Here is a 72089-nt window from a genome sequence, read left to right as displayed (position 1 = left end):
AGTGATTTTACAAATATCTTGTAGGGACTATGTATTTCAATGACTCTTAGATGCTCTTTTTTTCTATCATTTTGACATCACTGACATTGGAAAGCCACTACAAGTATAATGACAGCATTCAATTTTTTTATTCATACATGAAATAAAGGACTATCATGCAGTACCTTACCTTAAGTGAAATGTGATATACACAAGAGGCCTACAGTGGTTATAGTCATATGAGTGGCATTTAAATTAATTTTAGTTGTTAAAAATACTATAGGTAAGGAGAGATGAATGATAAAACAATAATAAAAGACCAAATTAAAACCATAGTAATCCTTGCTTTTCTTTTTTTAAAGTAATTTAAAGCTAAAGGAAATGTAGGACTCAAAAGAATTAGCATGGTTCAATCTATTCAATATTTAGATTTACAGGATATACATAAATCAGATATTTCCAATGTTAAGTTTTAAACACTGTCTTAACTTTAAAAATGGGCAGTTTACAATTTCCTACCACCAGAGTGCTTCTGTTTGAAATGGAAGAGGAAAAGTTTTACTTGAAATTGAGTCCTATCTCTGAAGTTTTAAATTTCTGATCAATCAAACATAAAGCTTTTAAGGAGGAGTCTTAAGAGTCATTATGTCAATTACATACTAAGTATTCAGAGTATGAGTATAAATGAATAAAATAAAAGAACAGATAAGTATACTTGAGTTCAGTTTTTTAAAGCAAAAATTATGAAGGAAAGCAATAATTTGACAGTAGAAATAATCTTTATTACTTGTTCTCTTTCTTATCAGCATGCCACTAAAACAGAATTGGTAACCTATAATTGCATGTATGTATTAAAACATATCTATAAGAAATGTAATAATATCTATAAGCATAGATGAAAAGTTCCCCTTTGCTTCTACATAGAAATGTACTAGAAGAAAACACAAATGCCTCTTTATACATTTTATATTGGCAAGAACTTTCCTAGGAAAGAAAGAACTTAAAAGAAGACTTCCTTTTTTCCTACCTCTTTTTAAAATCTTTTATTTATTTATTTATTTATTCGTTTATTTATTTATTTATTTAATTCTGGTGCTGAGGATTGAATGCATGGCCTTGAGTTTGCTAAAGCCAAAATGACTTATATTGGACAAAGTACTCTTTTTCCAGATGCTCAAGAAATATATGAACATAGGAAAAAATATTTGTGCTTCTGGTAAGAGAAGAAATTTAATTTAACAAGAAATGAAATATATTTCAAAATTTTGAGGATGCAGAGAAGTTGTACTTACTCTGTAGCTTAAGGTTCAGCTACTTAAGACTCACTCCTCAAATAGATGATTTAATGGTAAATTCTGTGCAACATGTAGAAAGTATATGTTTCTACCCACCTATTCTAGTATACTAAATATACTTTCAGATATTTTCATGTTTTGTATTTTATCCTGATGTACTCACTTATATTTTGGCTGTTGGCAAAGAAGTAATTCATAAAAGTTTACAATGTATTTTGATACCCAGATTGGCAAGACTTTGTCTACTACATAAACATTTTTGTAGTGTCATCATGATCTTAAATACTGCATGCAGGTGGGACTCAAAAATGTTATAACCCTGATATTTTAATTAATTTTTTATTTTAAAATTTTTGTGAAATTGGTAACCATAGAAAGAGCTCACACATTGGAGACAATGAATATTCCTTTTCACAAACACCGTCACCAGGGCACAGACCTACTATGGATAGCCTTTGTCCCTTGAGAACAAGACAGAGCAAGGGACATTAGTGGAGAAGCAGGCAGCTTGTGCAGCCTGGGAACCTTCTGTTTGCTGCTTTCTTGTTCTTCTGACTGAAGGCCTGCACTGCCTGATCCTGTGGACCAATGCTCTGCTCTCTCTGTTTAAATAAACAAATAAACACTAAGAGATAACTACAGAAAGTATATTGGAACAGGGGAATCAACAATTTTGTGTAGAAAGCTTTTGGCACATTTTTTAAAAGTGTAATCTGCCCGAAGTGTACAAAATTAGAAAAGCAACATGTGTTTGATGCTTGGAAAGTGGGAAAGCTGCCAGTGAACTCTATTGTCTGCTCCCTTGAAAAGTAAATTAAGTGAATGGAATATTTGCAAAAAAAATCAGGGCTATTCAACAAGCCTTGTTATGAAGTTGGTTGGCTACTGAAGATGACATCAAGTTATCCTTTAGAATTTGATGAACTAGTGAGTTAAGCATGTGAGAAATAAATAACATCTAGTGAGGAGTGAAAGTGTTTCTCCTAAATGTACTAGTGTGAATTAAGGTAAAAAACAAAATAACAACAACAAACGTGGAGCCATGTTCTTAATTCAAAGAGTTCTAATAAAGGTTCCTCAGTAGACAACAGGTAGTGGGTTCTATTTGAAGAATTTTTTTAGCCCTCTTGTTGCTATATTATGAGTAATATTTTTTTCTCATTATGTACTTTTCTGCAATGTATGTGAACTATTGTGAAAGTGTGTACATTAACAATAAACTGCTGTATGTACTTAATCGTTAACAATTAGTTTAACAATTAGGAATTATATGCCCCTGGGAAAGCAGCTACAGATTTGTTTTTGTTTTACAGCTCATTAAGTCTGCCTGGGTGCTAGACCTCCAAGGTTTGCAGGTGCCTGGTACAGAAGCTCCATGGGGGTATGGTCAAGTATCCTGTTGAAAGAAGGGTCAGTCTCCCTCCTACTCTGCCCCCATGGGCACAGCTTCAATAGTGAAGACCCATTACCCTGCTTTCCCCAGTTGGCCCCTTGTCCTTCAGCCCCTGACTTCCCAGATTCCATACCTTTTCTTTCTGTCCGTGTCATCAACGTGACTTCCACGAGCTAGGAAATATTTCACTCGAGGTAAGTCACCATTTCTGACAGCCTCGTGAAATTTGTAAATCTTATTTTCCGAGCGGTAGGCAACAATTTTCCTCCAGACCGATGTCATTGTGAGGCATTGGATACTCGCTCCCCATGGGGGCTTCCTCTGCCTCCAACTCGGATTCTTTGAACTAAAGATTAGCTGAACTAAATCGCTGCGAAGCGCCCAACAGTATAGCCAGCCGCTGGGAGATTAGTATCTCTCCACCGGAAAATAGCCGTTGCCAGGCAACACCAATAAACAGAACTGTTTGTGGGGGGCATGGCCTCTTGCTGGATAGAATCAGCTAGGCCAGCAGTGATTGGCTCCTGGCAGACTCAACCACCTACTAGTCAGCTATTGGCTCTTCTGTTCAGTTGTAGATGGAAGTGTAGGATATGCAGTATTATGGGTGGCAATAGAGCGGAAGTAAAAGTGGTTGCCTCAGGCCCAATACATCCCAATATTGGTGGGGGAAGGAAAGTCTCACCTTAACATCACAGCTTGCTGCTGCTGCAGGAGCAGCAGTAGCAGCGGTAAGCAGCAGAGATAGAGCTGGATGAAATTTAAGCCTCATGGTACCAAAACAAAACTTACTGAGCATGGTGCAAGGAGAAGACCTATCTGAGCTTATGGAAGGACAATCTGTGGCATGTAGATTCACTATATCCAAGGCCACCCTGCTGCACCCAACATTCATGGCAGGCTACCTGGAGTCCCCAAGACCCAGGGGCCAGTCTGCAGTTTAAAGAGGGTAGAGTGAAGTTTGGGCTCACTCTCTTTGGGGGCTATGCTCTGGCCAAGCTCTTCTTTGGAGTCCCTGGGTTCTAGCGTCCTAGGCAGCTCAAAGTCATGACTTGAGATTTTCCATAATGTTGCATGCCCTGTAGTATGCCAGGAAGTACCCTGCCTGAGCTGGAGCAGACACCCACAGGCTACGAATGTCCCTGTGTTACTGGGGATACCCCCTCCAAGACAGCTGCCCTTTCCAAGCTGTAGTTGTTTACCTCCATGAAGGATGAGGACACTGGGATGAGGCTCCAGGTGATGGCTCAAAGTCTGAACTTGTCCAGGGTACCTGCTCTGCAGCCTTCCAGACACCAGAGGCTGATGACTGGGTAGATCAGAACATCAGGATTATGAATGCTTGGTCTCTATGTAAACTAGCATAACACAGTCTCCTCAAATCTATATATCCCTCCCACATCCACCTGGTTCCTAGCATGGCTCTAGGGGAATTTAGCACATGAAGTAACAGAGACACAAACTTTTGGGGAGAAGCCAGTAAATTCTCCAGATATAATAAAAAGCATTTCTGCTTGCCCCTGCCCCTTCCCTTTGGACTAGCTTTCCTTATATGCTTTCTTTTCTTCTATTTAATTTCCCATTTTAAATCAGTCCATGATTTATTGTGGATCACAGGGCAAGGTGTAAAGCTTAGGAAAGATTTTTTTCCACTGATATTTATTTATTTATGAGGGAGGAAGATGGAGGGCTAGAGGGAGGCAACATTCTGGATCGCTCTGTGATCCAGATCTCACCTACTCAGAATACTGCATCTCTGAGAGTGTTAGAAGACTCCTATACACCTGCTCTCTGCAGAAATCACCAGCACTGTAACCCTGCACAGGGTTCTGGGCCTCAGTTTTAGAGCAGGACACTTGGCATTTGAGTAGAACCCAAAGCTCCAAGTTCTAGCCAAAGCAGGGCTCATGAGCACCTTAGCAGAATCACCTATCAACACATCTGCAGATCTCCAAGACTTTGCTCTACTCCCATGTAGGTCACTCAGCTGCTACTTACCCACAGCACAACACCATCATCCAGCTTCCCCCACCTCACCAGATACCCTGGCACTGAAAGAAGACTGCCTCCATCTTGGCTCAACAGTCTCACCATATTAGGTGGGGGCAGCTCCCAGATCAGATCTTCAGCAGCCAGGTACCAAAATCCCAACATCCCCCCTCTTCAGCATTGTTAACCCAACACAGTAGCTGCCTAACACAGGTGTGCAGTGCGACCAGGGAGTTTCCCATGGGAGCCCCTGTGTGAGAGGCTCCTCAATTGAGAACTGCTAAGGGAGAAAGGACGAAAGTTTGGAGCCTAACAGAGAGAACAGGAACTGGGGAATCTCCAGGCAAGATAGGGAGATATTACCAGGTGCTCAAGTCATAGAAGTGACCCCCCAAAAGAGACTCATGAGGTGCAGTCTCCCTGCAGGGACTGGCAGGTGCAACTCCCTGCTTCCAGAATCCCTGCACCAGAACCAATCTTTTCATCCTGGTTACCTCCACCCTCCTGAGGGCAAAGACACCAGCTTACAACAGAAAACCCCTTCTATTGGATGAGAAGAGAAACAGGAATGATACAGATCTCTAAAATTAGCAACAACCCTGGTTTCTTCCTTTGAGATTTTTTCCCCTCTTCTACTCTTCTATCCTCCGGCCCTCACATCCCCACCATATGTGAAAACAAGAACTTTGCATGAAATAAGACTTAGAAGACTGAGTCATCTGAATAATATAGTATAGAGTTGTTGTATCTCATTTTTTATTTTCCTTTTTCTTCTTTCATTTTTCTTCCCCCTTCCATAATTTGCTATTTTAACATGTGCATTTTTCTAAATATATATATATGTTGGTTTATGTACTCCACTGTCTTCCCAAGTACTTGTCTACCCTAAATTACTTCCTGTCTATTCCTTTGCTACTAACCCTCTCCATTAGATTTCTTCTTTACACTTCCTAAGGTATATTAACTCTATATCCTCACATTCTACCTCCTCAGGATATCATCTTATACTCCACTCCCAGTTTATTTGCCCACCATCAGAGACAGTAAACATTTTTACAAAACTACTGATTATATTTTAGATAATAATTGAATCCAACATTTCTGTACATTGAGACTAAACTGTAAATGTCTTAATAACAACAAGTTGTTCATAGGTGGTATATTATTGATATTGGGTTCTGTTAACATTGTCCTTACCCACAAAGGAAAAGACCCCACAAAGGAAAGGTCTTGGAACCCTAAAAGAGCACTAAAAACCTATAGGGTAAAACCAATAACACTCCAGACCCGCAGAGATGAAAAGGAAGAAACATGAGCAACATGAAAAGAAAAAGAAAGAAAATGCCCCAAATAAATCAAGACACCACATCATTAGAATCATTGGCAGCCACATCAGAAGAAATTACAGATAAGGAGTTCAGGGTGTACATGGTTATAATGTTCTGTGAACTCAAGGAAGATATAAGAGAGCAAATATATAGGCAGTGAAAGATCACTTTGACAAAAAGGTACATAAACAAACACAGGAAGCAAAAGATCATCTCAACAGGGACATAGAGGTTCTAAAAAAAAAAAAACAACCACAACAATAACAAAAAAAAATCCAGAAACAATAAACCAAATTGAAAGCTCAAATTAAAGTATCACCAACAGAATAGACCACTTGGAATATAGGACATCAGACAATGAAAGCAAAATGTATAATCTTGAAAAGAACAGAGGCCACACAGTGATAATGATAAGAAACCATGAGCAGAACACTCAAGAAATATTAGATAGCATAAAAAGACCAAATTTAAGAGTTATTGGGATAGAGGAAGGCATACAGGTCCACATCAAAGGAATGAACAATCTATTCAATGAAATAATATCAGAAAACTTTCCAAACATGAAGAATGAATTGGAAATCCAAATTCAAGAAGGCTACAGGGTGTCAAATACAAAAAGTCACATCAGATCCACACCACAGCACATAATAATGAAAACGCCCAATATACAGAATAAGGAGAGAATTTTAAAAGCCACAAGAGAAAGAAATTAGATTACATATAGAAAACCAATTAGGATAACAGCAGATTTTTCAACATAAACCCTGAAACCTAGAAGATCCTGGTACAACATATATCAAGCTCTGAAACAAAATGGGTGCCAACCGAGAATCTTGTATCCAGCAAAACTAAGCTTTAGACTTGAAAATGAAATAAAAACCTTCCATGATAAATAAAAGTTAAAAGAATTTATAGCTAGAAAACTGGCACTGCAAAACATCCTTGGAAAAATATTCCATGAATAGGAAGTGAAAAATAACAATGAAAATAATCAGAGGGTGGTAGTAGTACCCTAAAGGAAAAACTAATCAAAGAAGAAAATCAAGTCAAGGTAAATAACAAAAATAATCAAATATGGCTGGGAATACAAACCAGATCTCAATAATAACCCTAAATATCAATGGCTTAAATTCACCAATCAAAAGACATAGGCTAGCAGATTGGATTTTAAAAACAAGACCCAAAAATATGCTGCCTCCAGGAGACTCCTAGGAAAAGACATACACAGACCAAAGGTAAAAGGCTGGGAAAAATCATACCAGTCATATGGACTGCAGAAGCAAACAGAGGTTTCAACCCTCATATCAAATGAAGTAGACTTCAAGCCAAAGTTAATCAAAAGAGATAAAGTTAAGCATTACATATTGCTCAAGGAAATCATACACCAACAAGACATAACAATCATAAATATATATGCCTATGCCCCAAACAATGGTGCAGTTATGTTCATCATACAAATTCTTCTCAAGCTGATATTTATTTATTTGTAATTAATAATCTCTTTATTAATTAATGGGGATTGGACCCAAGGTACTTTACCATAAGATACATCCGAAGACATTTTTATTTTTATTTTGAGACATGGTCTCAGTAAATTGCTGAGGCTAGCATGGAACTTGTGCTTTTCTTGATTCTGTTCTGGGTTTCTGGAATTAGAGGCATGGCTTACCTTGCCTGGTTTCACTTTTTAATAGTATCATTTTTATTTTATTTTATCAACAATACTGTGTTTTATATTAGTTTTAATTAGTTTTACCTGATAGTAGAATTCACTTTGATTATGCACTTTGATATATCATACATAGATGGGATATAATTTCTCATTTTTCTGAGTGTACATGTTGCAGAATCATATTGGTCATGAATTCACATTTATACATACAGTAATAATGTCTGTTTCATTCTACTATCTTTCCTATCCCCATATCCCCTTCCCTCCCCTCCCATCACTTCCTTCTACCTAGTCTAAGGCAATGCTATTCTTGCCTACTACCCCCTGCCTTATTGTAGAATTAGCATCTGTATATTAGAGAAAACATTTGATCCTTGGTTTTGTGGAATTGGCTTATTTCTCTTAGCATGATATTCTCCAACTCCAACCATTTTCTGGCAAATGCCATAATTTTTCTCTTCTTTAAAGCTGAGTTATAGTCCATGAACTATATGTACCACATTTTCTTTATCCATTCATCTATTGAGAGACACCTAGTTTGGCTCCATAGTCTAGCTATTGTGAATTGAGCTGCTATAAACATTGATGTGGCTGTGTCACTATATTATGCTGATTTTAAGTCCTTTGGGTATAAACCAAGGAGTGGGACAGTTGAGTCAAATGGTGGTTCTATTCCCAATTTTCTGAGGACTCTCCATACTGCTTTCCATAGTGGTTGCACCAATTTTCAGTCCTACCTACAATGTATGAGTGTATCTTTTTCACCACATCCTCGACAACATTTATTGTTGCCTATATTCTTGATGATTGCCATTCTGACGGGAGTGAGATGAAATCTTAGAGTAGTTTTGATTTGCATTTATTTAATTGTAAAAGATGTGGAACATTTTTTTATACATTTGTTGATCAATTGTATTTCTTCCTCTGTGAAATGTCTGTTTGCCTATTTATTGGTTGTGTTATTTTTTTTTCTTTTTTTTTTTTTTTGGAGGTGGATGTGATACAGATTTTCTCTCAATCTGTAGGCTCAATCCTCATCTTATTGTTTCCTTTGCTGAGAAAAAAACTTTTTAATTTGAATCCATCACATTTATTTATTCTTGATTTTACTTCTTACCCTATAGGAATCTTGTTAAGGAAGTCACATCCTATTCTGAAATGGTGAACATTTGGGCCTATTTTTTCTTCTATTTCTAGACACTTTAGGCACAGGGTCTCTTTTCTAGTACCTAAGTCTTTAATCCACTTGAGTTGATTTTTGTTTAGGGTGAGAGATAGAGGTTTAATTGCATTTTGCTATGTGCAAATTTCCAGTTTTGCCAGTACCACTTATTGAATAGGCTATCCTTTCTCCACTGAATGCTTTTGGCATCTTTGTCTAGTATGACATAACCATATTTCTGTGGGTTTGTTTTGTACCATTGGTCTACAAGGCTATTTTGGTGCCAATACCATGCCATTTTTATTACTATAGCTCTGTAGTATAGTTTAAATTCTGGTATTGTGATGCCTCCTGCTTCAGTTTTCTTGCTAAGGATAACTTTAACTATTCTGGGTCTCATTTTTCCAAATAAATTTCATGATTGTTTTTCTCTAATTATATAAAGAATACCATTGGGATTTCAATAGAAATTGCATTAAATATGAATAATGCTTTTGGTAGTATGGTCATTTCACGATATTAATTTGGCATATCCAGGAGCATTGAAGATCTTTTTATCTTCTGAGGTTTTCTTCAATATCTTTCTTTAGTGGTCTATAGTTTTCACTGTAGAGATCTTTCACCTCTCTTGTCATATTAATTCTTAAGTATTTTTTTTGAGGCTATTGGGAATGGAGACATTTTCCTAATTTTTTCTTTCAATGGATTCTTTGCTGACGTATAGGAACATGTTTGATTTATAGGTGTTTATTGTATATCCTGCTACATCGCTGAATTCATTTATTAGTTCTAGAAGTTTCCTGCTGATATTTTTTGGATCTTCTAGATATAGAATCATGTCATCAGCAAATGGTGATAGTTTGAGTTTTTCTTTACCTATTTGTATCCCTTTAATTTCTTTATTTTGTCTAATTTCTCTGGCTAGAGTTTCAAGGATGATGTTGAATAGAAGTGGTAAAAGAAGACATCCTTGTCTTGTTCCAGTTTGTAGTGGGAATAATTTCAATTTTCTTCTTTTAGAATGGTGCTGGCCTTGGGTTTAGCATATATAGCTTTTACAACGTTGAGGTATGTTCCTACTATCCCTAGTTTTTCTAGTATTTTGAACATAAAGGTGTGCTGGATTTTGTCAAATGCTTTTTCTGCATCTGTCAAGATGATCATATGATTCTTGTTTTTGAGTCTATTAATTTTAATTCTATTACATCTATTAATATGATGTATTATGTTTATATTTTTATATGTTGAACCAATCCTACATCTCTGGGATGAATCCCACTTGATCATGGTGCACTATCTTTTTAATATGTTTTTGTTTGTGACTTGCCAGGACTTTATTGAGAATTTTTGCATATGTATTCATCAGGGATATTTGGTCTGAAGTTTTCTTTCCTTGATGGCTCTTTATCTGGTTTTGGTGTCAGGGTGATATTAACCTCACAGAATGAGTTTGGAAGGGTTCCCCCCTTTTCTGTTTCGTGGAAATTTCATGGAGTACTTTGAGGAGTATTGCTGTTAATTCTTTGAAAGTCTTGAAGAATTTGGCTGAGAATCCATCTGGTCCTGGATTTTTCTTGGTTGGTAGGCTTTTGATGGCATTTTGTATTTAATTACTTGAAATTGATCTATTTAAATCATGTACGACCTCCTCATTCAGTTTGAGTAGGTCATGTCTCTAGAAATTTGTCAATGTCTTTCTATTTTACTAGAGTATAAATTTGCAAGTTTCCAATTTTTTCTGTATTTCAGACATGTTCATTGTGATATTTCTTTCATCTTGTATTTTAGTAATTTGAGTTTTCTCTCTTTTTGTCTTCATTAGCATGCCAAGGGTTTATCTATTTTATTTAGCTTTTCAAATAACCAACTTTTTGTTTTGTCATTTTTTTAAATTGTTTTTTGTTTGTTTATTTGTTTCAGTGCCATTAATTTCAGCTCTGATTTTAATTATTTCCTGTCTTCTGCTTTTGGTATTGATTTGTTCTTCTTTTTCTAAGGCTTTGAGATGTAGTGTTAGGCCATTTATTTGCTGGGTTTTTATTCTTTTAATGAATGCACTCAATGCAATAAACTTTCCTCTTAGTACTACCTTCAGAGTGTCCCAAAGATTTTGATATGTTGTATCAGTGTTCTCATTTACCTCTAAGATTTTTTTTATTTTATCCTTGATATCTTCTACTATCCACTCATCATTCAATTGTGTATTATTTAGTCTCCATTTGTTACAGTAGCTTCTATTTTTTTTTAATTTTATCATTGATTTCTATTTTCCTTCCATTGTGGTTTATTAGAATGCAAGGCATTAGCTCTGCTTCTTTGTATTTACTAAGAGTTGTTTGTGACATAAGATATGATCTGTTTTAGATGTGTTGCTGAGAAGAAAGTATATTTGCTCATTGATGGACAAAATATTCTATATGTGTTTGTTAAGTCTAAGTTATTGATTGTATTATTTAGTTCTATAATTTTCTTTTAGTTTTAGTTTGGAAGATCTGTCCAGTAGTGAGAGAGGATTGTTAAAATCATCCAGTACTATTGTATTTTGGTCTGTTTGACTCTTGAAATTAAGAAGGGTTTGTTTGATGTACATGGATGCTCCACTGTTTGAGGCATAAATATTTATAATTGTTATATTCTTCTTATGTATACTTCCCTTCTTTTCCTCTTCTGATTAACTTTGGTTTGAATCTACTTTATCTGAAATGAGAGTGGAGAACCCTACTTGTTTATGCAATCCATATGAGTGGTAAATTTTTTCCCATGCTTTCACCTTCAGCCTGTGGATGTCTTTGCCAATGAGGTGAGTCTCTTGAAGACAGCATATTGTTGGATCTTACATTTTAATCCAATCTGCCAATTTGTGTCATTTGATTGATGACTATAGGTTATTAACATTCAAGGTTATTTTTGAGATATGATTTGTATTCCCTGTCATTTTGATTTATTTCTGATTTTTGATTTGTCTTAGTTTCTCATTTGGTTGAATGTCACTTTACTGTTGTCCTCCCTTTGCTGGTTTTCACTCCCCCCACCCCTTTATCCTCAAGGAATATTCTGTTGAGAATGCTATGATGTAGTGTACGCTTTCTAGTTGTGAATTCTTTTAATTTTTGTTTATCATGGAATGTTTTAATTTTGTTTTCAAATTTGAAAATTTTTCTAAATATAAAATTCTTGGTTAGCATCCATTTTCTTTCAGAGCTTGAAATATATTACTCCAGGACCTCCTAGCTTTGAAGATCTGGGCTGAGAAATCAGTTTGGATCTGAATTGTTCCCCCCCCCCATATGTAATTTGATATTTTTCTCAAAACCTTTGGGATTTTATCTTTATTCTCTGTGTTAGTCATTTTCATTATAACGTGTCTTGGTGTGGGTCTGCTGTAATTTTGTACTTTTGGGGTCCTGAAAGCCTCTTGTATTTGATCTTCCACTCTATTCTTTAGGTTTGAAAATTTTTCTGCTATTATATCATTGAAAGATTTTGTATTCCTTTGGTTTGTATCTCTGCTCCTTTATCTATTCTGATAACTCTTAAATTTGGACTTTTCATGTTATACCATAATTCTTGGATGATATGTTCATGGTTTCTTACCATCTTCTCCACATGTTCAACTCTACTTTCAAGGTTATATATTTTGTCTTCATTGTCTGTGGTTCTGTCTGCCAAGTGATCTAATCTGTTGGTGATACTTTCGATTGAATTTATAATTTGGTTTACTGATTCCTTCATTTTGAGGATTTTTATTTTTCAACTCTTTATTGAAGTGGTATTTCACATCCAGTATTTTTCTTTGATTTCTCTCCTTATACTATACTTCACATATCAGTTTAATCCATATATGGCCTGAACTCCTTCTTAGACATTTCTTCTACTGTGTTATCAGTGGCTTCTTTTGTTGAAGCATCTTGGTTTGTTTGGGGTGCTTTGTTCCCTTGTTTTTTCATGTTGTTAGTGTTCTTTCCTACCTAAAAGTATGGATCTAAGTCAAGATATGTTCTACCCTGTAGACCTATAGTGTCCCTAAAGGTTTCCGGTTCTTTGCTTTTACTCGTAAGACCAATATCAACAGGACCCAATGAACACAATAACTTAACCTTATAACCTAATAACTCCCTTAAACCTAATAACTCCCACTAAGACATCTACTGCTTTCTCACATAGAACCAAAAATAATTAGTTCAATAACTATCTATAGTATAAACAAAATATTCGCTAAAACAATTTATGATTTAAAATGGTGAATGAGAGAACAAAGGTAGTGTAGTATGCAATATTCATGAGGGAGGAAGATAGAAGCTAGAAGTAAAAATTCACAGAAAGTGTGGAATAATAACTGATAGAGATTGACTGTTGGTTGGAGAAAGAAATTCCAAGAAAATAGAAAACATAAAGGAAGAATACAAACAAAGAGGGAAAAAATAAAGCCATAAGAGTACAACAAAAATGCAAAACACCATTCATATATCATTGTCCTCCACACACTGATGCATAAAAAACAAGCTGTTCCAAATACGGTAGAGAGATTAGTGAATTAAAAAATAAAATAAAACAAATCATGCTGTAAAGTCGAACTGTCAGTGTTCATCAGTTTCTTGGCCCTATCTCTGACATCTCTTGGGATCACCAAACCCAGACCAGCCCTTGCAAACCCAGCCTCTATCCCACCAATCTGAGCTTCAGATTCCTCAGGATTGGCCACGCTGCAGTCCCAAGTCTCAATGCTGCTCATACTTGCTGAGAGACCACCAGGGATACACTCATGCAAAGGAGCAACTCTGAGATGCAGCAGCAGCAAGACAATGGCCAACAGCACTCTCACCAGGAAGATCCCAGGCTCCTCCAAACATTCTGGCACCCCCACACTGGACCTGCATGTCCCAGCAGGAGTCCCCAGACAGAGGCTCTTGTAGTGGTAAACCTGCTGGCACCCAGGCCCCCGCACTGACTGGTGTCCCCAAATGGGTGAAGCCACATGCAACCAAACCTTAAGTCTTCCTCCAAGTAGTCCTCTAGGTTATGGTAGCAGTGGTAGTGGTGGTGGTTGCTGGCAGGGAGTCAGCAGTAGTGGTGGTTGCAGCGGTAGCTACAATAGCAACTGAAGGGGCATTGTATCTAGGTGATCTCCAGGGTCAGCAGCAATGTAGGCTTCAGTTGCATCCAAGGCAGTGGTTTCCTTCTGTGGCAGTAGCATCCAGAAAGAAGACCTCCATAGGATCTCAGGCTGGCGGCAGCAGAATAAGAGGCAGCAAAGGAGTTAGCAGTGCAAGTGGCGGTTGACTGACAGGAGACTTCCGGTTCAGCAGCAGCTACCTCTGAGGTAGCAAAGGAATTCACCTCGAGGTACCTGAGGCCTTGCCCAGGGAAGAGACCTTCGGGAACGTCAGTGACTTCTGTGGTAGCCCATAAAAAAGTCCTCCAGGTGATCTTAGGCTGGCAGCAGCCGAATCAGAGACACCAATGGCGGTTGCAGTGGCGGTTGCGGTTGATTGACAGGAGACTTCCGGTTCAGCAGCAGCTACCTCTGAGGTAGCAAAGGAATTCACCTCAGAAGTAACTGAGGCCTTGCCCAGAGAGGAGACCTCCGGGAACGTCAGTGACTTCTGCGGCAGCCCAGAAACAAGTCCTCCAGGTGATGTTAGCTGGCGGCAGCGGAATCAGAGACAGCAATGGCGGTTGCCGTGGCGGTTGCGGTTGATTGACAGGAGACTTCCGTTTCGGCAGCAGCTACCTCGAAGGTAGCAAAAGAATTCACCTCCAAGGTACCTGAGGCCTTGCCCAGGGAAGAGACCTTCGAGAATGTCAGTGACTTCTGTGGTAGTCCAGAAAGAAGTCCTCCAGGTGATCTTAGGCTAGCGGCAGCAGAATCAGAGACAGCAATGGCGATTGCAGTGGCGGTTGCGGTTGATTGACAGGAGACTTCCGGTTCAGCAGCAGCTACCTCTGAGGTAGCAAAGGAATTCACCTCAGAGGTAACTGAGGCCTTGCCCAGAGAGGAGACCTCTGGGAATGTCAGTGACTTCTGTGGTAGCCCAGAAAAAAAGACGTCCAGGTGGTCTCAGGCTGGCAGCTCCAGAATCAGAGGCAACAATGCCGAGGGCAGCGGTTGATAGACAGGAGACTTCCAGTTCAGCGGCTAATTTTTAATTTTTCTTACTTAATTACATTTTCTATACTTTGTGTAGTTTGTTTTTTTATTTAAATATGTCTTAAATAATTTATTTATATAATTTATTGTAGATAGAATACATATTTGCTGTTCTTATAATAAATTTAGATTTTTTTGTTAAATGTACTACTATTTAATTTCAATGATTTTAAAAAAAATACGACAAATTCTGAACCTGTTTTTATTTTTTAGTGCATTCCAGTTTAAATAATGGTGGGGATATGGTTAACATTTTCATAAATACACGTAGTTTTCTTCATTTCAATACTCAGTACTCCCTCTTTTCATGCTTTCTTCTGTCCCCTTAGTCCCAAGGCACCCTGGAGCCCAACTCCCATGAGCGGGGGAGTGAATGCATGAGTGCACAGCTGCTGGAAGACGTACCTGGATCTCATTAAACCATTCCAAGCCTAGACCTGCTCTTCTTATTCCTCTCTGCTCCTCCTCTTTTGCTAGAGTGTAGCTGGTAATGGACTGGAAGCCATGGCTGCAGTTAACTGGAGGATTGGTCCTCTGTGAATGGAGGCAATGAGCAGAGCAGCGATGTAGGAATGGTAGAAACTTTAGAATCAGCTTTGGTTCCAAACTTGACTTGGCTGCCCCTCACTGTGTGACCTTGATCCCATTATATTTTTCCTGAATTGAATTCTCTCATCCTAAATACCTAGCAAAAGCAAACCTCAGGGGTTCTGGTAAGGATTCAATGAGGTAGCACATAAAATACCTATTATGAGCCTAATAGGTTTCAATAGGATGTGTTTTCTGACTAGGTTTGAGTTAGAAAATGAACATCAAAGAAACTAGGAGATCTCTGCTTTGTCATTGGTATAAATTTGTTCCTAATGAATCATTCTGATGAGTATAAATTCCGCCAGCCAGCTATCTGTTCTTCAAATGCTTCCCTGAAGGACTCTGCTGTCAATGTATTCATTGGTAGAGAACATAGTTTTCTTCATTCAACACATATTTTCTGAGCATAGGTTATGTCATAGGACTATACCTACTTGATTTATAACATTACGATGCCCCTGCAAGATAGCTGTGATTATCATTTGACAGATGAGTCAAGTGGGTTCAGTATTCTTCCATGATCACATGGAAGATGGATAGTGATTTGAACTTAGGCTCTCTGATTCCAGGATTGTACCTTTTCTTTCTCCCCAGCTGCCTCTGTTTTTAATAATGGCAGTGCTTCAGGCAGGTCAAATTCATCAACACAGTCTTAGTTCCAGATGTCCAGTCTCCTGAGCTTCCATGGAAGTAGAGAGTTTGTGGGGTATGATACTGGTGTCTTATTGCTGAAAAGCCCAGCTAGATCCAGGGCTCCCATGATGTCACCCTGTCCCTAGTATCCCCACCTGTAGATTTTGTCCTTCTATGGTGGGTAGGCTTTTCACACATGGTGGATAAATGGTCTCCATTCTTTGACTTACATGTTTATAGCTTTCCAATGTATTAGCTAGGGAAAGGGCCTCGTCCCCAGAGGTTCTACCAATGTCCTGGACATATGTTCATGGCTCTCATTGTCCTAACTTGGGCCTTATGTCCATTTCTCAGATAGCTCCTGGGGCTGGAATATGAAATATACTGATTCCAAGTTGAGCTTGGGTGATGTGACCTCAATGACTCAGTGTAGAAAGGGAGGTTTCCTCAGATGAAAATCAGGGTGCACTTGCTAGCACAAGAGGAAGTCGATGTAGGTGAAGGAAACGTATCACTCTCCACCTTACAGGGCTGGATTACATCTCAAGGTTGGGTCAGATGATAACAGGTGTGATAAGCTGTCACAGATTTCAGCAACACAAGCAGAGAGCAGGGATACCCAGGGCCTACAGTTCCCATTGTACAAGGAATGCAGAGTATCCAGGGGAAAGACTCTATAAGCTTTGAAGTTCCCCCTATTTATTATTTCTAACTCTCCCTAGGTAATGCGAATATGCCATCAGACAAGTGAATCGAGGGAAGTGATTGTAAATATTGACACCCCTATTTAGCTGCAATTTTCCATACTAGCTGATCAGCTGCCTAAAGTCTCCCCAAAGAGACCCTGGGGTTGTCACACATATGTGCCAAGTCCAGTCAACTCTAACCCCTTGTGGGTACCTGTTTCTTGAGAGGTCATTGGAGGAGATGCTGGACCATTGCCCCTGCTGGGTATGCTCTGAGACATGCCACCTTGTTAAGGGTCACCTCTTGGCACTCTTGAGGTGGTATCTCCTGGATCTGGTTGCTCTCCTCAGTTCTCACTACCTCAGCCATGCTGGGTTCCAGGCAGAAACAGAAGGTATGCCACTTTCCTGGCACTGTGCAGCATAACTTTCCAAGGCAATGGAAGTGTTCTTTATCTGTGCTGTCCAGTGTGGAAGCCAGTCATTGTGGCTACTGATCATTTTAAATGTGGACATTACAACCTAAAAACTGGATTCTCTAATTTTATTAAATTCCAATGCAAAATTAACCACATGTGGTTACTGGCTGCCATATTGCCATATTGGATAGCATAGCTCTGTAGGACTCAGCCTTCTTCATCTGAGAGCTAGACCTAGGGTCCTGATGCCCGCTGTCCTCTTCAACTCTTGTCTCCCATCCCTATTCCTCCCCTCATGACTTTCTAGCAAACCATCTTCTTCATCTGTATCCAATTCATACAAATTGGTGCTGAAGGCCAATAAACCAGACAACTCTCTACTCTATTTCAAACTAATCAGATTGGATAACTTAGCTTTTTTTCACAACTACAAAGCATTTTACTATCTGTGGCAAGTGCCTCTTAACCATGGTGAGATCTTTAAGGGTAAGGAGTTTGTGTTTATTGAACACCTACTATGTGAAAGCTCCTATACCTGGCCTATAAAATGGTCACTTGACTGATCTTCCCACCAACCTTATGTGGTAGATTTTTTTAGGTAGAAGTCAGACAGTTCTGTGCTCTGTCATAGCACAGCACACTGAATCCAAGAGTCAGCCTTGCACTTCTTCCAAATGTAGGTCAGGCTGCTTGGAAGCTAATACCAAGCTGTGCTACCCACCTTCTCTGGTTCTGATGCCCACAAAGGACACCGTGTACTGCTGCTGCTGCTGCTGCAGTAAGACAGATCCATGGCACCTCCCAAGTTAATGACATCCAGCCTAAGAACTTTCTAGAAATCACAGTTTCAGACTTTGTGCCAAACAACTGGCCCAAGTTATTGTCCCTAAAAACATCTTGAAATTTGACCTATCTTATCCAGAATGGATCATACTGACTGCCCAAATACCAATGCACATGAAAAAGGTCTGCATCTGCTTCGATGGGTCAGATGCTGTCTGCAGAGGTTTTATCTGAAAGAAATTCACGAGTCCAGCTGAAGGGAGGCACGTTTCTGCAGCTTTCAGTAGGGCCCTGGCCTCTCTGGCAGGTGGGCCTCCCTCCCTTTCTTAGGGCTCAGAATAGAGCTGTACCAGGAAGGGCCACACAGGAAGAGACGGCGCTGTGGCTTACCTGGTCACTGGGGGTCAGTTAAAACATTAGGCACCTTCTAGATCTGCAGGAGGAGGGGTTGGAAACTGTAACCAGGGTCCAGTCCAGCCCCTCACTTGTTTTTTTTTACCATCCTTGAGTTAAGAATGGCCACGAGGAGTAGAGGGACCAAATGGGTGCAAGTTCACAGGGCACTGCTTCTTTGGTGCTTGGAACAAAGCAGAGACCCCAGCTGCCCAGACAGAGCAGGTCTGCACCCCTGACCCAGGGCCTGAAAAACATGGCTTTGTGTTTGTTTCATTCTCCATTTGAAAGAGCTCTGCCTCACGGGTCACTGGGTCATTTCTTCCTTGGGAGAAACCTCCAAGGACATCTTGTTGTAACAGAAGCTTCCTCGGCACCTCAGGGGAACGTGTAGATTCCAGGACCAGCACCCTTTCCCCACATAAATGGTAACAACCTGCTTCCCACTAGGCAAGAGTGAGCTAGCAGAGGCCTGGATGTCAATCCCAAGAGCGTCTCTGCTCAAACCCCAGGGGCCCTAGTTGGCCATGCAGAAGCTGGCCTAGACACTGAGGTCCACCTTCCCTGTACGAAGGCAGCTTCCACAGCCCCCAGTCAGTTCCAGCTGGAGCCACATAGAACAGGGTCCCCCTGGGGTGGCTGATAGTTGGGCACTGCTTTGCTAAAGTACTTTATATATTGTTTAGCCATTATGTCATACCTGTAGAGGACAAAGGGTACTCACAGAGAAGGGCTTTCTGGTGCCAGCACGTGCACACTGCACCCCAGGGCCACACACGTGTAAGAATGGCCTAGGGACCAGCCACGCCCAGGGTCTCACCACCCTACGGATGGTTCCCGTCTCCCCTCCAACCGCTGACCCCACAATGCCACATGTCCATGGTGCCTGTGACCTTGAGCGTCCTGCCCCTGGTAACCCTTCTGTTGGCTGGAGGTGAGCAGAGATGACCAAAGTCAATCGCTGAGACCAGCTGAGCAGCCCCAGCTGAGCAGGACAGGAAGAGGAAGTGAAACCCCACAGAAGGCCAAATTTTTAGAAATCCACTGAGCCTGGAAATGTCCCTAACAGATAACAGACATTTAGAATTCAGAGAGCCTGTGCACAACAAAACCCAGAAGTATGTTAAAAGAATAATATGCCGTGACCACAGGGTGGAAAGATGACTAAATATTCAGAGCAGTTCTATGATTTATCATTTGTATAATACATCATAATACTAGACCAAAAGGAAAATATGATCCCAATGCTGCTAGAAAGTCTTCTGGCCATGCCCAACATCCTTTTCTGATTAGGAAAAAGAGAAGAAGAAAGGAGCTTAATAAATAGGGAATAAGAAGAAACTTCCAGAATGTGATAAAAAGAAAAGAAAAAAGAGACAGTTCAGGAAGAAGACTTGTTCTAAAAGAAATAAGCAAAACGTTAATAGCCTTCCTACGCATCAGAAAGTAGCCACTGGAAAAAACATAATAGCAATTCTGTTCACAACCATAAAGGGCTGGAAATAAATCAACAAAACTCTGCCAGACCCACAAGAAACCCAGGTGACTTTACTGAGAACTGTATATAGTTGAATACACAGAGATCAACTATTTTCTCTAGATAGTAAGGCCGACTTCTCCTAAATAATTAAAAAAGTCAGCATCATCACAGTAAAATTCACGATTTTTTTTTCCTTTTGGAAGGAAAAAGAAAAGATTTGCAAGATGGGCTTTGAGCTTCTCCACACAATTAAATACACAAGAACAGCCAGGAAAGCTTGGAATAGGAATAATGAGAACTTGTACAACAGATGTTAAAATGATTAAAAAGAATTAACATTTCAGTAATGAAAGCCATTTGGTAGTAAAACCAAAATAGAAAGACTGATTACACCAGTATGCAAAGTCTGTGCAAATTTCACAAAGAAAGAGTAGATGCTAATCCCATGGCAGGACCTCAAGATAACCCCAAGCACAAGAAGCCGGTCAGCTGGACATGGCTTAGTGGACACCCCTCCCAGCTCCCGGCTGATCCCAACCTTCCTGGGCAGCCCAGCCGCCATGTCTATCCAGTACTGCCCCATGCCTGGGGGCCACCTATGTGCCCTCCAGCTGTGTGGAGGGCAGTTGACACATCCGGTTCCCTCTCATTCCCAATAACAGTGTGTTTCAAAATAACCAGAAGATAGGAATCTGTTTTACCAACATCAAGAAATGGTAAAAGCCTGAGAAACTGGATATGCTAATTATCCTGATTGATCACTACACACCATGTACACGTAGTGAAATGTCACACTGTGCCCACAAACGTGCACAATTATCACGTGGGGATTAGGAAAAAAGAAGACTCCATCTTTTCTGAAACGTAAAACTGAGCAGCAGTCAGGGAAAATGGTGAAGATGTCCTAGTTTCACTATTTTTGAAATGAAGTGACTTAATACAAGGGATAGGCGAGGGTGTGGGTGGATCTGAAGTGGGTTAGGTAAGATCTGAGAGGATGTGGCTGATAAGAGGAAATAAGAGTGATTATCCCAAGATGGGAGGGGAGGGGCCGGCAGGAAGCCAGCAGCCCCAGCAGGGAGTGGCACCAATAATGTCAACTCACTGGCTTTTAAGTGATAATTCAACTTAGTCCATAGTGTTGCTATCACAACCAAGATGGCGCCACGCACCTGTGTGGAGGCCCAGGAAATCTCCTTCACCTGCAGGAAATGCCTGGGTCTTTAAAAGAACCTTCTGCATCCACTGCCCACCTCTCCACCTCCTCCCAGCCTCACGCATCGCCCCTGCTTCTCCAGCTCCACGCCTCTCTGGGCTCCGGGTACCAGGACCTCTGAGCACGGCTCCTCCACTTGGTCACTGCTGACACCAGCTCACTGCCAATATTCCATCTCACGTCACGACTTCCTCCCCTGTAAACAGCTTTTCCATGATGATCAGATTATGTCACAACATATCATAACGATATCTGTGATATCATATTATATAATATCATGTCATAAGGTCACATGTTGTTGAAGTAGCAGCAAGCCTTTAGTCTACACGGGGGATTATTTTCTTCCTCCTGCTTTTCTGCATGTTGATAATAAGCATATATTGTTCCTAAGATTTGTAACTAATCATTCTCGGAAATAAGTCTAGACCCCATGGTTGATGGGTCCTGGCCAGAGCCTCAGTGGGTGAGTTCCCCTTCAGGACAGTGCTTCAAGGGCCACTCCAAGTTCACTTTGCGCCTCTGAGAAGCCACACAGGGCCTGGGACAGAGCATTTTAACGTAAAATAATCACAGATGTTTGCGACCATTTCCTTTGCCACTGAATACCGTCCCTAGAGCCCTGCAGCCTGCCTGTGTGAATCAAAGGTATGTGTACAGTGCCTTCATAAGGTGGCCTTTGGGCATGATGGAGTTTTTAAAGGAGAGTTTTGATGTGGCACCAGTCGGGGGTTATGGTCAGGGACAGCTCATACAGTAAGCCCTGAGCAACATTAAAAGTGACCAGAAACAGTGCTCTGAGGACCTAGCCCAGGGACCACAATGGCCCCTCCAGCTGCTCTCAAGCCAGGGAGTAACACAGGAAAAGGCCCTGGGGTAAGCCAGGCTCATCCAGGCTCCCAGGAAGGGGTTCCCAGCTCTCACTCTGAAGCACCAGAGGGGCGAGAACCGCTAGGGCATGGCTGGGGGCTCACAGAAGGAGACCAGTTCAGCCAGACCCCTGGGGTTGGCCCAGATGTGAGCTGCAGATTGACCTCCTTACCCACCCCTGTCAGTTTGGGCTCTCGTCCCTTTGAACTCCAAATCCTACCATCCATGATCATGATGTAGATAATGGATTACAAACACGGCAAGGCCCTTGTAAACGGCTTTTGTGAACAATTTGCAACACAGATTCTGAGGCCAACTGAGCTGGTGCAACTCACGGGTCACAGCCTCCTGTTTAATTTCTGCAGACATATTCACTTCCAGTTTTTGCTGCACTCTCCAGGGTAAGCTCAATGGAATCTGTTGTCAATGTAGAGCACCAAGCCCCCCTCCACCGCCCTCTTCCTCAGGTTTGGGACCCCCTCTTCTTCCCTTGCTTGTGATACATCGCTATCTGTCACCTGCCACGTCTCTGCCGGCTGGGACGGTGGGCCCCTTGGACACGTAGACATCATTTGGACACCGTGACACTGTCTGGCTGGCTGAGGGAGAAGCTTCTGGGTTCCTGAGTCCCTCCCTAGTCATGGTGGGAGGGAAAGGGTGGCACAGTCCCTCTGGGAGAACTTGGGACACCAGTGGCCACATGGCCTCCGTATCTCCTGCTCTGCTGCTCACCACGAGGCTCCTCAGCAGTGACACACCAGGAAGCAGCCTCGTGACCACTGGCTGATTAGTGAACAGGACGTGCAAAGGACACTGTCCTCCTCCTTCACCAACCCACGAGGTCCCAGGGCTGAGATCAAGGCGCAGTCTCCACCCTCGGAGCCTCCTGTGCAGAAGAAACATGCTTCGTGGTCTAAGGACCCCCTCCACAAAGGAAAGAGGTCGTCAGAGAGGCTGAGCTCACGAAGGGAGAGAAAGGAGAGGACAGAGCCGGGAGTCCTGAAGCAGGACCTGCCTGCGCAAAAGCATCCTGCCGAGCAGGTGGCCCTGCTTAGGGAGGAACAGGGGGACTTCCTGGGGGGCAGACCAGACAGCAGGGGGACCTGACAGTGTGTTCCAGGGTCAAGTCACACAGCCCTGGGGAAGATGAGGAGACTGGAATTAAAATAAAATCCTTTGAGGGTTCTAAGCAGAGCAAGGGATGCACTGGACCATGGGAGACCAGAAGGCCACTCCATGTGATGTCCCCAGAGGCACATGTCCCACGTAGATGTGCCTGCCTCTGACAAACAAAGCAGGAGACCCTCCTGTGTAGTCTGTACTTCTCACAGCCTCAGGCCTCTGTGTAGCAACTGACTGTCCTCGTTCTCTTCCTAAATTAAAAGGCAATATGTGGTTATAAAAAGTGAAATGTATAACTACAGTTTTAAGATATTAGTGTTAGTGGTTAGAAAATAAGAGTACACCCTAAAACTAATCTGCAATTTGTTTTTTATATTAAAAATGCCATCCTTCATTATCTTTTTAAGGATTGTATAACATTCTATAGTACAGATAAAAGACGCTTTACTCAATCATTCCTCTACTGACAGGTATTAAAAATGACCCAGGAAACACCTTCGTATGCGCGTCTGTCAGATTCCCAGGTGTGAGAAGGTTTGATTAAAGCCTGTGTGTTTTTCCCTTTAGTAGCTCTGATCAGATTACTTTCCAAAGACTTGGTGGCTGTTTGTGCTCCAGCAGCAATGTCACTTCCCAGCCTCATCTGTGACACCACAGGCTCCCTTCAACTTCCGCCCATCCGATGGTGCAAGACCAGCATCTGTCTTAATCTGAACTTTCCCTCCCAGCGGGGTCGAGCTCCTTTTCACATGTGTTTAGCTACCTGAATCTCCTCCTCTGAACAGAAGGTCATTGTCTCTAGCAGTTTTTCTCTGGGATCATCTTTTTATAAATTCAGGAGTTCTTCCTTTATTAGGAATTAAAAGCCTTTGTTCACCATATGCATCAAAAACATTTCCCCAGTCTTTACCACTGCATTTCAGCTCTCTTTTATCTTAAAAAAATTGTTTTATGAAACTAACTGTGTTTACTTAGTTTGTCATTCATAGCTTCTGGGTTTCTGGTTTTGACTGAAGGGTTCTGATCCACATCAAGCTGTAATAAATGATTTATTAAATTTGTGTATCTGTTTGTGAATGTCTGAACTAGTGTGGCTGAAATACCGTCTACCCTAAAGGACAAGTCCTCCCACTAGCACCACCACAGGGGACCCTGAAACCCTCTGGGAAGATGAAGTGTAAATGCACAACTGCGTTTTCTCAGTGTATGAAGGAGAACTGCCTAAGCCAATACAGATATGGTCAGGTCCTGGCAGGTCCCGCTCAGCCTCGTCAGTCATGCGTCCCAGAGAAGACGCTCTCCGGGCTCCACTCCCTGAACTCCCATTTAAACAGAACCGTTTAAAGCAGCAACTGAGCTCCTGTAAACGCTGAAATCTACACCAGCGAGTCCCATAGAGCACAAGCAACCTCCGAGCGGAGCAGAGCTGCCCCGGGGTCACAGTTGTGCTGGCATCCGGGCACCTGGGGACACTGCTCATGGGTGCTGAAACCCGGGCCTCCATTTGTCACAGGTGGCTGGAGGTACTCACCACTGGTGTCAACTTAAGGCTCAGCTCCTAATGGTGCTTTAAGTCCCTTTAAGGCCCCAGCCCTGAAGATTCTGCTCTCAGCCCCTCCAGGGAGGCCCTTGGCTGCTGCGCTCATGGCCCTCCCGGCCTGCCCAGCGTGGGGTGGACCCCGTGAACACATAACGGGGCACATACCCGAACATGGCGACCAGCAGGTTGACTAGCAGGATGTTGGTGGACAGCATGTAGATGCACACCAGGGGGATGGTGACCCACTTGGGGAAGCGGGGCAGGCTGTGCTCGTCCAGCTCCACGCACAGCAGCTTGGACTTGTTGCCGGTGAAGGTGCAGTGGGTGAAGTCGTACGTGGTACCTGAGGGGGTGGAACCAAAGGCCCAGTGAGGCCCCTCTAGAGGGCCCAGGGCCCTGGCACACCGGGGAACCAGGACGCGATCACGGATATCCAAGCAAGGGACACACCTCAGAGTCACCTGTCCCTCCACTCCGTGCTTCCTGAGCTACCTCCCTGCTCCTTAGGGACTTCACTGAGGTCAAGATCAAGCAAGGGCACATGTCCCATGGCCTCCACGGGTCAGCGGGTACCCAGGCACAGAGCTTAGAGGTCCAGCCTGTGAGACACGCACAAGGGCTCTGAGGCCACAGACGGGGGCAGTCCACCCAGAGGGAAGGGTCTCTGAGCTGAGAGCAGAAGGCTGGGCAGGAGCCAGCCACAGGGGCGAATGGGAGGAGCAGGTGCCCAGGGCGTCCCAACAGAGCCAAGGCCTATGGTGTGGGCATCACTGAAGACATCATCCCTCCCAGAACGAGAGATCTAGATGCCCAGCGACCGGACCCCCTTTTTTTTCTTTTTTAAATTTTTACACTAAAACTGCAGGAAGCCATCAGACTGTTTTAAGCAGGGGACAACACATCAGACTCTCCTCATCTGGCTGCAGCGTGGATGGGGGGAGCCAGAGAGGGAGCTGGGAGGTTGGGAGGAGGGTGCAGGCAGACAGAATGGGATGCTTAGGGTGGGCTGGGGGCGGGGACGCAGCAGGATGTCAAAGTCCACACAGCCAGCTGAGGACATGGATGTTGGGGTGGACTCAGAAGAGGATCTAGAATGACATCAAGGCTCTGGGGTGCATAGCTGAGCTCATGGTGGGGAGATTGAGACAGAAAGATGGAGTCGCCCCCAAAAGGGCACACAGCACACTAAAAGCCGAGATTGCTGCCCCACTGGCCACCGTGTATGCTCCCAAGTGGGACCAAAACACCAACACGGAGGACCGGGGACAAACGCAATGGCTCATGGGAAACAGCAAGAACGGCCACCAGTCTCCAAACCAGCTCGGCACCCGCCGCTGAGTGACAGCCCAGCTCAAGAACATACAAAGACCTATGGGGAGGACCTCTCTGTGTCTAGACCTCACGTACTTGCATTCTTTAAACCCCTAAATTATTTCTGTAGGTTTCTTTTCCTTGGGAAACAAAAGCAGTTCTTATTAGACAAGAATGGACAATTTGATTTTTTTAAAGTTTTTACACACACAGCATGACTTCATAGTGACTCCCTGCCTCAGATATGTTTTGAGCGAAAACCACAAGCTCAGCCTCGGTGTTGGAAAGGAACGTCCAGATGAGCTCATCCAGGCCCATCTCACTGCAAGACAGACAGTGGAGGTCTGAGCCACATGGAGAATTGGCCTAGGGAGCCACTGCCATGTGTGATTTCCCCTCTGGTGCCATGTGAGCCTGGGGGGTCCTCCCTGCATGTGTCCCAGGGTCTGAGGTCAGGTTCCAATCCTCCCTTCCCTGCCCACACTCTTAGCAAATTGTTCAGACTCCACTGGAAGCACAGTGTAAAGTGTGCATCTGAACACGGGTGTTAATTTCCTACTCCCAGCCATCTCTCCTGAAAGTTCAACCTGGGGGACGCCCTTCATGAGGACACGTGGAAGAAAGCAACCGTCACTGATTGAGAAATGCAACCATCACATTAGGGGAGAAAGCCTCCTGTCAATCATTAGTAGAACTGAACGGAGCAAGAGAACCGTGGAGAGAGGGACTCTTGGCTCTTACCATCCTCTGCAACATTATGATCTTGGGTCCTAAATTTCTGCTGACGGTGAAAATGTGGATCAACCTTAGGGTGAATATAATGTAATCCAGGCAGAAAATGACCCAGCCGGAGTACAGCGAACTTTTATTAGAGGGGTGCAGCCTGTGGAGAGAAGGAGAACAGATGTGTGGGATGCGGACAAAGCATCGCAACGTCAAGTTTTTCAAGTAACCAGAGTCAAGGAGCGGCTGAGAGCCAGGAGCTGAGCGTGTGGAACAGGACAGGAGCACCACCACTGCCCTCTGCCACGTGGGCGCCAAAGAAAGCCCCAAGAGCTCTGGAGGCTCCTGGCTCCCTGTCCCTCATCCTCACGTCCTCCTGCCATCTTTGCTGGATCACAGGGAGGTGTCCAAGATGATGCCAACCCCACCCCAACCCCTGGACTTGGCTCTGCCAACTTCCCTCAAAAACTCACCGGGGTCTCCCTGACACTGATTAGCTAAGCCCTGCTACCAGAGGACACCCCTGTCAATTCTGAGATCCTCAACCCCAGCAGGAAGGATGAGGAAGAAATGGCGTGCTCGCCCCTTCGCCGTGGAGGGCAAGCACGCCATCTTCACAGGGGCAAAAGGGAGCAGGTGGGCTCCTCTGCAAAGCGGCGCCCTGTGTGCCTGTCCATGACGCAGCCTCCCCTTTGGCCTGGAGGGACGTGGGCAATGGACCACGCCTGGGGCTTCCCAACCCTTCCTCAGGGAGGGCGGCTGGTGCTTTGCCCTCAGGGGCAGCGTTGGATTTGTCTGCTGACACACTCTGGCTCCAGGATTGAGGATTGTGCTGGTAGCTGAAGGAGAGCTCCGTGGCCGCTTTTCAGGTTAAGGTCACACATGTCTTAGGTTACACACCCCAAATGAACCAGTAGTAGCCTAAGGTATCGGCATCCTCCTCACTCTTTACACTCCTCGGTGTGGAGTTCCCTCTCCCCAAAGCCTAGAAGGCCAAAAGGAAAGATCACAGACCCCCGGGAGGGAAGAGAGGAAACGCTGACCAGGCTGACCAGGCTGACCAAGCTGACCAAGCTAACCAAGCTGACCAGGCTGACCAGGCTGACCAAGCTGACCAGGCTGACCAAGCTGCCCAGGCTGACTAAGCTAACCAGGCTGACCAAGCTAACCAAGCTGACCAGGCTGACCAGGCTGACCAGGCTGCCCTAGCTGACCAGGCTGACCAAGCTGACCAAGCTGCCCAGGCTGACCAGGCTGACCAGGCTGCCCAAGCTGACGGGGGCCTTTCCTAGTCGACTCCAAGCAACAGCCCCATGGGCTCAGAGGGTCCAAGAGTTTTTCTCCACTTTGGTGCCCACAACGTCGAAAATTAGGGAAAGCAATGAGGATAACTCACCGAAACACAATCCCCGCTATGAAGTAGAACAGCCCAGCGTGTCCATGACGTTCCACAGGTCGGTAAAATAATTCACCCCGTTCATGTACCACTGCAGCCCAGGGGAAGAGAGAGGTGTCAGCAGCCTGGGACCACCGTGTGCTTCCCATCCTCCCCAGGTCCACTCTGTGCCAAAAGAGCCCTAACACGCCCTGCTACCCGGGGGACCCGAGGCTGGGCTGGGCGCCAGTGGCTCTGCTATTCATGTGTTGCTGGTCTGTCAGGAGAAAGGTCTCCTGGTCCTCCTTCAAGATGAAGCCGCAGAGGGCGAGCACCACCTGCCAGGGCACCTGGGAAGCACTGGGCCACCTTGCACGGTGAGTAGCACAGTCACACACCTCACAGTTACAGAGGGGCCATCCCTACTGGGCTCGTTGTCTGCTTCTGTATCCACGTAAGATTTGTCTGGCACATGACAGTAAAAGGCCTTAACTAAAGGATATCCAGGAGGAGACGCCTCTCTAGCCACTGTAGACTGGAGTTGGGGAGTCCCAGGGGGGTCCTCTAACTTGTCATCTGTCCTCCTACTCCAAGTATGTTTCCTGAGGGCCCACAGGATTGCAAACCCTGGGCCAGCCTCCTGGGACACAGAGAGATCAGTGGGTGCAATACCGATCCTCAAGGAGTCCACTGTTCCATGGAAAGACAGGTGTAAACCATGTTAAAACCAAATGTGAAGTGGATGGGAGAAAAGGCAGAAGTTCACTGGGGAGTAAGCTCAGATAAGGGCCACCATATTCACTGTGCACACCAAGAAAGCCATGGCAAAGAGGGCCCGGAAGGGCGAGGCCCACTCATCTCTCCATCCGAGATGGCCAGTACTCGGGTCCTGCTTCCTACCCTGACCCAGACACCGAGGCCTGGAGGCTAAGGCGCCGCCCTGAGCAAGGCCTCCCTGTTCTCAATCTCCAGGCCCCTCAAGCTCCCACCGGGAGGAGTCAAGACACACAGCCCACTTCCCAGGCACCTCCTTCCCCACGAGTGTGTGGAAAGAGCAGCTGAGTGGGCAACAGAGGAGGCTGCTGGGAACCAGTACCCGTGGGAGGCCACGGCTGGAGCAGCCCTGGATGGACCCCGTGCTGGGAACTGACCGCTGGGGAGGTGGCAGGGGTGTCCACCTGGCTGGGCAGCATGATTCCAACTGCCATTTGCTTTTCCTGTGCCTGGTGAGACGAGGGTCTGCCCTGGCACTGGTCTGCCCCTGCCCTTCGGGACCCAGGCAGATACCAGCAGCCTACACAGCCTACACGACCTTGCCCAGGTCACCTTCAGAAGTCACCCTGGCCTTCATGCAGACACCTTAGGCCAGTTCCAGGGCTCCAGGAATCAGTGCTGGGAGAAAGCTCTTTTTATTTCTTCTTCTTCATCATCATTATCATCATCATCAATGAGAGGAGGCCTCTTCTCTGAGCTTAAGGGCAGAGGCAGACTGAATTTGTAAACTACCGGCACCATGTTGCAGGTTCTCTCAGGATCTGGGGACACGGTGGGCTTCGAGATTGAATGGTGCTCTCTGTGAAGGTGCAGGCGACTTGCCCCATCTTAAGAAAACACTCATGGTGCCTGCTTAGCAGAGCCCAGGTGATTTAGCAACTGTGCCGTGCTATTGACTGTCCTGGTTAAAAACCCCAAGTCAGCACATCAGTATCTGCCTCCAGGCCGAGGTCACCTGGAGGCGCTACAGAGCAAGGCTCTTTGACTCCCAGACACAATTTAAATCAGGTGGCCTCTATTTCGGGGTTGTTTTCCTCTCACAAATGTGAATCAGTTTAATGAAGACCACACCCGGCCAGCAGAGCCACTTCCTGGGGGAAAACTAATCCCTTAGGAGTCCAAAGGCACCGGCTGCAGACAAGAAAGGAAACAGCGACCCCAAGTGGCAGGTTCTTTAACAACAAGCCCCTCACAGCTACAGTCTGAGGACTCCCTGGATCCAAGGCCAAGCAGCCGCCTCGGGCAGGACCACTGACTTAACACAGGTCAGTGTTGGACCAGGAACACTGACTGGACACCCTCAGTACCACCTACCAAGCACCCCCATTCTGGACGCAGAGGGTAGGGGCTCTCCGGCCTTGTAGGCCTCCCTTCCTCCAGCATCCCCAGGGAAGACTCTAGCCCACTTTCCCTTCTGATGTTCCTACCCACCTGCCCTCTGTCCACTCACACTCCATGTCCCTGCCCTGAGCCCTCCTTGCTCCCAGCCTAACCTGCCCCAGGCCTTCTCCAAGCAGGATAGCTGCCTGGGTCTCCCCACACAGGCCAAACAGGTGACTTAGTGGCTAAATGCGCACAAGATACTTGTATGGAGATGTCTGTGATGGCAGCAGTTCCCCTGGGCCAACCTGTCCTACGGTGCTGGCCCCCACTCAGCTCTCCTCAAGAGCTCCTGGAAGTGACCCACCAGTCACCCTAAGGGGAAAGCTCCACGGGCCAAAGGTATTTGTCTGGTTCATTCTGTATCTTCAGGGTCTCGGGCAGGGCCTGGCATGCAGTAGGTGCTCACTGAATGCTTGGTGAAAGACAGAACACATGGAAAGGGACTGGGCTTCCAGAGTTAGGCCAGTCTCCCTGCGGTCCCAGCCAGGCCGGGCTCTTCCTTCCATGGCAATCAGAAACACGCCCTTTTCTCAGCTTCATGGTTCCTGTAGATGCCTAAGGACCCGCCTGGCAGCTTCTGTGTCCTAATGGGACGGGAGCAGGGTCAGGGATGAGACTGGCGGGGCAACGTGTGAGATGAGGGTGGCGGAAGCAGGAGAGCATTTCTTACTGTTTACCAACATTCCAAGATGAGGCACCAAGGTCCCCTCCTCTTGGAAGGCTGCCCTGAGCACCTTGATGCCAGGGAGCACCCCCGGGTGCCTTGCTCCCTCCCCGTCCTCACGACTCACTTTCCACTTCCCTTTGCTGCTGCCACACAGTAAGTCAGGGTAGAACTATGTACAAGGCTGGCCGCTGCAGAGCAAATGGACCGTGTGATGGGCTGAATCATGTACCCCAAATGGAAGTCCCACCCTCTGCACCTCGGAGCAGGACCTCGTCTGGACAGGTCACGGTGATGTGACTGAGTGAGTCAGGAGGGAGTCGAGTGAAGCAGAACGGTCCCCACCCAAAGTGACCGCTGTCCTCCGGAAACGGGGAAATCAGAACACAGACAGGCTCCCAGGGAAGACACCACATGGATGTGACACAGGGTCACAGTATTGCTTCAACAGGCCCAGGGACAGCAATGATGGCCCAAAACTACAGAAGCCAGGGAAAGGAGCCAGCCCCGCCCACACCTGACCTCAGACTCCAGGCTCCAGAACTGTGAGCAATGAGCCCGTGCCACTGAAGCCACCAAGCCATGGTGTTTTGTCACCACAGCCTTACAAACCATCACAAAGCATGACCTGGACAGGGCCGTGGCCTCAGGAGGCACAGCATGGGGGCTCTCATGGGGCTGTCGTGAAATCGGGAAAACTCTCTGCACCCCTGCAGGACCTGGGAGAGCTGCAGGAGACAGCCCACCCGGCAATCGGCCCCGTCCAGCACTGATGGTCACTCAGCCCTTCCTCTTCACCTCCACCCAAACCTCCCACCTCAGGGCACAGGAAGACAGGAGCAGGGCACTGGCCCAGGACCTCCCACTCCTCCCACCTGGCAGACATAATGGATCAAGATGCTCCCTGCTGAGAAGACACCCTCAGACTCTTCCCACCCCAGGGGTTCTGGAAACCACACACCCACACAGGGAAAGGCTGTCAGGGCCCTGTGACGAACAGGACAGCATCTTCTATCACTGGGCCTACTACTCCCCAAACTGCAAGCACCCCATACGTTCTAAGGGCCGGGCACACACTGCGGAGCCCACACATTTTGAGGATTGGGCTCAGAAGGGACCACAGCAGTGGCGGCAACAGCAGTTCCTAACAAGCTGTGAGCCCCGATCTGAAGGGTTTCTCAGACGGCTTTTCCTACAGGTTCAGGGACAGCCCCACTCTTCACCATCAAATGATTTCTTTGAGAATTACTAACTAAGCACCTGCGACAGGTGAGGCCAGGGCTCAAGTTTTGGATTCAACAGTGGAGAGGGGAAGCCCAAAACAGCAGATGCCCAGAAACCAAGAAAAACCCAATCATCATTTCACACCGACTCCCTGAATCCCACAGGGAACCCCGCTTTTGTTCTGACACAGGGCATCACGATGCCCTTAGCTGCTGGAAAGTCCCCCCAGATACCCTGCCACCTGCTACACTGACCCTCTCAGGGCGACAGTCATGGTAGGAACACAGGATGACTCCTGATAATGGCAGGGGCTGCAGACCAAGGTCTCTGTCCCTTGAACACCACCCACCCCTAACTGACCCATCATCATCAATTAGCCGCAGGTAGAGGGCAGAACCCGGGGCTGGCAGATCTCCCCAGGTCGCCAGCAGTTTGGGAATGCACCCCAGGTTCACGGGCAACCAGCCAGCAGGGACACTGACGTCCTGACTTCGAGCCCCAGCTCCCCAGCGGCTCCTCCTCTGCTGGGCACTAGGAGGACGTGGCCGGCGCCCCCGAGCCCTCCTACCTGCCTCACTTCATCACAGGACGAAGACCAGCGGGTACAGGACCAGCTCCGGGGTTTGCGGCACCGCGTGGAAGTCCATGAGCAGCACGTAGGCAAAGAGCAGGAGGAAGGCGATGTAGAAGACCACGAACGGGGAGGTGAAGAAGGCCACGTAGTGCCACAGGAGCCGCTTGTGCTTGTCCACGGGCTTCTTCCTGAAGGAGAGGCCAGACGTCATGGTCCAGGCACGCGGTGGAGCGGTCGGGTCCAGCCCTCACGACACACACACATCCAGGAAGGGACCACACAGGGCTCCAGGACTGAGCCCGCCAGACAACTCCACCTAGATAACTGACCCCACTACCCGCCGTCTGAAACCAGACCCAGGAAAAGCCTCCCTGCAGTGAACCATCCCTTATCCAAGAGCGTGCAGGTGTGGACGTGCATACACACTTCACACTTGCACACGTACACACACACACACACACACACACACACACACACACACACACACACGGGGGTGGCCCAGCTCCTACCTGAACGACACAAAGCCACAGCCCACCAAGGGAATGAGAAACAGACACAGAATGATCTTCCAATTCTTGGTGTCCCGGGAGATCTCTCCATACCATTGCTTGGAAAGAAAATTCTACAAGGACACAAGGAGTCAGATTTGATTCATGCAGGTGACCTCTCTCCCAGCCCCCACGCCTCCCCAAAACAGATCTAAGTTAGTATTCTTATAAGCTGCCTGGGCTCGTGAGGGCTGTGAGAGAACAACTTAAAATCCTGTTTGATTTTAGGTTTTCTTCTAAGTTGGGTATGTGAGCTTTCAAACAGCCACGTGAGTGCGAGTTCAATACATCGATGGATCTTTGACCATCTGATTCTCACTATGTAAGTCCACACCAGTATCCTTCTGACCCTCTTTTCTAATGATCACAAATTTGCGGGCATGGCCAACCCTGTCTGTAGGCCCCAGGGATCCCTTTCCAGACACAGGCAGGTGTCAGTCTTGCAGGAAAACTAAAAGGAAATCAGGAAGGACGAGACCAAGGTCAATGACAATTCAAGCTAAAATGCTCCCAAAACTTTGCCCAGACTGTACCAGCCCCTGGAGGTGGGGCAGGGCTGTTTCTCCAAGGTGGAAATTAGAAAGAGCTGGGGTAGGAGAGAGGGTGAACCTGACCACAGCCAAGGGACCCACAGCTCTCAGAAAAGAGCCCGACAGTGGGAGGAGCTTGTGGGGGATGCGGTTAATTTTCAATATTTTTAAAGCTGCTAATAGCATCTGATGTCAAGGCCTATTTCTGGGCACCTAGTTCTGTGGCTGGTGTTTACCTGCACCCCAGGTTGGGCGATGAAATGCTGGTCTGTGGCCTCCACCGCCAGCTCCAAACAGTTGCTTCCGCCCCAAGCTTCGCAGGAGTAGACCAGCAGCTGCTCTGCCAAGTCCTCATCATTGCTGTAGCACTCCGTGAAGAGCTCTGCACCATCGACAGAGACGGAAGCCAGAATCAGGGCTGGCACCTCGGGAAGCAGCTGGTCCCCAGCCGACCCCCAATCCAAGTACAGTGTGGGCACGAGAATCTCATAAAAGGCACAGAGAAGCCATCACAACACAGTCACTACCCAGCACAGAGCTTTTTAAGACGCACCACACCCTGCAGGGCCAGTGTGATAGTGGGTGTCAGTCAGAGCTCAGGGGATCAGACACAGGAGCCTCCCTCGTTGGTGGGCTTTGGTCTCTGTCCAGGCAGAAGGACAGGAGACCCTCTGCCTCCCCTTAGCTAGCACAGACTCTCCATCCCCTGGGCTTCTGTGCTTTCTTGGTAAGATTTCTTCACAGATAAGTCACAGCATATAAACCATAGAAGGTGGAAGAAACACTGACTTGGAGCATTCAGGTGTGCTCAGTGACAGAGACCACTGTACAGAACCTCAGAGGAAATGTTTTAAAGTAAAAATAGAAACCATGGCTACCTGAGGTCACCTGGAAATTAATATATTGAAAGAAATGGCTGCACACCTCTTTTCCAACACCAAGAAGCTGAACACATTGTTACGTTAGATTAGACAGTAGACAAAGGTGTCATGCAGATGTCACCCTGCAAACTTAAAGCTGCAGAGGAACAAGGGAGACACTGAGCAGACCCAGAGCTCTCTGCTGTTGGATGACAGTTGCTCCCAACTCTCCCATTCGCACATGGTCCTTTCCTCTGCAAAAAGGGCACTGACCAGCTTTAATTAAGGATTGGATAGCAAAGAGCAGCCAGATGACCAGTCCCGAGGCATCCAGGAGAGGACGGCTCAGGAATGCCTACTATCCGAGGCCGTGGCTGATCTCCCCCAGCCCTTCTGGAGCTCCAAGGCTCCTACCTTCAGGGACCTACTCACCAGCCATCACTGGAGTCGCCCTATGGGACACTGAGGCCTAGAAACCCAACTGCTGCCTTTGCCATTAAAACCAACTCTGCATCAGACCCAGGGAACTGAAATCTTCTGAGAGCATTTATGTATACACGAAATGCAGACTCACTTGTTCACAGTGTCTTAACTATGTCCAAAAAACACCCTGAAACCTCCTGAGGTGTTGAGCTACTTAGGCCGGAGCCAGGTAGCTCTGCAATGACAGTACTCAAGATTTTCACATTCACTCTGGGAAAAGTCCCAAGTGCCTGGAGCAGGAAGCCTGTACACAGCGTGAGGGTCTGCATGGGTCTGCAGCCTTCCGTGAGGCCAGCAGGGGGAACCCAGACACTCCAGTCTGAGCCTTGGTCCACCTGCAACTCCCCTGGAGTCCCTCTGCTGTGACTTACCCACTGCGCGGTCTCGTACTCATTTGCCAGCTCCTCTGATTCTCCAGCGGCATTGATGTCATTCTTCACTTTGGCCAGAGTCTTCAGAAGCTTGCTGGCTCCCAGGGCTGCCAGAGTACAGCCCCTGGTCTTTTCAAGGGGTGGAGAAACTTAGGTTAACTCAGAATCCCTTGAAGCGGTTGAGTTTGACACTAATGGTGAACAAGGATGAACTCAGAGCATGAGCAGGAAGGGGCAAAGTCCCAACTATGTGTAACATTTCAAAGTAGAATTTGTAATGAGCACAAGAGTCTTGGACCTGAATATGTTCAGTCCTAAACAGGGCGACCTGGAGCCTGAAGCTACTCAGATGAAGAAGCAGTGCAGGAAAAGAAAAACATCAAGATAAATGCCCAGAGAAATTGCAAGTAAGAGAGGATGGCAGCCAGTCCTCTATTACAGCTCTGTCGGCTGCACAAAGAGCTCCCAGATGGGGACAAGTGGGTAAGGACATAAAGGACCTGAACTATGTAACCAGAGGCCATATGTGTGAATTCAGCACTCCACACCCAACCTGATGCTCTCAAAGTGGAGAAGCTAGTGTTACATGCTAAATCACACATAAAGTTTTCAATAATTTTTCCAAAGCAGACTTTCTACAAGCCCTATTTCCTGTTCATAAGGCAATAAAGCCAAAAATTAACTTTTTAAACTAAATTTCAATTCCTCACCAACTGAGGAAATATTCACACACCCACACATACTGAGAATCAGGTGCCCACTAGGTGCCCCGCAAGGCAAGCCCACTCTCCAGGGACCACCCTCCTGAACACACCTCCATCAACATGCAGCACAGCCATGACACACAGCCATGACCACCTGGCATCTGCAGTGTGGGAGCAGTGACAGAGAATGGGAGAGCAGTGTCTGAGACTGGGGTCTCTGATGACTTAATGACTGTTGCATGCTTCGTGCCTGGGAAAGTTTCTGTGCAAAAGGGCAGCATGTCTAGTTGCTATGGTGACACCCTCCATAAGAAGGCTCTGTGCTAGAGTCTTATCAGCCTCAACCTTGCTCTCAGGCACACAGCTCCTGGGAACAGAGTAACTCTCTTGCTACACAGCCACAATGTGTCACCAAGTTCCTGAACCTGCCTGCCTAACGTAACTTTAAAAATGGACTTTCTTTTTAAAAAATATTTATTTTTTAGTTGTAAATGGACACAATATCTTTATTTTAAGTGGTGCTGAGGATCGAACCCAGGGCCTCACACGTGCTAGGCGAGCCCTCTACCATTGAGCCACAACCCCAGTCCCTGAACAATGGACTTTCTTGAGAGCTGCACAAAGCTCCTAACATTGCACATTGTAACTGTAGAATATAACAGCAGAATAAGCTTCATAATGTTGCTAACTCTGTACCTTTCATGAGTAGAGAGAATAATGCTTGTACAGTTTTTAATCTGATAATGAGGCACATATAAATAAAGATGGCTGGTGTAATTCTTAGACCTGCTTCTCCATCAGAGAATAGAGCTCCACCTGATCCCAGCCATTATCTTCAAAATCTGAGTCCGTAAAGTGAGTTTTTATTTTCCTAATCCCCATCATCGTCTCTCACCGGAATCTGCTAATTTGGCCTCACTAGTCGCAGAACTGTGGCCATTTTTTTTTTTTTTTGGTGACGTTTTAGAGTACACATGAGATTTGAGGTCAGAATTGTTACAACCAAGCATGCCTTTGGTGTGAACTCAAGCTGGACATTTACCTGTTCCCAAATGACTTTGGAGAGCTCCTTCTTGTTCTGCAGAATGGCCCAGATGAAGAGAGCTTGCAGGGGGTGCCGGATAATGAAAGACACATCCTGGGAGGGGGCAGAGCACAGGGTCAGCTGTGCAGAGGCAAATCACTTCAGGTGCCCAGGAAAAGGGGGTCAGGAAGCCCAGGGGAGCGCCCTGTGCTGGAGGCTCTGTGGCTGGGCCATTGGAACAGCAGAGTGATGCGATTTCCATCTCTGCCACCCTCCAGGGGGTGTAATTTGATGTGAAATCTTTCATCTATCATAAAATATAAAGTACAACTAGAAGAAAAGGTATCAAGAGTGAAAAAAAGTGCTAAGAGCAATTTAAAAACAAATACAAGATGATGTTTGCCAAAGGAGTGAATAACTTTAAAAATTCATGAGCCATTACTCTGTTTGTGCTGCCATCATTAAAACTGATCACATGGAATACAAATCCAGTCCTAGTCTTTGATTAAACAAAGGTCTGAGAGTGTTTTCTGAACCTGGCTGCTAAAGAGGAAAGATATGAGGTATATATACCTTCAAATCAATGCCTACTTGTAGAAAATTAAATAAATCACTAATGACTTCAATTAATTCAGAAGAACTTGAACTTCAAAGAAGCAGTCTTGCAAGCCTACAGTTGGTAATTATTCCTGTCAAGCTGAACTCCTAAAGCTGATTGAACTTTCGCTGTGTATAACAGGTCCCCACTAGAAAATAGGGGCCTAAAACATGGGTCAGATTTAAAAGCAAGAAAGGCAGTCTGCTGGACAAGATGGTTTTTATTGTATGTGCAAATCATATTTTATCCAAGATGCTCACTTGGCTCTGGGGATTCTGAGAAGCTGTAAGGCATTCATGGGGTGTTCTCAATCAACTCTTCTGCATCTCACTGCTGATAAATCTCTTATTAGACTTTGACTAAGTGCAGGGGGGTGGTGAGCAAACACAGTGCTGCTATCTTGATTTTGAGTCAAGCTACTTTCCAAAATCCTGCACCTGTATTTCCCATACTTCCTGCACCTGCATTGCCCATCCATCATAGCATTGCCCATGGTTATCATAGTATTTCTGGACCTGTATTTCCCATACTTCCTGCACCTGTATTGCCCATCCACTTCCAAGAGCAGATCTTCAGTCCCACACCAGACAGAAGGCCACCTCTCCCACAGAGGCTAAAGGGCTAGAAACCTCAGGTGGCATAGGTGGGTGGATATTCTGATGCCACAGCCTTCAGCTTTACTGTCTCTTCACAACAAACCTATAAGTCATGTTATCATCTCACACCACAGAAAAGAAAAATAACAACCCTTACAAGAGCTCACTGCTGAGACCACTGTCCTCCCTGACTCTGAAGACCCCAGGTGGCCCCTCATTTACCTCCCTCTGGTGGTCATTGGTAAAGATCTCATTGCTGGCCAGCTCCAGCTGGTTCCACTCCAGCAGAAACTTCAGCTGCCCATTCCAGTTGTCCTTTTCTTGCTCATTGGTGCTGAAGGCTGTAAGAAGGCAGCAAAAGAACAGGCAGAACAAAGGCCCACACATAAGAGGGTCAGAGACTCCACATGGCCGACACCAGAGCCATTTGTCAAAGGTGATTCTCAGTCTGCTCTTGGAATCAGACCCTCCCTCCATTATCACTCACTCTCACCCACAGCCTCTGCCCTGAAGTATGCATCAAAGACCAACTCAGACCACAGCCTCTCCCCACATATTCTCTCATGTTGCCATAGCACACTGACATTTCCACATAGACTCAGATGCAGCCTGAGCTCTGCCTCAAGGGTCAAGTCTGATATGTATTAAATCTGAATCTATCAAGTAATGAACCATATCACAACAATGCTCTTCATGCCTTTGCCACATCTAATGTTTTCTACATCTAGGCATCTATACAGACATAATTTCAATTTAGTAAATACTATGATAACCAAATTTTTGGAAAGTACTAGAATGATTCTAAATGTAGTGAAGGTCTGATTTGCACATCCCGCGTGCCTGACCCTACTGTGTATGCATTCCTCTTATTAACCATGCAGCTCCATTCCAGATGGCCTGGGGCCTATTTTCTTGAGGTAGCATCCACTCTGATGGAATTCTAAGACAGCAAAGGCCACACAGGAATTGAATGAAAAGTTATTTATGTGTTTCAAGTCTGTGTGCACCTATGTGTAACTCTAGATCAAATGTCCACGGTTTTCATCACATTCTCAGAGGAGTCTGAAACTCAAAAACAATATTTCAAACCACTGCTAGAAATAACTTTATGAAGAGTATTGTGACCATATTTTGTCAGAATTTTCATGATGCAAAAATTCTTATTACATCAAATACATACATTCAAGGAAATTCCCCTCCCCATAGCAATAGTATTCTATTTTTCCAACTATGATAATAATAATCAGGTGCAAGATAATACAGGTTGAGTATCCCTTATCTGAACTCCTCAGAACCAAAAATGGTTTATATTTCATTTTTTTCAGATTTTGGAATATTTGCATATATTTAAAGAGATTTTCCAGGGTCCAAGAGTAAACATAAAATTTACTTAAGTTTTATATGCATGTTATACACATAGCCTTAATTTGAAGCATTCATAATAGCTTTGTATATGTATGTGAAATAGCTTCATGGTATTATGGAATTTTCCACTTGTGGTATCATATCAACACTAAAAAGTTTCAGATTTTTTAGCTTTTTTAGATTTTTTTCATTTGGAATTTTGGAGTACAGATTCTCAATAAAATTTCTTTTAAATAATAAAGTGTATAATAAGTTTATAATAATAATAAAGTTTCTTTTAAAAAGAAGTACATGCCACCAAAAGTCACAGAAAACAACACAAAGCTAAAACTTCCCACGGAGCTGTTTTTCACTTACCTTTATACAGAGCATAGGAAATAGCATTGCTCACAATCTCATCCCCAGCTTCTTCCATTTTAATAACTGTTAACAGGTGAGAACTTTCAAGAAAAAATTCTGTATTCATAGAGGAAGAAGAAATTGAAAAAAAATTTATGTTGAGTAATTACAATAAATGCAGCATATAATTTCAAATTGAAATAAGTGTTCTTAAGAAAAATAACATGATAAAAAAGACATGTGCCAAGGGAGGTGGTCCTGATGTGGGGCTTTATGAAAGGCTTGCAGAAGAAGTGATATAGGAGCCAGTTTGTGAAGGATGAGAGTAGGTGAGAAGATGGTTGAAATTGTGTTGGTGGGAATGGCAAGGCAAAGGTCCTGGGGTGAGAGGCTGGTCTGACATACCCAAGGAGCTGAAAGATGGAAGTGTGAATGGAAGCCGAAGAGTTCAGAGGGACCCAAGTAGCCAGCTCTCTGTATATTGTTTTAAGGTTTTAGTCTTTATTCAGGTATAAAAAGATGCCATTGAAAGCCTGAAATCAGGGAGACAATATGATCAGAACTGTGTTCATGAAAGTTCAAATTGTCTGTAGTGGGGGCACAATTTTTTCTGTAGTGTCTACGCCAAAATATAGCACACAGTATATGCTCAATAAATACCAATTAGATAGTTTTAAATGAATGAATGAATGAACAATATCTAGATTGGCTGATGGATTAGGATACTACAGAAGATTAAGTTCTTGAGAACTTCAGGTGCAGATATGGGAGAATTAGTAGGAGAGGTATTAGGAGAAGAAAGTGTGGTCCCGGAAGAAGAAATATAAGGGATTTTTTTTGGAAAGGACAAGAAACCATGAGTTCAGGCTTTGAGGTTGGTCATCCACACGATCAGTGAGGAAGATCGATCTTACCCAGGAAGATTGCTTCTGTGCTTCACGAAATGTAGACATTCATTCATTAATAATACCACTTTTGAGCCTGGTATTTTAGGAAATCCATTTCCATGAAACCCTTTAGGAGTGTATAATTAAAATGCAATGATTTTCATTTTTGGTGTATGTCTTCTGATTGACATGATTATAAATATATTTCATTAGATATGAATGTGAATTAGATATAAATCCCAGAAAGGATAATAAAAACACAGGGGTAAAATGTGCCTAACGTTTAGTTTAAGATGAATTGTCTGTGCTTTCTTGAAGTAGAAATAAGAATCCCTCAAAAGTGTTGGAGAACCCATTAGATGGCCTCTGTTCTTCAACATGACGTGGTGCAGACCCCACATGTCAACTTGTACAAGGAATAAGAGGAAAGTCACTGGAATGGAGCTGAGCCACCTTTGATAGATAAACTAAGAGTTGCCTATTCCTTCCCCATGAATACCCTTGCACTGACCACTGAATTCCTCCCACTCAACAGAGAACATTGAAACTGGAGATCAATATGCAACATCTTGCTTTGATACAAGACCATTGGGATCGGTCTATTTATATGTTTATAACTGACTCAACCTATTCAGTTATGAGAATGTAGGGAATCAGTCAACAAGAGGAGGATGACCCTTCCCTTCCTCTCTGCAGACTGACACACAGGGAGCACCATGGGAACCGGTCCCCTGGCACTCTTATCCTTCACCTACTCAGGGTGGGGAGTGACACTGGCCTTGCCCAACCAGCCCTTGGCTTCTTATCTTGTTGGTATCTGCTCCTTGCAGAGTGCTAGGACTCTGGTGTGCATCTACAACCTGCCTTGCCTGGTGGGGAGGCCAGCAGGTCCTTGGTGCTGCCGTGCTGGGTGGGCCCACCTCTCCTACCTGGGCCTAGGCATAAGGAGGCCTGTGGTAGAGGCAACTGTACACCTCATCTTTCAACTTTGCCTTCACCACCCATAAAGCTGCAGTTTTCATCTCAATCTGATTCTTGTGTATATCTCTCAACTAGACTTGGATCAGACACAAGAGAATCTAAGTGAAAACTTCCATATAAAACTACCCATTTTAGCTTCTTTAGTAAAGTCTGGAAAATATGATATCTCAAGTAGAAATATCATATAAACAAACATTAGAGAGGCCCGATCAGCATCTATGTCACTTTCCAGCCACGAGAGGAAGGTCCATCTGTGTTTTCTACATTCTGAGTTTTAGACAGTGAGGTCTAATCCAGACAGGACTCGTATCCTGCTCATTTCAATATCCCCTGCACCAGGGTGACCAGCTAGGATCCCTGTTGTGTGAAAGTACAGAAGAACATGAGGGTCCCATTTCCTGGTCCCAAGAAGGCTGGGTTGACTCTTCTCATTGTTTACTAGGATTTCGTTTGCCCTGAATTGTCATAAGAATGACAAAGGCCACCATGAGCAAGAGGAAAGGGTCTCCTCTATTCCAGGACGCCGATTTGCTGCATTTGATATTTGGAATTAAATACTGTTAAAATACCAATCTAGTGAAAGAATCATCATTATTATGATGCATACTAAATCTAACCTTCAAGTCTCATGATGAAATGGGCTCTGTGATGAAAATAATTCTGTGTCTGAGTCTGTTATTTTCTTTATGGGAAAATTCCCAAGTGGCAGCTCATGGTCCTAAAAATATCCAAATACCTAAGGCCATTTTTTAATGGATTGATGTGAATGCACCTGTTGACATTTATGTGGACCTTCTAATGAGCTGAGCAGTAGGAAAGCAAGTCGTTCCAAATCAACAACAATCATGAATCAAAGAAAAATGAGAAAGTATAGCCTAACATGTTCAAATAGTTTTATAAGCCCAGCCATTAATAGCCTGGTAAGTTTTCCAATAAGTTCAGCTTTCTCACATAATCCAGAAAGAAAGGTGAGAGATTCTGAGCTGAAACTCAGGCAGTTAGTGCAGAATGGCACCTAGTCAGGAGGGAGTTTCTTCAGTAGATGTAGGCTCAATTAGAGTCTGCACTTCGAAAATTTCATTACCAGGGATTTCCCCCCTCGCCATCACCACTACATACAAAACACAGAAGCACATTTGTGGCATCATGGCCTAAGAGACAGATTACAAGCTTTGCAAACTGCCCTGCATTTAAACTCTTTAGAAGGAGTGGACGTTGGAGAGTCACTTAGCTCATCCGCATTTCAATTTCCAGCAGGACACTTGGTGTGGGCCAAAGCAGAGCCTCAAAGTCTCAGAGGACAGACCAAGCACCTGCAGCAACCAGTGGAGTGGGACGTGTGAGTCCCCCTTCCCACGAGCTCAGCCTCTTCTCCCTCAGCTCTCCACCTCTCCCCCCAAGCTCACCCATTTGATCCAGCTCTCAGTCTCCTCCTCGGGCAGCCAGGACACGGTGCGGGGTAAAAAGCGCACCAGCTTCTCCTTCACCATGGAAGACATCAGGGCATCCTCCTCCTCCACCAGGCTGGCAATCACGACAGCGATCTGCCCCGAGCCCTCCACCACCACACAAGGGATCTTACTCTTGATGGAGGTATTGATGGCCTGGGAGAGCAGAGAGTTGAGCAGACGTCAGAGACCTGGGTCATCCAGAGCCCAGGTCGGAACTGAGGTTCTAAGGCAGGTCAGTGAACAAAACCCATCGTCCTTGCACTTATTCCTTGGGGACTTCTATTTCAAATCAGAAGCCAATGAAATACCTGTACCTGCTTTAAGAACGGTAAGGAGCCCTATGGCATCCTGTGTCAACATCAACTTCCAAAACAAAGACTCCTGTGACACCACAGGTGCTTCAAAATATCCTTACATACAAACCAAACGTTGATATAGCTTTAAGTGACAACGACTAAGATTCTGTTTATCATTACTGTTGGTATCTTATCTGATAGAAGTTACTAAAACTTATATTTTGAAGGTCTGAAAATACCTTAAAAGCAGTAGCCCAGATTTTGTGTTCTATTCATTATATATTTCCCTTCTTGAATAATTTAGTTTGCTCTTATTATTAAAAAAATAACCACGTACCCTACTTTTATTTTCTTTACAATAATTGCAGAGGTCAGCATAGGGGAATGAGAATTCTAATCATGTGACAGCAGAATGAAGCACAGAGATACTGTGAGACCCTTTCCTCCAAGACTAAATGCTTCTCATAGGGAAGATGTGTCCCCTAGAGGAGGGTGTGGAGCCCAGCTATTTGCTGAGCAAGCAGGCTGGGAGCCCTCTGCCTGCACTGGAGGAGGGTGCGGGGCATGTGCTCGCTGCAGAGCTGGAGACAGCCTGCGGTTGCTCTCTCCCCTCCCCGGGTCTCCTGTGCCCCTTCTGTGGGTTGTGAGCTAGCTTAGCAGACCTCTGTGCCTAATGCTATGGAAATGCCACCCTTGACCTGCAGGGGCTCTCTGATCTTCCCCTCCATCCAAAGCCAAGAAATCTTCATTCCAAATTCAAAATGTGAGCGAATCATAATACATGCAGCCACCTTTCAGTAACTCTCTCTCCACCTCTTCCTCTTTTTAGTATTCCTGCTCTTTAGTATTCACTGGTGACCAGTTCACATTGGGAAAAAAGTCCATTTTAATTATTTCCTGAGAAGTCTTTCCCTGAAGGACCTTTGTTCAACAATGGTCTCAAGAGCAGACCTCACAGTGGGTGCTTGTTAAATACCTGTTGAACAAAGGAGGAGTGAAAAGACCACTGTTCTAGAAAAGCATAGAGAGAGGAGCTGGACTAGGATTCCTGTAACTCTGCCAGCAAGTTCCTGCAACAGTAGGGATGTTCTCTGGCCAAAGGAGGGGAGCAGGTGAACGACTAGAGTTTTCTTTAATCTAACCCAAGATCAGGGTACAAATTGGATGGAGAAGGGCCTGCCAAAGAAGATGGTGCCACTCACTCAGAAAACTGAAGGATCACAACTAGTGTGTGTTTTGGAAAACCGACTTGCGTGGAGAGGAGCTATCACACCCCCACGGCCACCAAGTCAGATATCCCCAGACCACCTGTGGCCCTTCCCATGAAGGGACAGGGCACCTATAACACTGAGCTCCTGAGCACCTTAGCACAGTGATTGAAGTCCATTTACCAGTAATAGTATGAACAGAGGATTTTTGACTTACAATCGTTCCACTTAACGATAGAAACTGAACTCTTAATTCTGAATTTTGAGTTTTTCTCATAGTAACAGTATGCAGTATGATTCTCATGATACTACACAGAAGCAGCAAGCTACCAAGAGATCACAAAGTAATCAATGGATACACTATAGTATAGAATGCTGCTAAGTTATGGTAGATTAAGTGTGGTAAATGTATTTTTGACTTACAGTAATTTTAACTCTCTATGGGATTATCAGAATGTAATCCTATCACAAATAAAGTAACATCTCCAGTGACATCTTAAACCTCATAATATGGTGCATAGAGATGATGCCATATATTCCTGGTGTTCATATCCAAAATGCATAACCTCACTGCATCATGGAAAAAATATCAAACAAACCCAAATCAAAGAACATTGATTAAAATAATACACTGTTCAAAAGTTTAAAAAAGGAAAGACAACGGGAGACTAGGAAATATTATAGACTACAGGAAGCACAGGAATGTGTGGTTCTGATAGAATTCTAGAATGGAAAAAAGGATGGTAAATAAACTAACGAAATACAAACAATGTTTTTGTTTTGTTATTAACTCTAATATCTAATGTTAATTAACTCTAATGTTAGTTATTTACTTCTAACAACTGTACTATAATTATTTCAATGTTAGTAGATAGTTGGTAAAGTATATATGAAAACTTTTTCACTATTATATTATTCTTCCATAAGTATAAAATTAATTCAAAATGTCAAGTTAAAAAATAAAATCAATTGGGGCTGGGGATGTGGCTCAAGCAGTAACGTGCTCACCCTGGCATGCACGGGGCACTGGGTTCAATCCTCAACACCACATTAAATAAAGATGTTTTGTCCACCGAAAACTGAAAAATAAATACTAAAAAATTCTCTCTCTCTCTCTCTCTCTCTCTCTCTCTCTCTCTCTCTCTCTCTCTCTCCCTCTCTCCTCTGTTTCTCTCTTTAAAAAAAAGAAAAGAAAAAATAAAATCACTAGACTAAATTACATGGCTAGACAAATGATAGATTAGTGGATATCTGTAGAGTTTAGAACAAAGAAAACACAAATCTAGGAAGGAAATTGCATTTACCATGATGTTATTTGCTGTCTCCGGGTAGCCTAAAGCCATGTCTTTAATAAAGTCTTACTTAAATGGCACAGAATAGCCTGAGTAAACCTCCAAAACAGGGAAAAGATCAGACATTATATCTTTAATCAAAGGTTACATATCTAGTGGGAATAGTGGGAATGCTAGATAATTTCTCAGAATGTATCTGGGACACTGGAATGCTCTAACTTTGTTTTGGGGTGGTTGAAAAGTAGAAAAAAACACAAAATGAAAATATAAATAACACACTAAAAAAAGGAAAAACAGAGTTTTCACAATTGACCTCATAGTTAATAGAAATGTGATCCTGGGTTGATGGTATTGAAAGCTTATGGCACAACCAGATACTTTTTTAGAAAATGGGCCTGAAAGAACTACCAATGATCAATATATATAGATCACACCAAAAAACAAAGCCCCCCTCCAAATAAACCTTACACATAAACAGAATTGAATAAAAGCAGATAAACTCGCAGGATATATCTTAAAAATGTATTTAATTTGTTTTAAAGACATTAAATAGAAATAGATATAAAAAGTGACAAGAATATTTTGAAAAAACTAACCAAATAGAACTGTATGAAACTATAATATAAATGAAAATAAATACTTGAGACATGAATCCAGAAGATTAGAGGAAGTGATAACTAATAAACTGGAAGAAATTGCACAAAAATAAAGATGATGTGATTTATGCATAACCAAAAATGAGTTTAAGCAAAGCCACCAAAATATTGCATAGTTTATAAAAAAAAATAATGATTAAAAAGTGAAGTACAGCTGTGGCATGTAGTTGGAATGGAGAACTATGAAACTAAAAGGAATCCTATTTTTATGGACTACCACATAACTCAAAAGTGAAGAAAACATCACAGAGAAGTGGGATGGATGGACAGAGTATAAAAGTTATTTTGAAAAAGGCACATGAGAGCTTGATGGTCTATTAGTGAGGTTTTTGTAGCATTTTTTTCTGATTTTTTTCAGTTTTAATGAAACTATAAAAATTGGTGGGCACTTTTAAAATTAAAAAGTATTTAAAATTATACTAGATTATCTTCTTTTTGGAAACTACTAACTTGTATTAAGTGTCAGAAACTTTACAATAATTTTTATCAATTAAAATATTTGGATAGAATAAACGACAAGGGCATAACAATTATAGTACATTAATTGGTGAGAAAGACTACAAAATGTCAGAAAAGAGAAACTAATTATTAGTTCTCATGTCATGTCTTATATGCCACATAACTAAATGTTAGCCACTGACTAAGGTACTAAGAATAAAATATGAATAAGATAAAGTCCCCATCCTCAGAAAACTAAGGTACTTAAATGGGAAAGTTTACACATAGAATAAATACATAACAAAACATATGAATACTGTGTAACTCTTAACAAAATGCAAACCTAGTATGACGCATTTTGTCATGTATCGCTCATCTTTCTAGCATTCAGCTGTAATCAAATCACTGATACAGAGGTGTCAGTGTTCTAATATATGTGTTTTATACATATTCACTCTGGAAATAAGAAACTTTTAATGTGTCTTCACTGAGAAAATTTGTTTATAAATTCACTAAAAATATTTTGAATGTAAAAAAACAATTTTATGCACTTCCTTGACAGCAAATTATATACAGTATCATCTTGATATGTTCTGGTATACACTATTCAAATCTGTACTTTCCTTTTACATTACTAAATAATATTGGAAATAGGCATTTTTATTTCATACACTCTTGAAACAACTCATTGCTAACATCACTCACTAAAGAAAAGAACCAGAGATTTTATAATATATGAGTACCATATTGTTTCCAGACCAAATGTGTAGAGATTAATCCATCTTAAAATAGGAGAATCTCAAGTTTAAGCACAGTCTCAGCAACTTACAGAGGCCCCCTGCAACTTAGTGAGACACTGTCTCAAAATTTAAAAAAAAAAAAGTGGTGGGTATTTAATTCACTGGTAAAGTATCCCTGCATTCAATTCTGAATTCAAAAAAAATACAATAAAATAAAATAATATTTGAGAAATATTTAATATAGTCAGACCCTATTTTGTATAGTGTCGAGGGATCCTAAAAATGACCATTGGAGCAAAGCCACATACAGGAATCTTAATAATCAATGTGAGAAATTATGACTCGGTTATGACCTTGAAATTTTTAATCAAAATCTTAAAAACTCTTCTTTGGTCACTTATGATAAGTGTACTGGAAAATGAAAAAAGAAACATAATTATTTATTCATACTTTAAAATATTACCAGAAACATGAAAAATTGTGCTCTATATGTATCTATGAATTGAAATGGTTATAATAAATTAGAATAAATAAGTAATCAAAAAAAAGAAATGCAAAAATGTAAAAAAAAAAATTCAAAGCCAGCCTCAGTGACTTAGTGAGGCCTTAAGCAACTTAGCCAGACTCTGTCTCCAGTTAATAATATAAAAAGGGCTGGGGATATGGCTCAGTGGTTAAGTCTCTCTGGGTTCAATTCCTGGTACCAAAAAAGAAAGAAAGAAAAAGAGAGAGAGAGAGAGAGAGAGAGAGAGAGAGAGAGAGAGAGAGAGAGAGAGAGAGAGAGAGAGGAAGGAAGGAAGGAAGGAAGGAAGGAAGGAAGGAAGGAAGGAAGGAAGGAAGGAAGGAAGGAAAGAAAATACATAAATAGATATAAATAACATTGTAATTGGAATGGCCTTTCTAAATTGTATTTGAAAAAATAAAGGAAAATAAAGTTATATAATATAACATTGAGAACTAACATTGTATATTTCTTTGTAAAAAAATGTCAAGAGTAGCATCAGCCTTGTTGATTTCCTCTTTTCATTGTATCACACAGTGTAAAACAAGTCTGTTCCATTTGCCTTTCTGTTTGAATCAGCTTCTAACACCTTGTCCCTTGTGTTTTTATTGTTGTGAAATATCTCCTAGAGTTCCCTTATAATGGAGGGTTTCATCCTCTGGTATGTCCCCATACTTTTCTTCACTGTGCATCTCCTAATTATGTCAACATGATGACTAGGACTGTTTTTCTGGCTTCACATCTGCAGTCACCTGAATGCTAACACTACTGACACCCCTAACCCAGCTATTTCTGCCAAAGTTTCACTTTTGTTCAATTTGAATTTCAAATTTGAATTTCCTTACCAGCATTTGTCACTTTTCATTGTTATGATAAACTTTCATCATAAATGGCCACTCCCTTTTTCTTTATCCACTTCAGGAAAATGTCACATGGGTTTATCATTGAGTAAATAGAAGGCAACACAACTAAGTGCTTTCTAGTGTGTGACCTAAATTTCACAGAAGAACAGAGACAAATCCCTATAAAAGTTTGAAAACAAGTGACATGATATATATCTATTATTTCCTTAATGTTTTGCTTACTGAGGATTTGACAGTGAAATATGAACTTCTCACAATTATTGAGAGCTAATAGTCCATAGTAATTGAAAATCAAGTCATGCTGTTGAGACTTATATATTTAAACTCTGGTAACTAAAATTCATGCAAATCTAAAAATTAAAAAAAGCTGTCATTTCTACAAAACAAAGTATATGAGATGAGATAAAATGTTATTTTTTATGAACACTTTCCAAAAAGGACTAATAAACAAGATATCCAAAGGATCTTGTTGAGACAGCTATAAAAAATGTGGTTTTGTGTGTCTATAAAGTTTAAAACATTCATTTCAAAGCCTGAATATAGTTAATATTATGTCCTTTGATCACCTTTTTAATGTAATAATATTATTTCAGTTAGTATCCAATATTACTAAAAATAGCAAGCACCGAAATTTTAACAAAGAAGTGAATTGACTTGAGAAGAATGAGTATTCTTTTGTTGGCTGGAATGTTCTCAATATGTCTCTTAGCTCCAATAAGAAATCCAATTCAATGATTTCTTATTGAATTTCAGCCTGGATGATTTATCTGTTGCTGAATGTAAAGAATTGAAATCCTCTTCATCGTAGTCTATTTCCCTCCAGTCACTTATATTTGCTTTATATACTTACATGCTCATATGTTGGGTGCACATATATTTACAAATATGTTTATATATATCCTTTTGACTAAATGTCCTCTTTTTTAAAAACTACATAATTATATTGTTTGTTTTGACAGTTTTTGACCTACAATCTGATTATCTGAAATAAGTATAGCTGTTCCTGTTCTCTTTAGGTTCCCATTTACATGGCATATACTTTTCATCCCTCACTTTCAGCATACAAATGTCCTTGAAGGTAAAGTGAATTCATTTTAGGTGGCACAGAGTTGGATCATATTATTTTATCCAGTTAGTCATGTTAATACCTTTTCGGGCTGGGGATGTGGCTCAAGTGGTAGTGCGCTTGCCTGGTATGCGTGCGGCCCAGGTTCGATCCTCAGCACCACATACAAACAAAGATGTTGTGTCTGCCGAAAAATTTCCCCCCTCTCTCTCTCTCTCTCTCTCTCTTTAAAAAATATCTTTTCATTACAGAATATACTAAAAATACATTTAACATAATTGTGGATAGGGACTTACTTGTACCATTTTATCAATTGTTTTCTGGTTATTTTATAGATTTTTTCCTTTGTTCCCATTGTCCTCTCTTGCTTTTTTTCCTATTATTTATTTATCTATTTATTTAGTTTTAATTATTCTTAAGTTCTTGGGATTAGACCCAGGGCCTTTGCCTGATAGATGAATGCTCTACAATGGAGCTATATTCCAAGCCATTTTTAAAATTTTGAGACAGGTGCTCTTTAAATTGCTCAGGTTGGCCTCAAACTTGCTATTCTCCTGTCTCAGCCTCTTGAGTAGCTGTGATTTCTGACTTGCACCACCACACCTGCCTCTTTCAGGATGATCTATGCTTACATAACACACATAAACACATAATCTTGTTTAACAAACAAAATTGGGATTATAAAATATTGGACATAGTACTTGTCTTTTAGCAGTTCATAGATAGTTTTCCAAGTCAATTAAATCAAAGTCCGTCATTTTGTTGCTGCACAAATCTTCATTTAATTGATATTCTTATAGGCTGAATTATGTACTTCAAAACATTCATTGAGCCCTAACCTCCAAAATGACTGTATTTGGCCTTGAAGGAGTTAATTATCGTTAAATGAGATCAAACATGGGGCCCTATCAGGTTGGAGTAGTGTCCTTTATAAGAAAGGCAAGGTCCAGGTATGGTAGCATATGCCTGTAATCCCAGCTATGTGGGAGGCTGGCAAGTTGGAAGCCAACATAGGCAACATAGAGACCCTGTCACTTATAAGAGAAACACTGGGAGTATACCTCAGCAGTAAAGCACATGGTTGAGGCCCTTAAATTGATCCCCAGTATTCAAAAAATAAAAAATAAAAGAAATCTTATTAATATCTTATTCTGACTCTATTTTTTTCTGTTCTAGGTTCTCTGAAGTCTTCACGTTAATCTAATCCTTTGGTGACACTAGAGTACTTTGTGTATCCTAAAGATTTTATTATTTATTTCACCTGGATGCCCTTGCTCACAGGGTTCTTTGATTTTATCATCTAGTAGTAGCCACTCAATTCCCTGAACCCCTGTAGTAATTTATGCCTTCTCTCCATCAATTCATTCTCTCGACTTCATGAAATTTTGTCTGACATCATCTCTACTAGAAGCTAAGTAAACTACTTGAGGGCAAGTCTTTAATACCTGCTTAGCAAATGACAAAGAGCATGCTCAAATATCTGCTCAGGGATCTCTTTATATCTCACATAAAACAGAGCCAGGACCTATTTCAAGTGGTAATAACAATTTGAATAAATAAATTATGTTCTACTTCTAACTATATCCCTCTGACAATGTAGAGAAAAAGAGAAGCATAAACACACTATTTTTTTTCTTTTTCTATGAGATTGGGTCTCACTACTTTGCCCAGATGGCCTCAAACCATTTGCAATACTCCTGCTTAACCTCTGCAGAAGCTCAATTATAGAGACATACTACAGTGACTGGAAAAGAAACACATATAAAGGGGCAAAACAACTGAAAAGACAGTTCTCAAAAGAAGATACATAAAGGGTTAAAAATGTGTGAAAAAATGTTCAACATCTGCAGCAATTCCAGAAATGCAAATTAAAATTACATTGAGATTTCATCTCACTGAAGTCAAAATGGCAATTATCAAGAATACAAATAATAATAAATATTGGTGAGGATATGGGGGAAAGGGTGTACTCATACATTGTTGGTGGGACTGCAAACTAGTAAAACCACTCTGGAAAGCAGTATGGAGATTACTAAAAAAAAAAAAAAAAAACTAGGAATAGAACCTACATATGACCTATCTGCCTCATTCCTTGGGATATATTCAAAAGATTTATAATCAGCATACTATAGTAATACAGGCACATAAATGTTTATAGCAGCACAATTTACAATAGCCAAGCTATGGGATAAATCTAGGTGTCCTTCAACAGATGAATGATTAAGAAAAAATGTGGCATATATAAATAAAGATGGACAGCACATACATTAAAAACTACTCAAAAATCTCCAAGTATCAGAAAAATGCAAATTAAAATCACAGAGACATTTCACTTTAAACCTGTTAGATTGGCTATTATCAAAAAATGAATGATAATAAGTGTTGTCAATGATATGGAAAAAAAGAGGAATCTTGTATACTATTTCTGGTATTGCAGATTGATATAGACCTTTTGGAGAACAGTATAGCGATTCCTCAAAATAATAGCAATAGAATTAACAAACAATCTATAATTTCTACTTTGAACATACATCCAAGGTAACTGAAACCTGCATATAGCAGAAATGTTGGCACTCATGTTCATTTAATCCTCATTCATCTATATCTTAGAATTAGAAACAGCTGAGCTATTATCAATGGATACATAGATTTTTTAAATGTGGCATGTACACACACACACACACACACACACAATGTTATACAAGTTAGCCTTTTAAAAGAGGAAATTCTGTTATTTGCCATAACATATATGAACCTAGAGACATGATGCTGAATGAAAGACATTAAATTTGAATCTAATTTTTACTTCCTCCTATTATGTCTGCATGTGTAGTTTTGGGGAGACTAAACCAGTTATAAAACCTTACTAGACACCAAAGCATTCTTCTACCAGCCTCCAAAACCATCTCCTACACAGACTCAAACATTCTGTGGTCTGAACCCTTTCCATTTCACATAATATTCAAAATTACTTTAAGTCAACACTCATATTCTACATAAAATCTTGTTCTCCTATAATTTACAAATAAAGATTTGAACAAACCTTAATTTTGTGGAACCTAAATATTCTTTTAAGCAATCAAAAATAAAACCTAAATAAAATAAAATAAAATAAAACCTAACAAAATCAACAGAAAGCATAGAAAATTATATTGGTAAAATGTAAAAGCTTTGTTATTTAAGTCAGTTGTTTGTAAACATTGCTAAGAGCATATCAAGATTTTAGAGAATTCCTTGTTTTAAATATAAAGAACTAGAATTTGGTTTCATATTTGTGAACTATATTTTGATTCTTTTCAGTAATAAATAACATTGGGATTCATTATGACATAATTGTATATAATAGAACATAGATTGTTCTAAATCAGTCTCCAGGACTTCTCTTTTCCCTCCCCCATCCTTACTTCTATTTGCTTCCTTCTATTCTACTGATCATTCTATTATTTACTTACAGTTTTTTTTAAATTAAGGTCTTATGGATATACATGATGATGAGATTCACTGTAGTATACTTATATATGTATAAAAATAGGTCGCATTCATTCCACTTTCACTATCCCAGTCATCCTCCCTTTCCTACATTCCCCTATGTCTACTCCATGATCTTTCCTTTGTTGTTTTATCCTCCCTCCTTATTTTGCATTGGCTTCCACATATTAGAGAAAACATTTGACTTTTGACTTTGTCTGAACTGGCTTATTTCACCTAGCATCATAGCCTCCAGTTCCATCAATTTACTGGCAACTGTAAATTGGCAAAATATTTTATCCACATGCTCTGCATGGCATTAAAATTCATTCTTCTTTCTGACTGAGTTATACTCCATTTTGTATATATACCACATTTTATTTATCCACTCATCTGTTGAAGGATAACTAGGTTGGCTATTGTAAATGGTGTTGCTATAAACATTGATATGGCCCTGTCAATGTAGTATGCTGACTTTAGATCTTTCTAACATATCTGAAGAGTGGGATAGCTGGGTCATATGCTGATTCAATTCCAAGTTTTTCAATGAATTTTCATTCTGCTTACCAGAGTGATTTTGCAGTCCCACTAACAATGTATCAGTGTATCTTTCCCCCACATCTTCACCAATATTTATTGTTATCTGTATTCTTGGTAATTGCCATTCTGACTGCAGTGAGATGAAATGTCTATATACTTTTAATTTGTATTTCTTTAATTGCTAAAGATATTGAACATTTTGCATATATTTATTGATCATTTGTATTTCTTCATTTCAGAACTGTCTGATTAGTTCTTTTCCCATTTATTGATTGGGTTATTTGTTTTTGTTGTGTTTCCTATTATTGTTGTTGTTTTCTTTTGGGGTGGGGGTTTGGTGTTATGTTTTTTGAGTTCTTTTATATCCTGAATTTTAATGCCATGCAGAGCATGTGGATAAAATATTTTGCCATTCATTGAGCTCTCTCGTAACACTCTTAATTGTTTCCTTTACTATAAAGAATCTTTTTAATTTAATGCCCTCCCACTTATTGATTTCTTATATTTTATTTTTTATACTTTAGGAGACTTCTGTTAAGGAAGTCATTTTCTGTGACAAAATGCTGAAGGGTTGGACCTACATTTTCTTCTACCAATATTTTGTTTTGTGATTTAACTTTCTACATATTTTTTAAAACTCATAGAACAATTTAATTATTAACTTTCTAAATTTCTTCTCTGGGATTTCCTCCACTCCACTGTGGGGTTAATGAAATCACTTGTTGAAGCTTTATGGACTGTTTGGGATTGTTTGTTCCCTTTTAACATTATTTTTTGTCTATGCATCTATTGGCATAGCTTTCAATTATTCTTTTAAGCAATAAAAAGCAATCTTTTTAGTTTGTGCACTTTTTTCTCTTAAGAGCCCTGGATTGGGTGAATATCCAGATAATGATGTTTTAAGTCAATTGTGACCTTCACTGCCTCCTTTCTGTGTTGTGAGGACACTGAAGCCAAAATTAAAAGGCAGTCAGTATAGACAGGTAAATTGAGTAAGGTTGGGTCAAGGAGGCCAATTTGAGTGAGTCTGGGAAGATAGAGACTGCCCCAGAGGCATTGAAATGAGTTCAGAGCCCTTCCTCCCCTCTTATCAAGGTAACCTGTCCCTGCTCCAAACTGTTGCTAAGTTGATCTGTCCCAGAATTGTCCCTCCCTCCAGGGAGTTATAAAAGTTGTTCATGTGTCCTTGACTGCTTCATCCACACACCCCCATCTGCTTCTCATCTTTGGCCATCCCACCTGAACATCTCCTGGACCTAGTCATGTAAGCAGGAAGAAGAAAGATAAGGGGAAGAGAACAGGAGAACAAAGGTCCCTAGAACTGTAATAGTGGCCATTCTATTCAAGGATCTTCATCTACAAGTAAACACCATGTTAAAGTGGGCATTGGTGTCAGTAGCTGATCAGAAGTTACCTTAGTACACCTGCACTATTAAAGGAATACTCCTTTTCAGACAAAGGGAGACATCTATAGTCATAATCCCTAACTCACACCAACCTTGATGGACCTTGTCAAGAGATAGTCTCAATCTTTTTCTTTTGGTGTATTTCCCCAAATAGCTCTTTTGCTTCTGTTTATTTTCCATAGAAAATTTTCTTTCCCAAATTTGTTTTCCCATTCACTTTGAGGGAATTTAATGAGTACTCTCTAGTAATTTTTTAAAAATTTATTTGTTTATTCTAATTTGTTATGTATGACAGCAGAATGCACTTCAATTCATAGTACATATATACAGCACTATTTTTATGACCATCATTGCACACAAAGACTCACACATTCTTGTCTTCATAAAAAGCTTCTTCTAAGCAAAAGAAAGAATTAGGGAGGTGAATGGGGAGCAAATTTTTACCACACTCACATCAAATAGAGCACTAATCTCTAGGATATATAAAGAATTTGAAAAAAATGTTCAACATTTCTAGCAATTAGAGAAAGGAAAATCAGAACCATGACAGCTATTAAGAATACAAACAACAATTAGTGTTGGCAAGGATGTGGGAAGAAAGGCACACTCATATATTGTGGGAGGGACTGCAAATTGGTGAAGCCAATTGTAAGGATGGAATTAGCCTAAGCAACTCCATTTTAAAACTTCCTTTTAAAATAACACTGCAGTCCCACCAGGCAAGCCTACAGAGCCCTTCAATATTGTCATCAGGCATAGCCTGATAATAGAAATCATTTTCACAACCCTGATAAAACTCATAGGGAAGTCACTGTCATTTGCCTTTGCCTTAATGAAAGATTAGGACAAAACCACCAAACCATATGTCCTGACACTAAGATGTAAGATGTCACTAAGAAACCTAGTAACAGCTGATAGGAGCCTGAAGGGTGAGCAGAAGCTCCCAAAATTTAGTATAAACGATGGAGCAAATAAACAGACATTCAGGTCTGCTGACACTTTTATGCACACAAGCCTGAGAGCCTGATGAGAACCCAGACTGACATCCAACTCTCCTCCTCATCTGCCTGATCCTCTGCATCATCCTCACCACTCTCAACTTACAGCAGCCTCTTGACCCTGGTAAGGATGGCAACATCTCCTTATAACCATCTCCTGAGCCAGCCATCAGCTCCACACCAAGAGTAGCCTCCATCAGTTCCTGATCCAGTCCCTGCAGTCTAAGTGATTGTGCATCTGCTGGACTGAGACCTAACTTAAGACCTTAAATCTAGCACTTAAACTTAGCATGCAGAGGGAATGTCTGTAATTGGTCTAATAGATTAGGTGTGTTTGCAGTATTTAGAATTAACTTAAAATTGTTTGCTTTAAATTGATCATGTCTATTGCAGTGCCTAGCATTAAGGATTGTCATTTCTTGATTAAGAACCTATACAGTGAAATTGTATTGAGTGATTTTGAGTGAATAAATCATTGGAAAGGACATTAGCGCATAGACATTCTTTATCTCTCCCCTCAACTGCAGATGTCGCTCTTTGCCCATTGCAACACCAATCTGGAAAGCAGTATGGAGATTGCTTAGGAAACTTGGAATGGAACCACCATATGACCAAGTTATCCCACTCCTGGGTTTATACCCAAAGGAGTTAAAATCAGTATACTATAGTAACACATCCACATCAATATTTATAGCAGCACAATTCACAATAGCTAAATTGTGGAACCAACCTAGATGCCCTTCAGTAAATGAACCCATAAAGAAACTGTGGTATACACACACAACGGAATATTACTCACCATTAAAAGAGAATAAAATTATGCCTTTTGCATGTAAATGGATGGAGTTGGAGAATATGTTCCAAAACAAATGCCAAATGTTTTCTCTGAAAGAGGATGCTGATCCATAATGGGGATGCAGGGGGCGGGCTTTGGCGGAAGGGTGAAACTTTAGATAAGGCAAAGGAAGGGGGAGGTGAAGGGAGGGATAGGGGGTGGGAAAGACAGGGAATGAGATGGACTCTGAAGTAATTTAAATAACACTTGTGGGAGTGCCATACATTTCACTGATTTTTGCTAGCTACTACTTAACATGTGGATGTTTAAAAGGAAAGACAATGATTCTTTTAATGTAATTTGAGATGTGTATCTGTGTCAGCCCTACCAAAAGTAAATAATGCTGAGAGATTATGAAGGAAGTATTCTTACACTGGCATGCCTCCAATAACTATTACAAAAGTCTCTGAGGGCTGGAGTTGTGGCTCAGTTGTAGAGCACTTCCTGGTGTGTGTAAGGGCCTGGGTTCAATCCTCAGCACCACATATAAACAAACAAAGAGAGTAAATAATAATAATAATAATAATAATAATAATAATAATAATAATAATAAATTTATTGTGTTTAACTATAATTAAAAAATATATATTTTTTTAAAGTCTTTAATAGAGTCATGAGTTTGTCCTCAGTCACTTTGATCCTGATCTCACAAACTTACCAATATTTCTAACCTAAACTTTTCTTTGTTGGAAGGCATAACATTGCTGAGGCAATTCCATTGCTTGATGTTGGTCCATTTAAGTTTTCTATATCATCATTGTTCATTTTGAGTAAGTCATATGTCCAGAAATTTGTCAATATATTCTAGATTTTCTAGTTTATTGGATAGAAATTTTCAAAGTAGTTTCTAATGTTCCTTTACAGAAATGTCCACAGAGATATCCCCTTTATTTCACCTCCAATTTTGCTTCTGTATTTTCTTTCTTTCTTGGTTATTTTGGCTAAGTGTTTATCAAACTTACCTTTTCAAAGAGCCAACTCTTTGTTGCATTGAATCTTTGTAGTGCTTTTTTGTCCTCAGTTTTTATCAATTTTGGCTCTGATCTTAATTACTTCTTGTCTTCACCTGATTTTTTTGTAATTAGTTTTTTCTTCATTTTCTAGGGCTTTGAGGTGTAATGTTAGATTATTTATTTTGGATATTTCTATTTTTTAATGTAAAAACACAGTGCTATAAACTTTGCTCTTTTTGTCCCAGACAGTGGGACAATGACACAAATTGTCATTTGTGTCTGAAAGTTTTTTTTATTTCAACCCTGATTTCTTTTGTGATTCCTCATTCAAAAGTGTATTATTCAATTTTGAGGTTTTAAAATGTTTCAGTTTCTGTATTTTATATTGGTGTTAATTTGCAATTTTATTCTTAGAATCTGATAGCTTTGGAGGACTTATCTCTAGTATTTGTGTGTGTGTGTGTATTTTCTAAAACTTGCTTTGTGCCCTCCAATATAATCAATTTTGAAAAAGTTCCCTATGCTGCTAAGAAGAGAACAAATTCAATTTTCAATAGATAAAATATTCCATAGATGTCTGTTAAGTTCATTTGATGGACAGATTTTTAAGTTCAGAAGGGTTTATGTCTGGATGACCTATCTAGTGGTGAGAGAGGTGTTAAAATCACTCAGTATTATTGCATTGGTGTCTATTTGATTCTTTATGTCGAGTGAGTTTTTTTTTATGTACATAGACATTGATGTTTTACCCTGTAGTTACAATCATCATATCTTGTTGTTGGGTGATTTCCTTAATCAGTGTGAAGTGGCCTTACATGCCTCTTATGACTAGTTTTGGCAGGAAGTCTACTTTGTCTGATAGTAGCTACCCCTGCTTACATTAAGTTTCAACTTGCATGGTGTATCATTTTCAATTTATTCATCTACAGCCTATGGATGTCTTTGCCTATAAGGTGAGTATCTTGTAAACCACATATGATTGACCTTGTTTTCTAATCTAATTTGCCCACCTATGTTTTTTGATTGGAGAGTTTAGAACATATACATTTAATATTATTGTAGAGAGATGGGTTTTTTTCCTGCCATTTTAATTTATTTCTAATGCTTACTTCAGATAATTCTCATTAATTGCATATTATAGTATGATTCATTCCTATGCTGTTTTCATTTTTATTTATTCATTTTTCTGCATAAAATATTTATTTGAGTATATTTTGTAGTAGTGTTTATAAATTCTTTTCATTTCTGTTTCTCATGGAATGTTTTATTTCATCTTAAATGCTGAAGTACAGTTTTGCTTAATAAAGTAATCTTGGTTGGCACCAGAAATAATTCAGAAACCACTTTACTTTTAGAGTCTGGGTTGAGAAATCTGTTGTGGTCCAAATTGATTTACTTCTCAATGTGACCTTCCATTTTCTCTTATGGCTTTTGAAATTCTCTCCTTCTTATGTATACTAGATATTTTAATTATAATGTGTTTTGCAGGGAATAATTTTGATCTTGCCTGTTCATTACTCTAAATGCCTGTCGTGTTTGAATTTTCATCTTAACCTAAGGTTTGGAAAATTTTATAGTATTTTATTTAAAATGTTGTGCATTTCTTTAGTTTATGTTTTATTGCCTTCTTCTATACCAATAATTCTTACCTTTGGTCTCTGAATATTATTCCAGATTTTAGAATATTCTTGTCATGGCCTCTTAACATCTTTTATTTATTGTCAACTTTATTTTTAGGATATTATACTTTGAGACCTTTGAGCTATTCATCAAAGTGTCCTAATCTATTGATAATGCTTTCCATCAAATTCTAATTTGATTTTTTGTGTGTGTCTTTCATTTCCAAGAGTCCTTTTTGGTTCCTTTTTCAGAATTGCTAACTCTTAACCAAGTGGCTCTGAATCATCTTTCTGTGCCTTCCTGTGTGTCTGAGTCTCTTCTCCCTTTAATAAAGCACAGCATTATTGGATTAGGGCCTACTCTATTCTGGTAGGAACTCATCTTGCAAATTCTATTTGCAACAATTAAGGTCACATTCTGAGGCCCTTGGAGGGACACAAAGTTTGGCAGGACCCCATTCAATCCAGTACACATTTCTTTCAGAACTCCACTGGTGAGTTCTCTACCAAGATCTCTTCAGCCCTGCTACTCCAATGGGTCAGTCACTGGCTGTGCCACAGAGCTCCTATAGAACAAAGTTGTCTTCCAAAATTCCATGCTGACCATCTGACATTTGACCTAATTTTGTCATACATAAGCTTCCATGAAAGCCCTAGCCAGATTAATACATGGAACATTCAGACATCCTGAGAGGAGAAAGGCTTTTGAGAATAGGCCAGGGTTTTCAGGTTCACCAAGTCAAGAATCAAAGTATTACAGCATAAAGCATTTCATGTATTAAAATGTCTTCCAGAAGAAGCCAGGTGAGGACATAGCAGGCAGGTGGCTGTCTGGAAGCCTGGAAAAGGGCCCTCACCAGAAATTTTGCCAGCCTGTTCATCATGGAATTGCACTTTATAGAACTTTTAGAATTAAATGTCTGTTTTGGGTTTTTGTTTTTGTTTGTGATACTGCAGATTGAATCCAGGAGCTCTTAACCCCGGTGACACATGCCCAGCGCCTCTTACATTTTATTTTGAAACATTCTCACTAAATTGCTGAGGCTGGCTTTGAACTCATGATTCTCCTGAGCTGCTAGGATTACAGGTGTGTGCCACCATGCCCAGATTTAATATCTTCTGTTTAAGCAACCCAGTCTGTACTATTCTGATATGGAAGCCTTAGACTAATACATTAGCAAAGGAGCAGTAGAAATATCCAAGCGATTTTTGGGGTGTACGAATGGTTGCCTATGTCCTCTCCAAATTCAAAAGATTAATTCTAACATCCACGGTGACCATATTAGGGCCTGTGGAGATGATCAGGAATTGAGAGCACAACCTTCATAATTGGGCTTAGTGCCTTTATAAAAGAGACCACAGGATCTTGCTAGTTCCCTCTGTCATGTGAAATCACAGTGAGAAGTCACAACTATGAACAAGGAAATAGACCCTCACCAGACACAGAATGTGCACAACCTCATTTGGACTCCTCATCTTCCAGAATTGTGAGAAATATATATTTGTTGACAACACACACACACACACACACACACACACACACACACACACGATATTCCACTTTCTGTATTTTTGAAATTCATGCTTTACATCTTCTTTTAGCTCACTGAATATTTTAATTGTAAACTTTCTAAATGATTTCTCAACCATTTTCTCTATTGCAGTATCAGTGTAATCATTTGTTGAAGTATTTACTGTTTGGGGTTGTTTGTTCCTTTCCTTTTTTGTATTGCTTATGTCCCCCATCTGCCAGTATGATTATAATCTCCACTTGTATGCAAGGGACTATTTAGAGTTTCTATCCCATAAGAGCCCCAGGCTGGATAAACATCCAGATGTTGACACTTTCACTTATCTTGTGACTTCTGCTGTTTTCAGTATCAGCACCTCTTTGAGAGAAGACACTAAAGAATTATCACTTTGAGAGAAGACACTAAACAGAGCAAAGCCACATATTTATCAACCTTAAGGAAAACAAAGACTTGAAAATGTTCTCTACAGTCTCTAACACAGGTATATTATTATAGGAATGTTCAATAATAGTTTGATAGATTGGTTATTAAATCTAGTAAAGTTACTACTACATTATATAGGGGAGAAAATTGGATGAGAGAAAAATTGGTATTTAAGCCAATTGCAGGTAAGGTAAGAGGATAAAGAAGGACTAAGAAGAGTAAGTGTAAGTCTGGGCTTGGAAAAAAATGATTAATTTTTTTCTGAAAAAAATTAATTCTCTGAAAATTAATTAATTCTCTGAAAGCTTGGAACAAATGTAATTAAATGGTTGAGAGTTCAGGATCAATAACTAGGGGAACAACTTGAAATCAAAATGAAGAGTGACATATATATACATATATATCCCAAGGTGGCAATACACCCATTCATAATAATTCATGCCAATGGGGAGAAAATACTTTGAGTCTTCTTTCTTCAAGATTTGGGAACTTTGGAAGATGCCTATTACTCTTCATGTTTTGTTCTTCCTAGAGGTGTTGAGCACAGCAATCCCTGGTTGCTATTGATTTCCCAACATCCAGTTCATTTTCATCAGTCCAGGGACCTGAGGCTGCATGACTGCAGGGTTGTTTTGTTGTCTGTTTGTTATTTCTACTGGGTCCAGGAGCACAGAATGTGGGTTCAGGATTGTCACATTGCTTATGGCAATGGACACCCAGTTCCTCCTAAAGGCCTTCTTTAAAGTGGCATAGAGCTTTGTAACTGTATGAAAGTGTGGAACCTGTGATGGTGTGTTTCTGTGGGTGGTATGTGGTGCAGAAGCCTCCCTCCTGACTGTTGTAAATTGCTAGGATACCATCCCTGTGACTGTAATATAGAGTCATTTGGCTTTCCTGTGTCGGAGTTCCCATTGCCCATGGTTGTTAATAACCAGTGCGGGCTCCCCTCTGCTGGGTCTTCCCTGGAGTGGTGCAATCAAGCACCTGGTGATTGCCTACAACCATGGGTCCCATGGGTCATCTGTGGTACTGAACCTATACCTAGGCTGATCTAGATTACTGGGGTACTGACCCTCTGACTGGGATAGAGAGACACTTGGCCCAAGAGAACTCTTAATGCCTGTGAGTATGAAGAGTAAGCTCTGTTCCCCTCTGCTGACTGGGAAAATGAGTCAGTTGGACAGCCTGCCCCTGGTCTCTTACTGTTCACAATTTTGAATTGCTGTGCTGCTTCCTTCTTCTGGGATATCCTTGATACTGTGCTATCCAAGCACCTTGAACCCTTCTGCAACCATGAGGCCTGCAGATACAAGCTGTCTCTGGCCTCCCTGCACTACAGAAGCCTCAGTTCTGGTAGGTAAAATCCCCTGGGTTTTACTCATTACCATGATGGGGGGGGTGTCAGTTGGCCCATCTTTATCTAAAAGGCATTTGGGTTCTTCCTTCCTTATCTATGAGCAACTAATTTATTTATATGCCAATTTTGGTATTATGTACATGATATATAGACAAAAGCATATATATAGACATAACATACAACACACAAGTGTGCACACATAGACATAAAAATCACCAGGAAAAAAGACTTTATAACTTTTATCCAAGTATTAGACTCCCACAGATAGGAGACAAAAGAGCTGCAGATGTTTATTGTACAGACTGCTAGATTTAACCCTTTAGAAATTAAAACAGAGCTGCAGTATGACTTAGACATAGGAAGGTCCCGTACAGTTGGGAATATGTAGAGTAAAATCTGCCAGCCATGGTGCATGCTGAAATCTAAGGTTGAGCTGCCCACTCTGTGGGGGCAGGCCATTGATTTTTCTACCTGCTTAGAACTCTTCAAAGGATAAGATGTCATTCCTTTTCCATTATATTTGAGAGTTAACCCTTGAATAACCTCCGAATAAAAACAGCAGAAAGAAAAATAGAAGGCTAGAAACTGGTGCAGGACCAAAGGTGAATTCACAGAAAAACCTTAAGCATAGAAAAAGACAAAGAATGGAAAAAAGATGGCATAGCTCGAATTATTCTAGTATTAAAGCACATGGAACACTTTTATCAGAACAAGAGTGCACTTTTTGATTTGACTAGAATCAACCCAACTTTAACATTTAGAAAATGTGAGAGCCCATGAAGTCCTCATGAAAAGGTTTTCAAGAAAAAGAAAACTTGTACATATGGGATCTTTTTATTTTTATTTCCTGTGTACATTTGGAGACAAGAGAAAACCATTTAGGGAGAAACTGACTGAAAGAGCAGAATTCCAGGGTACAAGAAAGGAGAAAACAGTCTTGAATTTAACAGTGCAACTTTTTTTCCATTTCTGGTCTCAAACTCATTGAGCCCTTGCTCATGCAGCTTACGTTGCTGTCGGATATCAGGCAGGCAGCTAATAAGCAAGGAAAGCTGCTGTTTTGAGAATGAGAGGCAAAAAGCTTATACATAGGACACTTTTCACCATTTCCCTTCCCTTTTGAAAAATGAATCTAGTTGGAAAAGAGATTCATAGTTTAGATTCCCATTGATGGGACATTTCTCTCTCTCCTAATTCACATTGAGGCCATGCAACATTACAAAAGAAAATTAATCTATTCTTCGTAAGGGTGTTTGGGCCAAAATAGTCCCACTTTCTCAGGATGCACTCCAAGCGGGTGATGGCAGATATCAACAGTTGATTTCCCAAATGTAAAACAAAAGAGGCAAGAGACTGTCAATACCATAGGCATTCCTCAGTAGAGCTGGCATCCAAGAGATAAATATATGAAAGTGTCCTTCCCATAGATCCTATTTTAAATCTGGAAGCAGCAGAAGAGGTTCCTGTGATCTTTGTGCAGCATGCCTCTGTCTACAAGTTTCACAACCCATAGCTTATTTGTTGAACCTTGTGTTTCTCAGCCTTGTAAGATATATCTTTAACAACTTTATGCCAATTACTTTATATTCTTTTCTTCTTCTTTGTAGATATATGTGACAAGGGAGTGTATTTTGACATATTATACATACATTGAGCATAACTTACTCTAATTAGCATCCCATTCTTGTGGTTGTATATGATGTGAAGTTTCACTGGTGATGTATTCATATATGAACAAAGGAAATTTATCTCTGATTCATTCCACTGTCTTTCCTATTCCTATCCTCCCTCACTTCTCTTCATTCCCTTTTGTCTAATCTACTAAACTTCTATTCTTTCCTCCCCATTGTTGTGTGTTAGCATCAGCATGCATTCACATTCAATGTTTGATTTTTGGGGGGGATTGACTTATTTCAATTAGGATGATAGTCTCCAGATCCATCCATTTGCTGGCAAAAGTTATAAAGTAATACTTTTTATAGTTGATTAATATTCCATTGTGTATATACATCATGCATAGTATTTTAAGTGTAGCATAGGCCTGATGTTAAAAAGTAAAAGGGAGTAGTTTTTGTATCACTATGTTTAAAACATAGCAAGTTCAAAAATAATAACAGGATAGGTGACATAGGAAAGAACAGGATCATAGTATTGTTCACAGTCCCTTTGAATAATAAACGTGAGGGGACATAGTGCCCATGGAGAGTCACTCTACAGTCACTATATATAGCAAGGACAAAAACAACAGTTTTGGTGAACAAAAGAATACCAGCTCAGAAAAGTCTTATTAGCTATGAGATATCTTAAATTAACCAGTTTAACTAACTAACTTTAGTATATTTTAAAATACACTCCCCTGTTATATATAAAGGAATATCAACTAATAAACTAACTGGCCTGAAGTTGTTAAAGATGATTCTTACAAGACTGAGAAACACAAGGTTCAAAAATAAGCTATGAGTTGTGAAAGTTGTAGATGGAGACATGCTACACAAAGATCACAGGAACAACAGAGACTTCTCCTGGTTCCAGATTTAAAATAGGATGTATGGGAAGGACTCCTTATTAGCTATGAGATATCTTAAACTAACCAGTGCCAGTGAGGCAATTTGTAATCAGGTGAACTAATTACCCTTCAAATTCTGGAGATAGCCATTAAAAGAAGGTGGTATAATGCCCATTCCTGAAGAGAGTCAGGTATATAATACCATAAGATAACATCCACAACAGTGGAGATAGTCTCTTTGCCTCTGTAGTGGTCTTACTCAAAATTAAAAAGATGTCACAAAAAGCAAGAGAGAATGTAAATTCATATGCCAGCTGGAAAAGACAAAGTGTCACTGTGGCTTCTGACTGCATGAAAAGCTGAGCAAAGAGAAGACATGAGACAAAACAGAAAATGAGTGTGAAATACTGAGGAGCTTTTGCCAAAGCAAAGTGTACACAGAGAAGTCTAAAGCAAAAGGCAAGATATTGGAGGCTAAGTTAGCATCAGCTCAACCAAAGCTGGGAGATGAATAATGTGGAGTTTAAATACTTGTTCTGTAGATGGTTGTTGATCCGAGTTGAGGCATCAGTTTAATGTCATTTTTGATGAACATTTACACGGGGCACAAATATCTTTATATCTTTTGCTCATTCAGAGAGGTCTATCTACATATTTCTTCCATGGAAGTCTTTTTTCAATTTCTTCTTTTAAGGTTCCTAACCATTCATCTAAACCATTGTCTTCAGCCCATGAATCTGCCAATTTTTCCTACCAACCACAAAACACAATCAGATCTACTGCCTGAAGTTCTGCCCATTGTGAGGACTTCCTGCCAAAACTGTCCTTCAGTGTTGTCTCAGAATGGGGCTGTAGTTTTGCAACTGTCCATTTTGGGGTGATATGTATTGTGCAGAATCACTGTAAACCAGGCCCTAGTCTTCTCTTCCTTTGTCAGTTGATCATTAAGGTATATCACATGAGGTCATATGTTCATGCTCTGTAGCAGGAGCAGGAACCATGGGCAATTTGGATCACTTCTTTATGCAACCTACCCATGCCTCCAGGACCTGCTAGGCCCAATTACATATGTACCACTTTGGTGGGTCAGATAAAACCCAGTTTCTGATGGTCACATAGTAACTTGGTGGCCCATGGTTAAGCATTCAGCTTCCACTAGGGTCCAGTGCAGGCCAAGACCTATTTCTCAATGGGAGATTAGTTTTATGCAAATAGTGAAAGGACCTTGCTTGGAAATCCCAATGGCCTCCTCTGTGATTCATCTCTAGGGCCCTGCCAAAGGCTCCAGCAGCTCTATTCTGCCATTGACATCCCATTACCACTAGGTCTGCAGGTCATATGGCCCAAGGGGCAGAACAGTGTGAACAACCAGACCTGTTGCACAGCCTTACCTTCTTCTGGGACTGACTCAAAATAAATAGCTTTTCAACTTATTCAGTAGATAGGCCACAGTAAGACACTCAAGTGAGGAATGTGATGCCTCCAAAATTCAAGTGAGCCCACTAGGCACTGTGCTTCTTTCCTGTTTGTAGGAGGGGCCAGATGCAACAACTTATCCTTTACCTTAGAAGGGTCATCTTGTCAGGCCCCACACCACTGGACTCATAGAAATTTTACTGATATTGAAGGACCTTGAATTTTAGTGGGGTTTATTTCCCATACTTTATGTGCAAATGCTTCACTAGCAAGTCCATAATGGTTGCTACATCAGGTTCAGTTATTTCAGTCAACATAAAGTCATCAATATAATGGACCAATTTGATACCTTGTGAAAGAGAAAGTCAAGATCTCCATAAACTAAGTTATGATACAGAGATGGAGAGGAAGAGGCCTAATTCCTTTGAGGAAGGACAAGGGAAAGTATATTGCTGGCCTTGACAGTTGATAACAGATTGTTTCTGGTGGTCTTTACTAGGAGGGATGGAGAAGAAAGCATTTGCTAGATCAATAGCTGTATACCAGGTACCAGGAGATGTGCTAATCTGTTCAAGCAAGATGTGGTTTTACATCTGGTATAGCAACTACAATTGAAGTAACAACCTGATCAAGCTTATGATAGTCAACCATCACTCTCTAAGACCCATCCATTTTCTGTACCGGCCAAATAGTAGAATGAAATGGGGATGTGGTAGGAATTACCACCCCTGCATAATTCAACTCCTGATGGTGGCACTAATTTCTGCAATTCCTGCAGGATTACAGTATTTTGTTTTTGATTTATTATTTTCCCAGGTATAGGCAACTATAGTGGCTTCCATTTTGTGTTTTCCACCATAATAGCCCTCATTCCACAGCTTAGGGAACCAATGTGGGGTTTTTGACAAGTGCTAAATATATCTATCCCAATTATGCATTCTGGGACTAGGTAAATAACCACAGGATGAGATTGGAGACCAACTATGAGTCAGACCTTGGCTAAAACTCTATGGATCACCTCACTCCCTTAATCTCTTACTTTTACTGGAGGATGCCAATGAAATTTTGCATCTCCCAGAACCAGTATCAACTCAAAGCCAGTGTGTAGTAATATACAAAAGGTGTGATTATTGCCTTCCCCCCAGTGCACAGTGGGGGTAAAAGGCTTAGGTTCCTTTGAGGAAGGATGTGAGAATGATTAACATCAAAGTTTTTGGGGGATTGAGTGCTGCCACTTGCCGCCTCCCACTCCCTGGGATTCAATTATTCCCATTGCATTTAAGTCTCCCAATTGATCAACTGCAGTTCCTATAATGAGGTCTGGTATACAAAAAAGAACAATGAAAAAGCTCTTCAAAATGCTGGTGTGCCCCTTACAAGTTTCGTATAGTCTTGGTGAAGGGTGTATCTTCTGGATCCTCTCAGTGTAGAGGTGAAGGTCAGACATGGCATATCCACTCCAGCATTCCAATTTCTCTGAGCTTTGAATCCCTTCATCAACAGTAAGCCAAGGGAGGTCAGGTATTTCCAGCTTACCCAGGGTAGGCCATCTTTTGACCCATACTCAACCAACCATCTAAACAATTAGTATCATGTGAACAGCTACAGTAAATCTAGAATCTCTGCTTAAGGGGCCAAATAAATTTAGCCATGTCAAATTTTATGTTCCATTCATCATTATCCCACACCCTTAAAATCAGTTCCCACACATGTTCCTCAGATCTGTTTGTGTGAATTAGAAAACTCAAGAAGTTCCCTTGGAGAGTAATACACCTTCATGTGGGTCACATTGTATCTCATCTCTAGGGGTCTGCTTAGACTGGCTTCTAATTACAGGCCTACAGGAAGAAGTGAGTGGTGAGGTTGTGAGTGTACCTCTAAGTTACTAGTACCTCACAGATTGGGGGAGGGGACTCCAATGATAGCAACAATCTATGCGAACAATATATAGCAGTAGACCAGGTACTTAGTTCCTATTTGGGTATCTACAGTGTTGGTTTGTACAAAATTCAGAAATAGTAGGATTAGCAATTTCTATCATTAAAAACAGTAAAGAATCATGAATTATGTCTGGTCTTAAAATCAAACAATAGGTATTGTCTATGACTTCTGCCATATTAATCATTGCTTTGACATTGGTGGTAGGGGCAGATGTTATATACATCAATTAGTATTAAGAGGTTTTAAGGATACAGTTGAGTCTGAGGAAAGAAGAGATAGGTGTGTGGAAAATTGTAATTTCAAAGCATGAATAGAGAAGATGCAGTGGTAACAGGATATGTTGTTGATGAGAAAGGGGAAAAATAGAAGAATATAAAGGTGGAGAGAGAGAATGGAATCTTGCTGTGAGCAAAAGGAGACAATGGAGATTGTGCAGTGGCAAAGACTATACAAAACAAAATCAAAATGTGCTAACCAAGAACCCTAACACTCAAAATACAGAGCATGGGAAAAGGACACCTCAAAAACAAATAAACAACCTCTATCTCCCTGTTGAGGTGATCTTTTGCTTCTTGGATTTGTTTATGTAGCTCCTTGTCGAAGTGATCTTTCACTGCTTGTATTTGCTCTCTTATATCTTCCTTCAGTTCACAGAATATTTTAACCATGTATATCCTGAACCCCGATCTCTCACCATGCATTAAACACAACTTAAAGTAGATCAAGGACCTAGGAATTAAACCAGAGACTCTGTATCTAATAAAAGAAAAACTAGGCCCTAATCTTCATCATGTGGGATTAGGCCCCAACTTCCTTAATAAGACTCCTATAGTGCAAGAATTAAAACCAAAAATCAATAAATGGGATGGAATCAAACTAAAAAGTTTCTTCTCAGCAAAAGAAACTATCTGTGAAGTGAACAGAGAGCATACATCCTGGGAGCAAATTTTTACCCCTCACACATCAGACAGCACTAATCTCTAGGGTATATAAAGAACTCAAAAAGCTAAGCATCAAAAAATAAAATAAAATAACCTAATCAATGAATGGGCCAAGGAACTGAACAGACACTTCTCAGAATAGGATATCTATTCTGGGAATCTATATCTGATTGATATACAATCAATCAACAAATATATGAAAAAATGTTCATCATCTCTAGCAATCAGAGAATCGCAAATCAAAACTACTCTAAGGTATCATCTCATTCCAGTCAGAATGGCAGCTATTATGAAGACAAACAACAATAAGTGTTGGTGAGGATGTGGGGAAATAGGCACACTCATACATTGCTGGTGGAACTGCAAATTGGTGCAGCCAATATGGAAAGCAGTTTGGTGATTCCTTGGAAATCTGGGAACCAATGTGGGGTTTTTGATAAGTGCTAAGTATATCTATCCCAACCATTATTTGACCCAGCTATCCCTCTCCTTGGTCTATACCCAAAAAACTTAAAAATAGCATACTACAGGGACACAGCCTCATCAATGTTTATAGCAGCACAATTAACAATAGCTAAACTGTGGAGCCAACCTAGATGCCCTTTAGTGGATGAATGGATAAAAAAAAATGTGCCATATATACACAATGGAATTTTACTTAGCAATAAAAGAGAACAAAATCATGGCATTTGTAGGTAAATGGATGGCGTTGGAGAAGATAATGCTGAGTGAAGTTAGCCAATCCTCCAAAAAACAAATGCCAATTTTTTTCTGATATAAAGAGGCTGACTCATAGGGGGGTAGGGACAGGGAGCATGGAAGGAACTGATGAATTCTAGATAGGACAGAGGGATGGGAGGGAAAGGGAGTGGCCAGGGGATTAGCAAGGATGGTAGAATGTGATAAACATCATTATCCAAAGTACATATATGAAGACATGAATTGGTGTCAACATACCTTATATACAGCCAGAGATGAAAAATTGTGCTGTATACATGTAATAAGAATTGTAATGTATTCTGCTGTCATTTATTTTTTAAAAAAATCAATTAAAAATAAAGGTAAAAAATAAACAAAAAAACAAACAGACGAAAAACAAAGGCTAGAAATAAGGAGAGAGAAACAAATATGCATATGTATAGGAGTCTGAAATGTTAACAATTTCCACTATGGTGCACAAAACAGTCAGTAAGCATATGTGTTCCCTGTTCCTGCTCAGCTGATTTTTGTTTCATTTCTTTTTGAGTTATGAAGAAGTATGGGCTATTGGCTGTTGAGTCCTGTTTTTTTAAAATTGGGTTTTTCACTGAGTTGAATGTTAGGGTTTAAGATTTCCCAACTTACATTCTTGGGAGATTGGTGTGGGCTGGTGGGCTGTGGGCAGGGTGGTGACGGCATCTGACTGGGGCAGGTGGGCCTGGCAGTGACATGGCTAAGGCAAGCTGGGCTGCAGCCAGGTGACAAAGCAGCAGGCCAGGCCAGCTGGGTCAGGCAGGCTTGGCTGCAAAGTGGTGGGTCAAGGATGCTGGGCTACAGCTGGGTAGTGAAGTGACTGGTTATGTCTGGTGGGCCTAGCTGGCCTGCACCAGATGGATCAGGTGGGCTGATGGGCCTTGCATCCTAGTGATGAAG

At 41.5% G+C, this 72089-nt stretch overlaps 1 protein-coding gene across 1 annotated transcript; it reads right to left on the bottom strand.

Annotated features, from left to right (window-relative positions):
- Positions 1-24764: 24764 nt before the first annotated feature.
- Positions 24765-46308, bottom strand: LOC144367164 (transient receptor potential cation channel subfamily M member 8-like). Its single transcript, XM_078022555.1, is given in 16 exon segments — positions 24765-25039; positions 25907-26030; positions 26749-26890; positions 28127-28163; positions 28166-28217; positions 31177-31198; positions 32736-32912; positions 33234-33346; positions 34039-34184; positions 34852-34861; positions 35526-35645; positions 37263-37358; positions 38661-38779; positions 40161-40259; positions 43413-43614; positions 46270-46308. Coding segments are annotated over 16 exon segments (1773 nt in total).
- Between the last annotated feature and the right edge of the window lie 25781 nt (positions 46309-72089).

This window comes from Ictidomys tridecemlineatus, chromosome 1 (assembly GCF_052094955.1).
Source record: "Ictidomys tridecemlineatus isolate mIctTri1 chromosome 1, mIctTri1.hap1, whole genome shotgun sequence".
Lineage (NCBI taxonomy): Eukaryota > Metazoa > Chordata > Mammalia > Rodentia > Sciuridae > Ictidomys > Ictidomys tridecemlineatus.
This window is presented reverse-complemented; position numbering and strand designations above follow the sequence as displayed.